The sequence below is a fragment of the Leucoraja erinacea genome, chromosome 44 (genome assembly GCF_028641065.1).
Source record: "Leucoraja erinacea ecotype New England chromosome 44, Leri_hhj_1, whole genome shotgun sequence".
Classification (NCBI taxonomy): domain Eukaryota; kingdom Metazoa; phylum Chordata; class Chondrichthyes; order Rajiformes; family Rajidae; genus Leucoraja; species Leucoraja erinaceus.
Window position 1 is genome coordinate 338,903 of NC_073420.1, and position 72,089 is coordinate 410,991.

Genomic DNA, 72,089 nt, shown 5'->3' on the forward strand with positions numbered 1-72,089 from the left:
TGCGGATCCCGGAGGTTTTTGTCAGTCTCCCTACCTGCTTCCACTGCCTGCAACCTCCGGCAACCCCGTGCAACCTACGGGAACCGCACGGAAACCTTGGGTGGGGCGCAAAGTCTCCAGAGGTTTCCGTTCTAGTTTCCGAAGTGGGACAGGGACAGGGTTGGAGGAGGCCTGTGCGTGGGGAGACTGGTGCCCCACAGACAGCCACCCCCACACGGTCCTTGACAGATCTGGGCCAGGATCCAGAGGCATGGAGTCCAAGACGACCAGAGACCCTTTTCTGCTGCTACCTTCATCCGCCTTCCCAGCCTGTGATGGTCCACTAAGGTCAGCCATCGTCCTCCGCCTGTTCCACCATTGAGGTCCTGGTTGGATTGCTCTATGCCACCCTCGACCTTACTGCCATGGGTGGCCCTACCAGGAGCCTAGCTCCAGACGGCATCGCTCTCCAGATCTCAGGACCACACAAGCTTCCCCGCCACGCCAAGGTGACAAGCCGCGGAGGAGCTAGGTGTGCGCTAGGTGAAAATCAGATTCAGATTCAGATTCAGATTCAATTTTAATTGTCATTGTCAGTGTACAGTACAGAGACAACGAAATGCATTTAGCATCTCCCTGGAAGAACGACATAGCAAACGATTTGAATAAATAATAATAAGTGTCCGGGGGGGGTGGTGATTGGCAGTCACCGAGGTACGTTGTTGAGTAGAGTGACAGCCGCCGGGAAGAAGCTGTTCCTGGACCTGCTGGTTCAGCAACGGAGAGACCTGTAGCGCCTCCCGGATGGTAGGAGGGTAAACAGTCCATGGTTGGGGTGAGAGCAGTCCTTGGCGATGCTGAGCGCCCTCCGCAGACAGCGCTTGCTTTGTGGACAGACTCAATGGAGGGGAGCGTGGAACCGGTGATGCGTTGGGCAATTTTCACCGCCCTCTGCAATGCCTTCCGGTCGGAGACAGAGCAGTTGCCATACCATACTGTGATGCAGTTGGTAAGGATGCTCTCGATGGTGCAGCGGTAGAAGTTCACCAGGATCTGAGGAGACAGATGGACCTTCTTCAGTCTCCTCAGGAAGAAGGGACGCTGGTGAGCCTTCTTGATCAGAGTAGAGGTATTGTGGGTCCAAGAGAGGTCATCGGACCCAAAATGGGTTAGAGGCAATGAGACTCAACGCGATGACTTGGAAATTGGTATTAAAACTACTGGGGTGGGGCCGGGATGGAGAAGGGGAGGGGGGGGGGGAATGCAAGGTTTTACTTGTAGTTAGAGAAATCGATATTCATACCGCTGGGCTGTAAGCTGCCCACAGCGAAATACGAGGTGCTGTTCCACAAAGCCAGCCAGAGCCACGAGAACACGGTACCCATCAGCCAGGCCATCAACAAACAGCTTATAACCATATAACAATTACAGCACGGAAACAGGCCATCTCGACCCTTCTAGTCCGTGCCGAACACATAATCTCCCCTAGTCCCATCCACCTGCGCTCAGACCATAACCTTCCATTCCCTTCCCGTCCATATAACTATCCAATTTATTTTTAAATGATAAAAACGAACCTGCCTCCACCACCTTCACTGGAAGCTCATTCCACACACAGCCACCACTCTCTGAGTAAAGAAGTTCCCCCTCATGTTACCCCTAAACTTCAGTCCCTTAATTCTCAAGTCATGTCCCCTTGTTTGAATCTTCCCTACTCTCAGTGGGAAAAGCTTTTCCACGTCAACTCTGTCTATCCCTCTCATCATTTTAAAAACCTCTATCAAGTCCCCCCTTAACCTTCTGCGCTCCAGAGAATAAAGCCTTAACTTGTTCAACCTTTCTCTGTAACTTAGTTGCTGAAACCCAGGGAACATTCTAGTAAATCTCCTCTGTACTCGCTCTATTTTGTTGACATCCTTCCTATAATTAGGCGACCAAAATTGTACACCATACTCCAGAATTGGCCTCACCAATGCCTTGTACAATTTTAACATTACATCCCAACTTCTATACTCAATGCTCTGATTTATAAAGGCCAGCACACCAAAAGCTTTCTTTACCACCCTATCTACATGAGATTCCACTTTCAGGGAACTGTGCACAGTTATTCCCAGATCCCTCTGTTCACCTACATTCTTCAATTCCCTGCCAATTACCATGTACGTCCTATTTTGATTTGTCCTGCCAAGATGTAGCACCTCACACTTATCAGCATTAAACTCCATCTGCCATCTTTCAGCCCACTCTTCCAACTGGCATAAATCTCTCTGTAGGCTTTGAAACTCTACTTCATTACCCGCAACCCCACCTATCTTAGTATCATCTGCATACTTCCTTGCTTCCTTGTAAGAAATGTGCCACTGGGCCTCCGGAGGGGAGAGACAGACCGTTTTTGCCAGTGTTTACCCTGAAGTCTGTGGATGTGGCGAGCCAGTACAAACAGACTTGTTGTCAGGGGGGGTTGTCAGTACGAACGCATTCTATCTTGGACTCAGTGTGCTTGTTCTATTGTTTCAGGCAGCGTCTGTGTTTTTGCTTTTTATTCGAGTAAAACACTGCAATGGAAGGAATGTCACGGCTTCCCAGGCATTGCTCACATATTCTTCAAGTGAGGATATTGTCTGGAACAAGTCCCAACAATCAGGCTCCCAACCTAACAATAACACAAAGAGAAGGCACGGGGAGGGGAGGGGAGGTGGGGAGAAGATGCCTGGGCTTTTTTCAAGGAAGACTGCTGGGTGAATCAGCCGGGGATCACTAGCCTAATCAGACACCGGAGATGACTCTGAGAAGATAGCCCAAAGGGCAGAATATGGGTCATTCTCTCATCTGTCTCCAGAGTCGACACTTGCTCGGATTCAAGATTCAAGAGAATTTATTGTCATGTGTCCCAGATAGGACAATTAAATTCTTGCTTTGCAGAACATAGTAGGCATTGACTACAGAACAGATCAGTGTGTCCATATACCATTAGATAAATATATACACACACACACACATGAATAAATAAACTGGTAAAGTGCAACTAACAGATAATGTGCTATTAATGTTCAGAGTTTTGTCCGAGCCAGGTTTAATAGCCTGATGGGTTTCTGGGTTTCAACAACTAAGTTACAGAGATAGGTTGAATAAGTTAGGTCTTTATTCTCTGGAGCGCAGAAGGTTAAAGGGGGACTTGATAGAGGTTTTTAAAATGATGAGAGGGATAGACAGAGTTGATGTGGACAAGCTTTTCCCTTTGAGAATAGGGAAGATTCAAACAAGAGGACATGACTTCAGAATTAAGGGACAGAAGTTTAGGGGTAATATGAGGGGGAACTTCTTTACTTTCATGATAAAAACGATGCTACCCAGATCATTGATGAGAGTGGTAGCGGTGTGGAATGAGCTTCCAGTGGAAGTGGTGGAGGCAGATTCATTGGTATCATTTAAATATAAATTGGATAGGCATATGGATGAGAAGGGAATGGAGGGTTATGGTATGAGTGCAGGCAGGTGGGACTAAGGAGAAAAAAATTTGTTCGGCACGGACTTGTAGGGCCGAGATGGCCTGTTTCCGTGCTGTAATTGTTATAATATAACCATATAACAAACCATATATGTTATATGGCTGTGGGGAAGTAGCTATTCCTGACCCCGGACGTTGCAGTCTTCAGGCTCCTGTACCTCCTACCTGGAGGTAGCAGGGAGATGAGTGTGTGGGTCTTTGATGATGCTGCCAGCCTTTTTTTGAGGCAGCGACTGCAATAGATCCCCCTCGATGGAATTTTGTCCGAGCCAAGTTTGATAGCCTGATGGCTGTGGGGAAGTAGCTATTCCTGAACCTGGACGTTGCAGTCTTCAGGCTCTAACAAGAGTTCTAACAAGAATGATTGACCCAATGCCAAACTTGCTTCTGTCTTAAGGGGCTGTCCCACTGTACGAGGTAATTCAAGAGCTCTCCAGAGTTTAAAAAAAAAAATCAAACTCGTGGTCAGTACGTAGAATGTACGTCGGAGCTCGGGAACGTCTCTTAGCGGCTCGTAACGCTAATGGCAGGTACGCCGGAAACGCGGTAAGCTCGCGAAGGTTCACGAGAGCCCCGAGTACCTACGAGCGGCCATTACCGTAATTCTCCGAGTTCGAATGAGGGGGAAACTCGGGAGAACTCTTGAATTAACTCCTACAGTGGGACAGGCCCCATCACTCACCCTGAAATGGTCCACAGAAACTGAAGTGCATCTGCACAGTTCTTGAGTCACTGGATTGGGGATGGAGGAACAGGGACAGGCCCAGGGGAGTGTGTGGCCCATTCTGCTTTCAGTCACAACAGCATGGAAACAGGCCCTTCAGTCCAATTTGCTGGGGTGGGAGATTGCAACCTTCACGTAGCTAACCCCGTTTCAACTAATGCAATCAACCTGACGGGCACAGACACATGTTTTGTTAGGCTGTGCACCCCATATACGCAAGACGAATAGAAGGTTATTCCTGAACCTGGGACCACACACACAGTTTAAGGATAAGGGGGAAATCTTTTAGGACCGAGATGAGAAAAACATTTTTTTTTCCACACAGAGAGTGGCGAATCTGAGGGCGCTCAGCATCGCCAAGGACTGCTCTCACCCCAACCATGGACTGTTTACCCTCCTACCATCCGGGAGGCGCTACAGGTCTCTCCGTTTCCGAACCAGCAGGTCGAGGAACAGCTTCTTCCCGGCGGCTGTCACTCTACTCAACAACGTACCTCGGTGACTGCCAATCACCACCCCCCCCCGGACACTTATTATTATTTATTCAAATCATTTGCTATGTCGCTCTTCCAGGGAGATGCTAAATGCTTTTCGTTGTCTCTGTACTGTACACTGACAATGACAATTAAAATTGAATCTGAATCTGAATCTGTGGAATTCTCTGCCACAGAAGGTAGTTGAGGCCACACAGTTCATTGGATATAATTTAAGAGGGAGTTAGATGTGGCCCTTGTGGCTAAAGGGATCAGGGGGTATGGAGAGAAGGCAGGGACGGGATACTGAGTTGGATGATCAGCCATGATCATATTGAATGGCGAATGGTGCAGGCTCGAAGGGCCGAATGGCCTCTACTCCTGCACCTAATTTCTATGTTTCTATGATCATATTGAATGGCGAATGGTGCAGGCTCGAAGGGCCGAATGGCCTCTACTCCTGCACCTAATTTCTATGTTTCTATGATCATATTGAATGGCGAATGGTGCAGGCTCGAAGGGCCGAATGGCCTACTCCTGCACCTAATTTCTATGTTTCTATGATCATATTGAATGGCGAATGGTGCAGGCTCGAAGGGCCGAATGGCCTCTACTCCTGCACCTAATTTCTATGTTATTAATGGTTTTGAGATTGTCAATCATTCCTTCATGGTTCAGTATTGTTTATTAGTGTCACGTACCAAGGTGGAAAGCTTCTTCTGTTCGAAAGACATTCTTGCTATTAAGTCTACTCCGCCATTCAACCATGGCTGATCTATCTCTCCCTCCTAACCCCATTCTCCTGCCTTCTCCCCATAACCGCAGACACCGCAGTGATCGAGAATCTATCAACCTCTGTCTTAAAAATATCCACTGACTTGTGGCCTCCAGTGAATGTGGAGCCAAAACAGAGGGAGCTAGGCCGGCTATGTGTCATTGCTATTTTCCAATTGTCTGTTGATGAGACCAATCCTGGCTTTAAGTGCTCAGAAAGCGCAGACCAAAATAGCCCCGACTTTCTCCGCAGCACGAGCGGTCGGCTTAGTCACGGTAAACAAACTTTGTTCTTTAGTAAACCGAGGAAAACCCAATGGTGTTCTTAATCACTGGGTTTGTCAAATGTGAGGTTAAGCATTGGATCATAAGGGACCACAGGTTTTCAAAAAAGCTTTTGGAAAAATTTGACACAAACATTTGCTTTGTCAAACTTTCAAAATCCTAACCAGGGGTACATATCATCCCGAGGCAGCAGAGAGACAGCCTATTCGGCCCGTTGTGCTCATACTAGCCCAAAAAGAACCCCCGAGGGTTAACGCTAGTTCCCAGCATCATCTGTCGTCTGGGGAGTTTCGAACCCTGCAACTGCTCATGTAGACACTTGTTAAAAAATATGACGAGGTTTCTTTCCAGAATTGCATCACTTCTTCCTAAACTCATTTCTCAACACTCCTCGAAGTATTCTACAAGCCTTAACTTTGTACCCCCCGGCGTATTGAATATTTAACAAACCCCATCAAAGCAGGAAAGGCAAATTACTGGGTTCGTTTAAACATATCGCATTTTCAGACATAGCAAGAATGAGGCCATTCGGCCCCATTGTGTGGGCTCTGCCATGCAGTCGTTTTTCCCTTTCAATCCCAGTCTCCTGCTTTTGCTCCGTAATCAAGGTGCAGGAGCAGGCCATTCGGCCCTTCGAGCCAGCACCTGCCATTCAATGTGATCATGGCTGATCATCCCCAATCAGTACCCCGTTCCTGCCTTCTCCCCATATCCCCTGACTCCACTATTTTTAAGAGCCCTATCTAGCTCTCTCTTGAACGCATCCAGAGAACCGGCCTCCACCCGAGGCAGAGAATTCCACAGACTCACCACTCTCTGTGAGAAAAAGTGTTTCCTCGTCTCCGTTCTAAATGGCTAACCCCTTATTCTTAAACTGTGTGTGTGTGTGTGGCCCCTGGTTCTGGACTCCCCCAACATCGGGAACATGTTTCCTGCCTCTAGCGTGTCCAAGCCCTTAATAGTCTTATAAGTTTCAAATATGTGCCGTAGTCGTTATTCTTAAACGCTCTCAATAATCAAGAATCCCAGAGATTACAGAGATAGGTTGAATAAATTAGGTCTTTATTCTCTGGAGCGCAGAAGGTTAAGGGGGGACTTGATAGAGGTCTTTAAAATGATGAGAGGGATAGACAGAGTTGATGTGGACAAGCTTTTCCCTTTGAGAATAGGGAAGATTCAAACAAGAGGACATGACTTCAGAATTAAGGGACAGAAGTTTAGGGGTAATATGAGGGGGAACTTCTTTACGCAGAGAGTGGTGGCGGTGTGGAATGAGCTCCCAGTGGAAGTGGTGGAGGCAGGTTCATTGGTATCATTTAAAAATAAATTGGATAGGCATATGGATGAGAAGGGAATGGAGGGTTATGGTATGAGTGCAGGCAGGTGGGACTAAGGGGGAAAAAAAATTTGTTCGGCACGGACTTGTAGGGCCGAGATGACCTGTTTCCGTGCTGTAATTGTTATATGTTGTTAATCCCTCAATCTTTTCTTTAAAAATACCCAATGACTTGGCCTCCGCCACCTTGGATTCAACAGATTCATCGCCCTCTGGTTAAAGAAATTCTTCCTCATCTACATTTTAAAAGGTACCCCCTTTTATTCTGTGACCTCCTACAACAGCTGGAAACATCCTCTCCACATCCACTTTCATTATTCGGGAGGTTTCCAATGGGATCCCCACCCTCACCCTTCAAACCCCTGTGCGTACAAGCCCCGAGCCACTAAACGCTCCTCAAACATTAATTAACCAAATCATCTCCGGGATCATTCTCCTCTAGACTCTATATTCAACACCAGCGCACGCACCGCTCCTCATTCGGTGGGCGGCGCGACTCTCGTCAGCAGCGGCCTCTGCAGCCCGTCCGCGTTTTATTATTTTCTGCCTATGTTTTTATGTAGTTTTTTGTTATTTTTTGTTGGGGTGTGTGTGTGGGGGGGGGGTGGGGTGGGAGGGAGGGGGAAACTTTTAAATCTCTCCCTGCACGGGAGACCCGACCTTTTCTCGTCGGGTCTCCGTTGTCGTTGGGGCTGCAACGAGGAGCGGCCTCCAACAGGAAGAGACCGGGGACTCTGGTGCCGACGACTCACCTCACCGTCGCGGGGCTGGCCGAGTCCGGAGCGGGTGGAGCGGTGGAGGAACGCTGCTGCTGCTGCGGCCCGACCGGAGAGTCGGAGGCTTCAACTGCAGGTCTGCGGACGGCGGCACCGGGAGCCCGTGGGTCCCTGGAGGGGGACCGCTTTTCAGGGCTCTCTCAACGGCGACTTCTCCCGCCCGAGTTGCGGGGTCGAAGAGCTCCTGGAGCGGGGCCTGACATCACTGCCCCGCGCGGCTTGGAATGGCCGCGGGACTCTGCGAGCGCACGCCGGGGGCTCTAACACCAAGACCCGGTGTGCGACCTCGCACCACCCGGCGTGGATTTAATGGCCGCGGGACAATCGCCACCGCCAGCCGGGGGCTATGACTTTGACTCTGACATCGGGGGGGGGGGGGGGGAAGAGTGCAGTGGAGAGATAAGTTTTTTTGGCCTTCCATCACAGCAATGTGATGGATGTTTATGTAAATTATGTTGTGTCTTGGGTCTATGTGTTTGTAATGTATGGCTGCAGAAACGGCATGTCGTTTGGACCTCAAGGGGTCCAAATGACAATTAAATGTATCTTGTATCATCGTGAAATATCCGATGTTTTTGTCCTGAAAGCTCACTTTGAAAATGAACACACAGGGACACAGTCAGGAGCAGGTCTCATTTAGTCACTCATGCCTGCTCTGCCATCCACAGGTTATATTCTACCTTCAGCACCACTTTCCTGTACCGATTGAGAGCAAAGCAAGAGATTTTTTTTTTAAAAGAAATGTGACTTTTATTTTGCCGTTTCAGGAGTGCGTTGCATTTGGTTCAGCAACCGTCAATCTTTTTCAATGCCCTTGCGGCTTTCAACCTTCTAATTGCCGAGCTCTGCCCCAGTGCCAATTTACTTTGGAAAATTACGTAAGAATATACATGCAATTATGTTGCTAAATCCGTCTTCAAAGCTGATCTTCCAAAAGCGACTTGTACACAGCTATGAGTCAATACCTCCGTATACAGCTGGGTGTCAGCGTTAGTTTGGTAATTACATAAAACATGCTGTGGTTTTACGATACTCAAGGCGCGGGCTAGCAAGTCATCGCAGCGTGTGTGACTAAATAGGCAACAATGGGAATATTGCTAAATTCAAGTTTTCTGCCAAATTGCTCTTGCTGTTTTGAGACTGTCAATCTTTCCTTCATGGTCTAGTATTGCATATTAGAGTCAGGTACCAAGGTAAGTATTACCTATAACAAGAGGGAGTCAAATATTGGAGCAAAGAGGTCCTTCTGCAGTTGTACAGGGCCCTAGTGAGACCACACCTGGAGTATTGTGTGCTGTTTTGGTCCCCTAGTTTGAGGAAGGACATTCTTGCTATTGAGGGAGTGCAGCGTAGGTTTACAAGGTTAATCCCCGGGATGGCGGGACTGTCATATGCTGAGAGAATGGAGCGGCTGTGGGCTTGTACACTCTGGAGTTTCTCTGCCTCAGAGGGCGGTGGAGGCAGGTTCTCTGGATGCTTTCAAGAGAGAGCTAGATATGGCTCTTATTTCACGTCAAGGTTCGTTATGGCCTGGAACTAGAAACATAGACAATAGGTGCAGGAGTAGAGGCCATTCGGCCCTTCAAGCCTGCACCGCCATTCAATGTGATCATGGCTTATCATCCAACTCAGTATCCTGTACCTGCCTTCTCTCCATACCCCCTGATCCCTTCAGCCACAAGGGCCACATCTAACTCCCTCTTAAATATAGCCAATGAACTGTGTGGCCTCAACTACCTTCTGTGGCAGAGAATTCCACAGATACACCACTCTCTGTGTGAAAAATACCTTTTGGCATATCTTTCATTCATTTGTTCCATATAGAAACATAGAAAATAGGTGCAGGAGTAGGCCATTCGGCCCTTATAGCCTGCACCACCATTCAATATGATCATGGCTTATCATCCAACTCAGTATCCCATCCCTGCCTTCTCTCCATACCCCCTGATCCCTTTAGCCACAAGGGCCACATCCAACTCCCTCTTAAATATAGCCAATGAACTGTGTGGCCTCAACTACCTTCTGTGGCCGAGAGTTCCACAGATTCACCACTCATTTTCCAGCATCTGCAGTTCCTTCTTAATGACCATGCCTCATTCTTAAATTCTTAAGGGGTTGGACAGGCTAGATGCAGGACGATTGCTCCCGATGTTGGGGAAGTCCAGGACAAGGGGTCACAGTTTAAGGATAAAGGGGAAATCCTTTAAAACCGAGATGAGAAGAACTTTTTTTCCACACAGAGAGTGGTGAATCTCTGGAACTCTCTGCCACAGAGGGTAGTTGAGGCCACAGTTCATTGGCTATATTTAAGAGGGAGTTAGATGTGGCCCTTGAGGCTAAGGGGATCAGAGGGTATGGGAGAGAAGGCAGGTACGGGATACTGAGTTGGATGATCAGCCATGATCATATTGAATGGCGAATGGTGCAGGCTCGAAGGGCCGAATGGCCTCTACTCCTGCACCTAATTTCTGTGTCTGTGTCTAAAAGGGGATCTGGTGGTCACAGTCTATGAAAGTAAGCTTGCAGGTACAGCAGGCAGTGAAGAAAGCGAATGGCATGCCGAATGGCCTACTCCTGCACCTAATTTCTATGTTTCTATGTTTCTATGACAGTCCAAATGATCCACAAACTTGCTTCCATCACAACTTTTGGCAGGGGAGCAAGAAAGAAAAACAACTCAAAAGCGCTGTAAGAAAAAAAGTGTTTTGTTTTTTTTTAATTCACATTAGTAGAAAGAAATTTGAATATTGCAAATCTGTGAAACATGTGCATTAACAATTAGTAGGAACATTCCCCCCCCCCAAAAAAAAAAATCATTTGTACACAGCAGATTAAACCACTTGAAAATAGAACAATAATCTCCTAAACAGACTATGATTCGTTACCTTATATAGTGCATTCAGAAATGGACACTGCACCCAGCAGTGTTCTTTGGATTAATTTCAGTGCAGCGCAGAACTTCCGTCTTCCGAATTGTTTTCCAGGGGAAGAGATATTACGTATTCATTGGAGCACCGCAGCTCCCTACGCACGCAGTTTAAAAGCAACGAAAGTAGTCTATTAGGAATGTAATACATCTTTTATTGCTACTGAAACAATACCGCCCCCAGATTTGATTCAACTCTTTCAGCCTGTAACGTTAGCTTTCCAAGCTGTTGGCGTGACATTAAATAGAGGCAGGTGTCGCAGATCTGTCCTCCACATCATTCTAAGGACACTAATTCTTTTTTTTGCTGTTGACAACAGTTAGAAGGAAGTGGGAAGGAAGGGAAGTTGCCATTTGCAAGTGGGATTGCAGCTGGGAATGCTGGAGGTGGATCATTTTCCGGGGATCCATGCGAACGTTGACACAAAACCCGCTCAACAAGATCGCTTGCGACACACCCAGGCCGAGGGGAAGGCGGAAATTTCAAAAATCAGGAATGTAGCGAAGTGTTTGAGCTCGGACTAGAAGCCGTCTCTTCACGCACGCGCACACGCACGCACACCGGACGCCAATCTCGACGTGCACGCAGACAGCGCTGAAGCTAAGCTTCTGTTCCCCCCCCCTCATCTCCCCCTCAACTTGTAGGCATTCAGGAGGGAGAAATTAAAAAAAAATGAAATGCATTAAAAAGGCACCGAAACGTGAATTAAACCGTGATGCTGGACATCAGTAGCAGCAAGGATAAGGCAAGTACCAGGTCCTAATGACCTCACAAATGTGAAAAAAGGCTACACAAAAAAGCTGGAGAAACTCAGCGGGTGCAGCAGCATCTATGGAGCGAAGGAAATAGGCAACGTTTCGGGCCAAAACCCTTCTTCAGACTCTGAAGAAGGGTTTCGGCCCGAAACGTTGCCTATTTCCTTCGCTCCATAGATGCTGCTGCACCCGCTGAGTTTCTCCAGCTTTTTTGTGCAACCTTCGATTCTCCAGCATCTGCAGTTCCCTCTTAAACACTGTGAAAAAAAGGCTTGTTCTCCAGAGGCCAACACGCATATATCATTGCTTCAGTTTAAATCCCCTGTTATTTCAAAAAAATTGGGATTCCCACTCTCTCCCCAAAACTCTTCATTGCATCCACATGGCAAAAAATTGCTCGCCCCACAGTCAGAGCGAGCGTTTCAGATGGACTTTGAGATCGTGTGGGAAGGACTATCCCAAGTGCATTCCTCTACATATGAAACCTGTAGTCAGGACAGGACAGGACAGCGAGGCGAGGTTGGATTTCTGCCAGAAATGTAAAGGACCACAGAATTGTGCAGGGAACCACTGCGCTTCATAAATCATTACGTATCTACAACTCCATTCATTCTCTTCTTAAATAATAGATTATATATTATACATACGGCAATTTGCGTGTTTCAACGATTCCTAGACTCCAGGTACAACACTGGGTAATGGGGATCGTCACATCCTGCGGCTGCAGAAACTCCTGGAGATGGTTTTACAGCCTCTTTGAAATACCAAGTGAATTTTGGCTGTTGGCACAATTTCTTGCTTCAATTCCCCCCCCCCCCCCCCCCCCCCCCCCCCACCCCTTCCCCAGCTTGTCGGTCCTTGTTTTCATTTCCCAGGGGAGCGTCCATTTCCAAGTCGGCCACCTCAGCCCTGCTCCAGCGTCTCCGAGATGGCCACAGTACTGTACGAGGCCGGTCCCTGCGACACCTGCCTTGTGAAGAACGAGGCGGCTCTCTTGGGTTTCACCCGCTTGATTTCTTTGCCTGAAAGATGGAGAATATATTCAAAAAGGGGCACATTTTACAGATTACCTTTCAGAGCAGAGGGACTCCAAAGGAAGTACAGAGTCTTGCAATTCTTGGGTAGGTTTACAAGGTTAATTCCCGGGATGGCGGGACTGTCATATGCTGAGAAAATGGGCTTGTTACAGCGACAGAGAAAGTGCAGAGAAAGAAAAAGTGCAGGAGGAGCAATGGGGCAGATTGGAGGATTGTAGATCAAGGATCTCTCCAGACTCCCAGTCCCGACCTGAAATGTGTTGAGAGAATTGAGCGGCTGGGCTTGTACACTCTGTGGAGTTTAGAAGGATGAGAGGATATCTCACTGAAACATGTAAGATTATTAAGGGCTTGGACACGCTAGAGGCAGGAAACATGTTCCCGATGTTGGGGGAGTCCAGAACCAGGAGCCACACACACACACACAGTTTAAGAATAAGGAGTAAGCCATTTAGAACGGAGTCGAGGAAACACTTTTTCTCACAGAGAGATGTGAGTCTGTGGAATTCTCTGCCTCAGAGGGCGGTGGAGGCGGGTTCTCTGGATGCTTTCAAGAGAGAGCTAGATAGGGCTCTTAAAGATAACGGAGTCAGGGGAGAAGGCAGGAACGGGGTACTGATTGGGGATGATCAGCCATGATCACATTGAATGGCGGTGCAGGCTCGAAGGGTGGAATGGCCTCTACTCCTGCACTTAAGCCATTTAGAACGGAGGAAACACTTTTTCTCACAGAGAGTGGCGAGTGTGTGGAATTCCCTGCCGTAGAGGGCAGTGGAGGCCAAATCACTGGATGGATTTAAGAGAGAGTTAGATAGAGCTCTAGGGGCTAGTGGAATCAAGGGATACGGGGAGAAGGCAGGCACGGGTTATTGGGGACGATCAGCCATGATCACAATGAATGCGGTGCTGGCTCGAAGGGCCGAATGGCCTCTTCCTGCAGCTATTTTCTATGTTTCTTTGTTACACGATAGATGGACAGCTGGGGATTCAGCAAATGAGGCAGGGTTAAGGTTGCAGCACAGGAAATGAGTAACACTATCACTAAACGCCTGTGGAAGCGCAGAGTGTTCCATAGAGCATATCCTTTTCCACACTTGGATCTCAGATCTCGAGCCAATGCAATTACACAGGACACATCTTGGAGGTGGGATATGACCTGCAGGCGTGCTTTTGAACTAGATCAAGTTGCTGCAAGATTCGGGGGGGGGGGGAAATTGCCTCTTTAACAACATGCAGCAACAGTGAATGTCACCATGCAGGGGCAAGCAAGCAGGGATGCACAAACATCGTGTCAGCGGGCTCCTCTAGAGGACCGTGAGATCCATGATTGGGATGTTAGTGATTAATGAGCTTCTACTATCCCAAGATTGCTCTCGCAATCTTACTAGTTTGAGACATCAGGGACAGGCCGGCACCCTCATGTTACCCCTAAACTTCTGCCCCTTAATTCTGAAGTCATGTCCTCTTGTTTGAATCTTCCCTACTCTCAATGGGAAAAGCATCTATGGAGCGAAGGAATAGGTGACGTTTCGGGTCGAGATTGTTGCAAATGGGTGTTGCAACAGCAATGTGGGGCTGACTTCAATTAGCAAACATCTTTGGTGCTGAAGGTAGACTAAAGTGCTGGAGAAACTCAGCGGGCAAGGCAGCATCTATGGAGCGAAGGAAATAGGCAACGTTTTCGGGCTGGAAACCCTTCTTCAGACATTTCGTGCCAAAGCCATCTCCAGGATTTTTTCATTTACAGATAGTTCAAGTTCAAGTTCGAATTTATTGTCACCATTAGGGTACCGAGATATTTGAGTTATTTGAAGGTAGACAAAAATGCTGGAGTAACTCAGCGGGTGAGGCAGCATCTATGGAGCGAAGGAATAGGTGACGTTTCGGGTCGAGACCCTTCCGGTTCCATCTAGTTACAGAGATAGGTTGAATAAGTTAGGTCTTTATTCTCTGGAGCGCAGAAGGTTAAAGGGGGGACTTGATAGAGGTCTTTAAAATGATGAGAGGGATAGACAGAGTTGACGTGGACAAGCTTTTCCCTTTGAGAATAGGGAAGATTCAAACAAGAGGACATGACTTCAGAATTAAGGGACAGAAGCTTAGGGGTAACATGAGGGGGAACCTCTTTACTCAGAGAGTGGTGGCTGTGTGGAATGAGCTTCCAGTGGAAGTGGTGGAGGCAGGTTCGATTTCATCATTTAAAAATAAATTGGATAGGTATATGGATGGGAAAGGAATGGAGGGTTGCCGCAGAAGGTAGTTGAGGCCACACAGTTCATTGGCTATATTTAAGAGGGAGTTAGATGTGGCCCTTGTGGCTAAAGGGATCAGTGGGTATGGAGAGAAGGCAGGAACAGGATACCGAGTTGGATGATCAGCCATGATCATATTGTAAAAGAATATGTGTGTTATGATTGTGTTTATAATTTGTTTGGTTGTTTTGTTGTTTGTCTTTTGCACAAAAGTCCGCGAGCATTGCCACTTTCATTTCACTGCACATCTCGTATGTGTATGTGACAAATAAACTTGACTTGATTGAATGGCGGTGCAGGCTCGAAGGGCCGAATGGCCTACTCCTGCACCTATTTTCTATGTTTCTATGTTTTGGTCTGAGTGCAGGTAGATGGGACTAGGGGAGAATAAGTGTTCGGCACGGACTTGTAGGGCCGAGATGGCCTGTTTCCGTGCTGTAATTGTTATATGGTTATATATAACTCCGCCTCATCCGCTGAGTTTCTCCAGCGTTTTTGTCTACCTTCAATTTTTCCAGCATCTGCGGCTCTTTCTTAAACATTTGAGTTACTTGTGATATTCCTCAGCCAAAGCAGCCTGATTTAAACTGTTGTCCTCGATTCGATTCACGAGTTCGGACTACGATCCAATTCCATTCTCCCACAGTCCTGGAAGTCCAGAGCTTTCGCTGCACTTGGCTAATAATTGACTTATTTTACTCAGAATAGTGAATCATTGCCTATTCTTCTCCGAATCCATTGTTTCTTATAGATTTATGCAAACTTGGTCATTGGTTTAATGTCCTGGAATGCTGGCAGACAGACCACTTGGGGTGTACAACATTATGAACGAACGAGTGGCACCCCCTTGTGTCGGGAGACGGGATGGCAGAAACATAGAAAATAGGTGCAGGAGTAGAGGCCATTCGGCCCTTCGAGCCTGCACCATTCGCCATTCAATATGATCATGGCTGATCATCCAACTCAGTATCCCGTCCCTGCCTTCTCTCCATACCCCCTGATCCCTTTAGCCACAAGGGCCACATCTAACTCCCTCTTAAATATAGCCAATGAACTGTGTGGCCTCAACTACCCTCTGTGGCAGAGAGTTCCAGAGATTCACCACTCTCTGTGTGAAAAAAGTTCTTCTCATCTCGGTTTTAAAGGATTTCCCCCTTATCCTTAAGCTGTGACCCCTTGTCCTGGACTTCCCCAACATCGGGAACAATCTTCCTGCATCTAGCCTGTCCAACCCCTTAAGAATTTTGTAAGTTTCTATAAGATCCCCTCTCAATCTTCTAAATTCTCAATCTTCTAAAACCCCTCTCAATTCCACAGATTCACCACTCTCAGTGAGAATTTTTTTTTTCTTCACATCTTGGTCCTTAAAGACTTCCCCCTTTATCCTTAAACTGTGACCCCTTGTTCTGGACTTCCCCAACATCGGGAATAATCTTCCTGCATCTAGCCTGTCACTCAAGCACACACTGCACACCAGAGGCCCGGGTTCGATCCCGACTACGGGTGCTGTCAGCGTGGTGTTTGCACGCTCCCCCCCCCCCCCCCCCCCCGTGACTGCGTGGGTTTTCTTCCGGCGCTCCGGTTGCCTCCCACATTCCAACGTTGTACAGATGTGTAGGCTAACTGGCTTTGGTAAAATTGTAAATTGCCCCTATTGAGTACGGGGTGATCGCTGGCCGGCGCGGACTCGATGGGCCGAAGGGACTGTGTCCATGCTGTAGTGCATAGGTAAAGTCTAAAGAAAGAAACTCTGCAAGGAAGAGTCTACTAGGGCTTTGGAAAGGAAATTGGAATCACACAAGGACAAGTAATATCCAGGCTTATGGAATAGAACAGCCATGCTCCACAAGGAACTGCCATGGACTGAGTTGTTAGTTCAGAGATACATCGCAGAAACAGGCCCTTCGGACCACGCCGACCAGCGATCCTATCCCACACATACTAGGGACAATTCACTGTTATACCAATCCAATTAACCTACGGACCGGCACGTCTTTGGAGCGTGAGAGGAAACCGAAGATCCCGGAGAAAACCCACGCGGGTCCACGGGGAGAAGGTACAAACTCCGCACAAACTCCCGCCCCCGTGGTCGGGATCGAACCAGAGTCTCCGGCGCTGTAAGGCAGCAACCGCTGTGCCACCGTGCCGACTCGATGGCCCAAAGAGACCCGCTTCAGTGATTCACACTGTACCGATGCCTGATCGAGATGAATCAAAGACCCCTAATCAACACAGGGATTGCAAATCAGTTCACATCTTGTAGGCCACCTACAGGGTGGGAGATACAACCTTCACGTGGTATTTCGACAAATGCAATCAACCCGGCGTGCACAATCAAATAGAACAAGCTGTCCGACAACTTTAGGCTGTGCGCGCCATATGCAAGAAGCAGAAGGCCACCTACCCTCCTCCACATAGTCGATGGTCAAGAGCTGGTGGATCTGGTTGCACACCACGCTGTTCTGCCGCTTCAGCTTGCCGCGCTTCTCCTTTGGCCGTGGCGGCTTGGCGACGACGGCGTCCTGCGCTGGCGGCGTCTCGGCGGCGCCGTTGAAGTCGATGCAGTACTCGATCATCCCGCTCATCAGCTCTGCCTGTGTACACAAACGCTGGCATTAATCAAGAGAGCCCAGCAGCGACTTCACCCTCTCCGAAGACTACGTAAAGCAGGCCTCCCCTCTACACACCTACGGACTTTTTATATAGGGGGACTGTCGAGAGCACACTGACATACGGCATCACTTCCTGGTTCGGGAGCTGCAAGGCGTACGAACGGCACCAACTAGACAGGATTGTGAAGACCGCCAGCAGGATTATTGGTGCTCCACTCCCCTTCCTGCTGGACATATACAGGAAGAGATGTATCAGCAGAGCCATCTCCATCATCAAAGACCCCTACCACCCATCGCATGACATTTTCTCCATCCTGCCATCTGGGAAGAGGTACAGGAGCATTAGCTGCAAAACCAGCAGGATGCTCCTCAGCTTCTTCCCACAGGCTATAAGACTGTTAAATGGACTTTGCCCCCTGCCAAGCATCGCGCACAAACCCCCACACTGCAGCAGAGCCACTGTTGTGCCGCTGCCGGTCGGAACGGCTGTTGAATGTTTAGTAGAGTGTTAAATTTGTTCATGAAACATGTATTTTTTTTAAATTTCTATTTATTTTTCATGCACACTGAATGGACACTGGTTGAGCAACGTTTTTTTGTTTCCTCTGGGTATGTGAATACTCAGGAAATGACAATAAAGATATACAATACAGTACAATAGCCTCAATATGCCGTGCCCTCACCCTCGCCCCGGAATCGGAAGTGCTGTGGCCGAATTGTCGGACGACCAAGCAAAGAACACGGAGCAGAGATCTAGAGACGTGGGTTCAAATCCCACCATTGCAGTTGGCCGCCGGCACCAGCACCTCACTTAGTGCTTAACATTCATCCCCAGAATCAGAGTGTTTGTGGAATCAATGCTAAAGGTGTCATTATGGCTTGCTGCATGGAGAGGTGTACTACCATAAAAAGCCCTGTCCCACTGTACGAGTTCATTCCAAGAGCTCTCCTGAGTTAAAAAAACAAAACAAACTTGTGGCAAGCACGTAGAATGCACGTAGCGGTTACATAAAAACATAGACAATAGGTGCAGGAGTAGGCCATTCGGCCCTTCGAGCCTGCACCATTCGCCATTCAATATGATCATGGCTGATCATCCAACTCAGTATCCCGTACCTGCCTTCTCTCCATACCCCCTGATCCCCTTGGCCACATGGGCCACATCTAACTCCCTCTTAAATATAGCCAATGAACTGTGGCCTCAACTACCCTCTGTGGCAGAGAGTTCCAGAGATTCACCACTCTGTGTGTGAAAAAAGTTCTCCTCATCTCGTTTTTAAAGGATTTCCCCCTTATCCTTAAGCTGTGACCCCTTGTCCTGGACTTCCCCAACATCGGGAGCAATCTTCCTGCATCTAGCCTGTCCAACCCCTTAAGAATTTTGTAAGTTTCTATAAGATCCCCTCTCAATCTCCTAAATTCTAGAGAGTATAAACCAAGTCTATCCAGTCTTTCTTCATAAGACAGTCCTGACATCCCAGGAATCAGTCTGGTGAACCTTCTCCGCACTCCCTCTATGGCAATAATGTCCTTCCTCAGGTTTGGAGACCAAAACTGTACGCAATACTCCAGGTGTGGTCTCACCAAGACCCTGTACAACTGCAGTAGAACCTCCCTTACGTCGGAGCTCGGGGACGTCTCTTAGCGGCTCGTAACGCTATCGGCAGGTATTCGGAAAGACTGACTAACGGCAGGTGAGCTCAGGAAGACTGGTGAAGATTTTTCAAAAACATGTTGAAAAATGTCCACGAGAGCCCCGAGTACTTACGGGCGGCCATTGCCGTAAATCTCCGAGTTCGAATCGGGGTAAAGTCGGGGAGAACTCTTGGAATGAACTCGTACAGTGGGACAGGGCTTTTAGTGCTGGCGTGCCAGAACCCTGGCTTGTACCCACTGCTGAGGGAGAAAGCTGGTACAAATCCAGCAATAAATCACCCACGGCTCAGGATGGACGCAATCTTCGGCCAAACGGGGCTGCCATGGTGTTACCGTGGACCGGTGACTTGGATTGATTTCGCAGGTGGCCAGAGGCTGCGGGAAGATCTGATAATCAGAGCGACTTACGAGAGACAGTTCGATCCGTTTCCCCCAAAATCAAATACTAGAGGGCATAACTTTAAGATGTGTTGGGCAAGATTTTGGGTTTTTTTTGCGGTGGGTGCCTGGAATGCACGGCCGGGGGTGAGGGGGGTGACGCAGATATGTTAGTAGTATTTAAAATAACTTTTGGATAGGCATGTGAATATGCAGGGATTGGAGGGATATGTCAATAGACAATAGGTGCAGGAGTAGAGGCCATTCGGCCCTTCGAGCCAGCACGGCCATTCAATGTGATCATGGCTGATCATCCACAATAGACAATAGGTGCAGGAGTAGAGGCCATTCGGCCCTTCGAGCCAGCACCGCCATTCAAGGTGATCATGGCTGATCATCCACAATAGACAATAGGTGCAGGGGTAGAGGCCATTCGGCCCTTCGAGCCAGCACCGCCATTCAAGGTGATCATCCCCAATTAGTACCCCGTTCCTGCCTTCTCCCCATATCCCCTGACTCCGCTATCTTTAAGAGCCCTATCTAGCTCTCTCTTGAAAGCATCCAGAGAACCGGCCTCTGAGGTGGAGAATTCCACAGACTCACAACTCTGTGAGAAAAAGTGTTTCCTCGTCTCCGTTCTAAATGGCGTAAAGGCTAAAGGGATCAGGGGGTTTTGGAGAGAAGGCAGGTACAGGATACTGAGTTGGATGATCAGCCATGATCATATTGAATGGAGGTGCAGGCTCGAAGGGCCGAATGGCCTCTACTCCTGCACCTGTTGTCTATGTTTCTATGTTACCCCTTATTCTTAAACTGTGTGTGTGTGGCCCCTGGGTCTGGACTCCCCCAACATCGGGACCATGTTTCCTGCCTCTAGCGGTTCCAAACCCCTTAATAATCTTATATGTTTCAATAAGATCCCCTCTCATCCTTCTAAACTCCAGTTATGGGTTATGTGCTGGTCGATAAGTGATGGTCATGTTTGTCACAGACATTGTGGGCTGACGGACCTGTTCTTGTGCTGTACTGTACCATGTTCTATGACAAGTGGCTCGCTGCTCGGAAAAGACAGTGCTGGCTCCACTTGTCGGCAGTCCTGCCTGGAGTCCACCAGCCCCCTCAATACCACCTCACGAATGCAATAACACCAGTCTTCCCCCCCCCCCCCCCTCCTCCCTCCCCCTCCTCCCTCCCCCCTCCCTTTGTATAGCTGCCCAACCAGGGATTTCTCCATGGAAACAAGCCCAACAATGGTTGCTGGCTTTGAGGCCGACCCTGGAACGCCGCCAGGACAACAAGCCCAACTCTGCACTGAGATCAACTTTACACAAGAGGCACCAGTTGTCGGTGCCATTTTACTGCCTTACTTCCGACACACTTGCGCCGAATCCAAGATTGCCATAGAGGGAGTGCATAGACGGTTCACCAGGCTGATTCCTGGGATGTCAGGACTGTCTTACGAAGAATGCATTTCGTTGTCTCTGTACTGTACACTGACAATGACAATTAAAATTGAATCTGAATCTGAATCTGAAAGACTGGATCGACTTGGTTTATACTCTCTAGAATTTAGGAGATTGAGAGGGGATCTTATAGAAACTTACAAAATTCTTAAGGGGTTGGACAGGCTAGATGCAGGAAGATTGTTCCCGATGTTGGGGAAGTCCAGGACAAGGGGTCACAGCTTAAGGATAAGAGGGAAATCCTTTAAAACCGAGATGAGATGAACTTTTTTTCACACAGAGAGTGGTGAATCTCTGGAACTCTCTGCCGCAGAGGGTAGTTGAGGCCAGTTCATTGGCTATATTTAAGAGGGAGTTAGATGTGGCCCTTGTGGCCAAGGGGATCCATATAACCATATAACCATATAACAATTACAGCACGGAAACAGGCCATCTCGGCCCTACAAGTCCGTGCCGAACAAATGTTTTTTCCCCTTAGTCCCACCTGCCTGCACTCATACCATAACCCTCCATTCCCTTCTCATCCATATGCCTATCCAATTTATTTTTAAATGATACCAATGAACCTGCCTCCACCACTTCCACTGGAAGCTCATTCCACACCGCTACCACTCTCTGACTAAAGAAGTTCCCCCTCATGTTACCCCTAAACTTCTGTCCCTTAATTCTGAAGTCATGTCCTCTTGTTTGAATCTTCCCTATTCTCAAAGGGAAAAGCTTGTCCACATCAACTCTGTCTATCCCTCTCATCATTTTAAAGACCTCTATCAGGTCCCCCCTTAACCTTCTGCGCTCCAGAGAATAAAGACCTAACTTATTCAACCTATCTATGTAACTTAGTTCAGAGGGTATGGAGAGAAGGCAGGTACGGGATACTGAGTTGGATGATCAGCCATGATCATAATGAATGGCGGTGCATGCTCGAAGGGCCGAATGGCCTACTCCTGCACCTAATTCCTATGTTTCTATGGGTGGGGGAGGGGGAGATGAGGTACCACCTCCAGTTTAAATCCCATTTGGAATATTTTGGAGGACTAAGAAAACAAGAAACCAAGAAACGCTCCCTTTCCGAGGACCCACCCTCACCCGGCTGCACCTGGAGAAGGGGCACATGGCCCCACTGGCTTTCCAGATGCCTTCCACCATCATTAAGCACCACAGGCTGGGAGTACATCGCGGACAAGTGTGGCAGTGTCTTAATAGAATTTTTGAATTCTGTAAATATTCCGTTCATATCGTAAATATGTAAATAAACTTTTTTTGAAAAAGAGCAATAAACGCTGGTCTTGTCAACACCGCTGAATGAAGAAAGCAAAATGACCATAGCTCCAGTTGCCTGCACTGTTCAATGGCCAAGCAATGAATGGTGGCAGCCTGATCCACTGTGGGTCCTCACAGCCTAACATGCTCTGCACAAAATCTCAACCCAGGAGCAATCTTCTAGCAATCCAAATTATTTAAGAATAATGAGCAAGTAGAACGGAGAAGTGGACACACTTTTTCCTCACAGAGAGTGGTGAGTCTGTGGAATTCTCAGAGGGCGGTGGAGGCCGGTTCTCTGGATGCTTTCAAGAGAGAGCTAGATAGGGCTCTTAAAGATAGCGGAGTCAGAGGAGAAGGCAGGAACGGGGTACTGATTGTGGATGATCAGCCATGATCACATTGAATGGCGGTGCTGGCTCGAAGGGCCAAATGGCCTCTACTCCTGCACCTATTATCTATTGTCTAATCCAGACCCAAGTATTTTTCCCCCCTGTTCTTCGTCCAAGGGAGTGTGTGAGATTGTGCCCCCTTATTTTATCTATAACCATATAACAATTACAGCACGGAAACAGGCCATCTCAGCCCTACAAGTCCGTGCCGAACAACTTTTTTTCCCTTAGTCCCACCTGCCTGCACTCATACCATAACCCTCCATTCCCTTCTCATCCATATGCCTATCCAATTTATTTTTAAATGATACCAACGAACCTGCCTCCACCACTTCCACTGGAAGCTCATTCCCACACCGCTACCACTCTCTGAGTAAAGAAGTTCCCCCCTCATGTTACCCCTAAACTTCTGTCCCTTAATTCTGAAGTCATGTCCTCTTGTTTGAATCTTCCCTATTCTCAAAGGGAAAAGCTTGTCCACATCAACTCTGTCTATCCCTCTCATCATTTTAAAGACCTCTATCAAGTCCCCCCTTAACCTTCTGCGCTCCAGAGAATAAAGACCTAACTTATTCAACCTATCTCTGTAACTAGATGTCAGCAGATCTATATCGGTGAGACCAAGCGGAGGTTGGGCGATAGTTTCGCCGAACACCTCCGCTCGGTCCGCAATAACCAAGCTGACCTCCCGGTGGCTCAGCACTTCAACTCCCACTCCCACTCCGTCTCCGACCTCTCTGTCCTGGGTCTCCTCCATGGCCACAGCGAGCAGCACTGGAAATTGGAGGAACAGCACCTCATATTCCGTTTGGGGAGTCTGCATCCCGGGGGCATGAACATCGAATTCTCCCAATTTTGTTAGTCCTTGCTGTCTCCTCCCCTTCCTCAGTCCCCCTGCTGTCTCCTCCCATCCCCCAGCCTTCGGGCTCCTCCTCCTTTGTCCTTTCTTGTCCCCGCCCCCGATCAGTCTGAAGAAGGGTTTCGGCCCGAAACGTTGCCTATTTCCTTCACTCCATAGATGCTGCTGCACCCGCTAAGTTTCTCCAGCTTTTTTGTGTACCCTATCTCTGTAACTTAGTTGTTGAAACCCAGGCAACATTCTAGTAAATCTCCTCTGTACTCTCTCTACACCGACGGCAGCACCAACAAGTAACCAAACTCGGGTGACCTGGATGATCCTGAACACCTACGCTCAGTCTGTCTTGGCCGATGCGATATCCCGCTTGCCAAACACTTTAACCCCTTCCCATTCCCACACTGCCCTTTCTGTTCTGGGCCTCCTCCGCTATCAGAGGGAGGTCGCACACAAATTGGAGGAACAGCACCTCATATTTTGGTTGGGCAGCATACAACCCAGCGGTATGAATTCTGTACATTCTATAATTTACAGAAAAGTTTCTGTGAATTCTGTAATTCTATATTTGACTTCTCTAACTTCAAATAAACTCTGCACCCCCTCTCTCTACGTCCCTCCCCCACCCCAGTCCTCTTGCTAGTTTCACTGTTTGTACCCTTTCATCATCACCTCTTCCACAGCTGAAGAACATTGTGAGCTCCACAGTGCCCGACTCATCAGTGCCAGCTCTGATATGTTCTGTACCTTTTCATTCTCTCTCCCATGGCTCAGCCTGAAGAAGCTTCGCAGCCCAGAACGTCACCTATTCCATTTCTCCAGAGATGCTGCCTGACCCGCTGAGTTACGCCAGCATTTTCTGTCTGTCCAGGGCTATCCTAGCCTGTGGTGGGGGAGCCTTTTCATGTTGGAATGCCACATTAAGTTAGCTGTCATCTAATAAGGCTACATCCAAGAAACTTCAATCAGATATACTTCACAATGTACATTATTTTGTTAAAATAGCCCTCATGACTTAAAGCCCTGTCCCACAGTACGAGTTCATTCAAGAGCTCTCCCGAGTTTAAAAAAAATCAAACTCGTGGTAAGCACGGAGAATGAACGTAGCGGGTACGTCGGAGCTCGGGGACGTCTCTTAGCGGCTCGTAACGCTAACGGCAGGTACTCGGGAAGACTCGCTAACGGCAGGTAAGCACGGGAAGACTCGTTAAGACTTTTCAACAAGAAGAAAAATGTCCACGAGAGCCCCGAGTACCGACGAGTGGCCATTACCTTAAGTCTCCGAGTTCGAATCAGGGCAAAAACTCGGGAGAGCTCTTGGAATGAACTCGTACCGTGGGACAGGGCTAATAGTCTGAAGAAGAGTCTGAAACCAGTCGGAAGAAGGGTTTCGACCCGAAACGTTGCCTATTTTCTTCGCTCCATAGATGCTGCCTCACCCGCTGAGTTTCTCCAGCATTTTTGTCTACCTTCGATTTTTCCAGCATCTGCAGTTCCTTCTTAAACACTAAACATAGAAACATAGAAATTAGGTGCAGGAGTAGAGGCCATTCGGCCCTTCGAGCCTGCACCGCCATTCAATATGATCATGGCTGATCATCCAACTCAGTATCCCGTACCTGCCTTCTCTCCATACCCCCTGATACCCTTAGCCACAAGGGCCACATCTAACTCCCTCTTAAATATAGCCAATGAACTGGCCTCAACTACCCTCGGTGGCAGAGAGTTCCAGAGATTCACTACTCTCTGTGTGAAAAAAGTTCTTCTCATCTCGGTTTTAAAGGATTTCCCCCTTATCCTTAAGCTGTGACCCCTTGTCCTGGACTTCCCTAACATCGGGAACAATCTTCCTGCATCTAGCCTGTCCAACCCCTTAAGAAATTTGTAAGTTTCTATAAAATCCCCTCTCAATCTCCTAAACCTCAATGTTTTAACTGTGGCCGTCATTCGGGGAGGATTATATAATTGGATCTTCTTTTACTCTTTGGTGTAAACTCACTTTTATTCACTGGCTTTCGACACTGGCTGAGACATTGTTCCTGTTTTAGTGCTTTTAATGTCTTTTAATTTTTTACTGTTTTTATAGTCCTGTCGTCTTAATGGTTTTAGTAGTTTGTAATAACTTTTTGTTGATTTCCCATGTACAGCACTTTGTGGTAACTGATGTTGTCTAAAAGCGCTTTATAAATAAAGTTATTATTATTATTATTATTATTTGGTGTTTTAAATACGTTCATTTTAAGATTAAAATTAAAATAATAAGACGAAAAAAAACATATTAATAAAAATAAAAGGATTTGTTCTACAAAATTTGGATTCATGCAAAAGGCCACACCTAATAGTCTAGAAGGCCGCATGCGGCCTTAAGGCCAAAGGTTCCCCACCCCTATCCTAGCCAGTTTGGCGCTCATATCACTTGCCATAACTCCATCCAAAATACTTGATAATTGCAGGCAATTATGTACTATTTTCTGGTCCATCTAGGTAGTTAAACAACGTGGGAAGAAAAACTTGAAACTTTACCCTCAGTCAATGGCCCACATATTTTAAAATAATTACTGGCTTAATTTACCCAGTTAGCTTTTGAGAGTAGTCACCTGCAATTATTCTCTGACAGTTCCATTATTCATTCACAGCCGCTCCCTGAAGCAAAAGCCTTCAGTTCTTTTGAAGAACAAAAATAACACAAAAGGCTGGGAACTCAAAATGGAGACAAGGTGATGTGAACCTGTGGCAGGTCCACGGTGATGGTATAATACTTGTTAACAAAAGGCGCTGCATGAATAGTGAATGGCTAGATGGAATATTTATTGCATTTCCTTCAAATGCTCATGTTTCTCCCAGGAGCAGTCTGGTTCAAATAGCTTGGACGTTATTATCTAAATGGTGGCCGATTGGGAAAGGGGGAGATGCAGCGAGACCTGGGTGTCATGGTACACCAGTCATTGAAGGTAGGCATGCAGGTGCAGCAGGCAGTAAAGAAAGCGAATGGTATGTTAGCTTTCATTGCAAAAGGATTTGAGTATAGGAGCAGAGAGGTTCTACTGCAGTTGTACAGGGTGTTGGTGAGACCACACCTGGAGTATTGCGTACAGTTTTGGTCTCCAAATCTGAGGAAGGACATTATTGCCATAGAGGGAGTGCAGAGACGGTTCACCAGACTGATTCCTGGGATGTCAGGACTGTCTTATGAAGAAAGACTGGATAGACTTGGTTTATACTCTCTAGAATTTAGAAGATTGAGAGGGGATCTTATAGAAACTTACAAAATTCTTAAGGGGTTGGACAGGCTAGATGCAGGAAGATTATTCCCGATGTTAGGGAAGTCCAGGACAAGGGGTCACAGCTTAAGGATAAGGGGGAAATCCTTTAAAACCGAGATGAGAAGAACTTTTTTCACACAGAGAGTGGTGAATCTCTGGAACTCTCTGCCACAGAGGGTAGTTGAGGCCAGTTCATTGGCTATATTTAAGAGGGAGTTAGATGTGGCCCTTGTGGCTAAGGGGATCAGGGGGTATGGAGAGAAGGCAGGTACGGGATACTGAGTTGGATGATCAGCCATGATCATATTGAATGGCTGTGCAGGCTCGAAGGGCCGAATGGCCTACTCCTGCACCTAATTTCTATGTTTCTATGTTTCTATGTTTCTCCCAGGAGCAGTCTGGTTCAAATAGCTTGGACGTCACCCACAGGGTATCTTAGAAACAAGCAAATTAGGCCCATGTGCTCTATGTTAATATTTCAATAGACAATAGACAATAGGTGCAGGAGTAGGCCATTCAGCCCATTGAGCCATTCAATATGATCATCCCCGATCCTGCCTTCTCCCCATAACCCCCGAATCCGACATCTTTAAGAGCCCTATCTAGGTCTCTCTTGAAAGTATCCAGAGAACCAGCCTCCACTGCCCCCCTGAGGCAGAGAATTCCACAGACTCACAACTCTCTGTGAGAAAAAGTGTTTCCTCGTCTCCATTCTAAATGGCTTACCCCTTATTCTTAAACTGTGTGTGTGTGTGTGGCCCCTGGTTCTGGACTCCCCCAACATCGGGAACATGTTTCCTGTGTCTAGCTTGTTCATCTGTGCTTTCCCATCACCATACATTTGTGTGTGTTGATCCACTTTCTTCAATTGCACCTCTGATGCCTGGTCCCACCACTCCATGAACTACTTTGCACTTGTGTACTGGCAGGCATCGATGAACCATCTCGAAGACGTGATCGGGCAGCTGCAGTAGAACACCTCCATGCGGACACAGACCAGCATCATCCGTCGTACAATCACCGGCATGCCAAGATACACCTGAAGAGTCGGAACTAGAGCCAACCATGCCAGGCACCAAAACCAAACAACATATGGCGCCCGGACACCACCTGCGCCCGGACACCACCTGCGCCCGGACACCACCTGCGCCCGGACACCACCTGCGCCCGGACACCACCTGCGCCCGGACACCACCTGCGCCCGGACACCACCTGCGCCCGGACACCACCTGCGCCAGGACACCACCTGCGCCAGGACACCACCTGCGCCAGGACACCACCTGCGCCCGGACACCACCTGCGCCAGGACACCACCTGCGCCAGGACACCACCTGCGCCCGGACACCACCTGCGCGCCGGACACCACCTGCGCCCGGACACCACCTGCGCCCGGACACCACCTGCGCCCGGACACCACCTGCGCCAGGACACCACCTGCGCCCGGACACCACCTGCGCCAGGACACCACCTGCGCCAGGACACCACCTGCGCCCGCACAACACCTGCGCCAGGACACCACCTGCGCCCGGACACCACCTGCGCCAGGACACCACCTGCGCCAGGACACCACCTGCGCCAGGACACCACCTGCGCCCGGACACCACCTGCGCCAGGACACCACCTGCGCCAGGACACCACCTGCGCCAGGACACCACCTGCGCCCGGACACCACCTGCGCCAGGACACCACCTGCGCCCCGGACCACCTGCGCCCGGACACCACCTGCGCCAGGGACACCACCTGCGCCCGGACACCACCTGCACCTGGACACCACCTGCGCCAGGGGACCACCTGCGCCTCGGCACCACCTGCACCTGGACACCACCTGCGCCAGGGGACCACCTGCGCCTCGGCACCACCTGCACCTGGACACCACCTGCGCCAGGGGACCACCTGCGCCTCGGGACCACCTGCACCTGGACACCACCTGCGCCCACCTGGGGACACCACCTGCGCCCGGGGACCACCTGCGCCGGGGACCACCTGCGCCGGGGGACCACCTGCGCCGGGGGACCACCTGCGCCGGGGGACCACCTGCGCCGGGGGATCACCTGCGCCAGGGGACCACCTGCCTTTTACTACCTGGAAAGCCCTAAGCCGCCTCCACACTGGAGTGGGACGCAGCGGACTCCGCCTGAAGAAGTGGGGCCTCTCGGACTCCGACAAGTGCAACTGTGGAGAGGTACAGACAACGGCCCACCGGCTGACTTGCGGCGGAGAGGCACGCACAGCGGACGATCTCCGCAGGGGCCCAGACGTGGCGCTGGCTGCGGCAAAGCGATGGCAGAACGCCGCCTGACACACGAGCGAACTTTGCCCACAGGCTTCACCCAAGGGTGAACACAAAAGCTCCATGCCTCTGGCTACCCGATTGTTCTTAAATGGTCAATGAAAACAGACTATTCACAACCTACCCCAACTACCGTCTAAGTCCAGGAGTCATCATCAGTGGATCCACACGCTCCATATCGCAACATATTTGAGTGCCTATCTAAAAGCCTCTTGAACACCACTACTATATATACCCACAAGCCTGGCAGCACGTTCCAGGCACCTATCCGTATATGTTAAAAAAAAAAAAACACCCCTCCACTTTCCTCTTCGAAACTCAAAGCTATACCCTCTGGTATTTGACACGCCCACCCTGGTGAAAAGGTTCGGTCCACAAATTAGACCAGTCAGTAGGCAGGTGCTATAGACCTGCACGGGAAGGTAGACGCTCCCGCCCCCACGAGTCTCGGGGAAGATGGGGCTCGTCAGCCTGGGAAGGCAGTCCATCTAGGAGAGGGAAAACTCTTGAGTTGAAACCTCCACTGCCTTGTGGCCAGTGCTATCCAGTCATGGAAAAGGCTCCAGGAGTAAACCTTAAGAAAATCCGTAGTCGGAGCCCCTAAGGCAGTTCGTCGTTGTCTACAACTCTGGCAGCTCCTGCGACGGCACTGGTGCCGAACTGCAACGGCCCTGCTGTTCCTTTGGATCGATCAGCGACATGGAGAGGGGGGGGGGGGGGGGGGGGACGTGCTGCATGGGCAACAGCCTGTCCTCCATATGACATCGATCGCCCAAGCTTGCATCCGACCAGGATGCATCACCCATGGTCAGTCATGACCGAGAGGGGCCTACTAGTATGTAAACATATACAAGACCCACAGTCATCAGGATTTTTTCTTCTCCAAAATAAATTGAAACGGTGACAATCTTATTACTTATACACTGGCTGTGCAGAATACGTTGAGCCCAGAATAAAGGGCCTGTCGCACTTTTTTCGGCTACTTGCCGGCACCCGTTATAGTCATAGAAACATAGACAATAGGTGCAGGAGGCCATTCGGCCCTTCGAGCCAGCACCATTCGCCATTCGTTGTGATCATGGCTGATCGTCCCCTATCAATAACCCGTGCCTGCCTTCTCCCCATATCCCTTGACTCCACTAGCCCCTAGAGCTCTATCTAACTCTCTCTTAAATCCTTCTAGTGACTTGGCCTCCACTGCCCTCTGCGGCAGGGAATTCCACAAATTCACAACTCCCTGGGTGAAAAAGGTTTTTCTCATCATCTCAGTCTTAAATGACCTCCCCTTTATTCTAAGACTGTGTGTGTGTGGCCCCTGGTTCTGGACTGGCCCAACATTGGGAACATTTTTGTTGCATCTAGCTTGTCCAGTCCTTTTATAATTTTATATGTTTCTATAAGATCTCCCCCCTCATCCTTCTAAAACTGCTGTGAATACAAGCCTAGTCTTTTCAATCTTTCCTCATATGACAGTCCCGCCATCCCAGGGATCAATAGTCGGATGAAAACGTTTTTTCTCATCATCTCAGTCTTAAATGACCTCCCCTTTATTCTAAGACTGTGTGGCCCCTGGTTCTGAGATGATGAGACCCGGATGGCATTAACATTGACTTCTCCCAATTTTGCTAGCCCTTGCTGTCTCCTCCCCTTCCTTAACCCTCTAGCTGTCTCCTCCCACCCTCCTATCCGCCCGCCCTCGGGCTCCTCCTCCTCTCCTTTTCCTTCCTTCTCCCCCCCCCACCCCCCCATCAGTCTGAAGAAGGGTTTCGGCCAGAAACGTCGCCTATTTCCTTCGCTCCATAGATGCTGCTGCACCCGCTGAGTTTCTCCAGCAATTTTGTGTACCTTCGATCTTCCAGCATCTGCAGTTCCCTCTTGATCAATAGTCGGAGCAGGTTGCGGAAAATTTGCAACATGTTGAAAATCCAGAGGCGATCAGAAAAAGGCGCGACTCTTTGGGCGACTACTTGTCCTGCGACACCCGTGTGATCACGAGTAGTCGCCCAAAGTGTCGTACCTTTTCCAGGTCGCCGCTAGATTTCAACATGCTGAAATTTTTCGGCAACCCCCTGCAATTATGACGGGTGCCGGCAAGTCGCCGAAAAAATTCCCGTAAGTGGGACAGGCCCTTAAACATTTGGACCCAAGGCTCACTGTTTAAGAGAAAACCCATAAGACGGCAAAAAAAAAAAAAATATCATTCTGAAAATTATTAATCGTCTACAAACGCTACTGCATTTTAAATGGGAATCTCATGGTACCTGTTTAGAATATATCTTCAGAAGCTTGTTCACAATAGCTCCCCCCTCCTCTCCATCGAATTCCAGCCACAAGATGTCATCAGTGTCTTCGTCCTCAGAGGAGGTATATTCCCAGGAGAGCTCATGATAGCACAGAGCCAACAGCACACACTGAGGGAAGAAGGCAGAGTCAACAGGATTCAATTGATACGCAGATTATACCAAAATCAACTCCAGAAAGATCAAAGGCCCTTTTCTCCTCCTCTCTCTCCCTTCAATGTTGGCCAGGATTAGTTTGATTAGCCCCTAAGTCTCTCCCGCAGTGGACTATGATGGAGCCGCATCTAATGGACCACCAAGACCAAACACCTACACCTTCGACCCAGGAGTGGACTTCCACAGATCACTGTGTGGGGACCAGGGTCACCAAATGAAACCCTCCCCCCCCCCCCTCTGTGTGAAAGAGGAGTGCGTGATGATCGCTGCACTAACTCGGCAAGCATCAGGCTAAATTTCAGCCCAGTATTTTAGTCAAACGAACAGGAAGCCATGCTCCCTTAAGCAGCTTTCGCTGGTTCAAACGAGTCTAGTTAAGCAGGGTAGACAACAATGCTGGAGAAACTCAGTGGGTGAGGCAGCATCCATGGAGGGAAGGAATAGGCAACGGTTCGAGTCGAGACCATTCCTCAGACTCGACCTTTCGGGTTGAGACCCTTCTTCAGACTCAATGTAGTTTAGTAGATGTAGAGCAATGTAGAGCATTGAGTATAGAAGCTGGGATGGTACCTGATAAGTTTTTTTTGGCCTTCCATCACAGCTATGTGATGGATGTTTATGTAAAATGTAATTGTGTTGTGTCTGGGGTCTATTTGTGTGTAATGTATGGCTGCAGAAACAGCATTTCGTTTGGACCTCTAGGGGTCCAAATGACAATTAAATTGACTGACTCTGACTCTGATGTAATGTTAAAATTGTACAAGACATTGGTGAGACCAAATCTGGAGTATGGTGTACAATTTTGGTCGCCAAATTATAGGAAGGATGTCAACAAAATAGAGAGAGTACAGAGGAGATTTACTAGAATGTTGCCTGGGTTTCAACAACTAAGTTACAGAGATAGGTTGAATAAGTTAGGTCTTTATTCTCTGGAGCGCAGAAGGTTAAGGGGGGACCTGATAGAGGTCTTTAAAATGATGAGAGGGATAGACAGAGTTGATGTGGACAAGCTTTTCCCTTTGAGAATAGGGAAGATTCAAACAAGAGGACATGACTTCAGAATTAAGGGACAGAGGTTTAGGGGTAATATGAGGGGGAACTTCTTTACGCAGAGAGTGGTGGTGGTGTGGAATGAGCTCCCAGTGGAAGTGGTGGAGGCAGGTTCATTGGTATCATTTAAAAATAAATTGGATAGGCATATGGATGAGAAGGGAATGGAGGGTTATGGTACGAGTGCAGGCAGGTGGGACTAAGGGGAAAAACATTTGTTCGGCACGGACTTGTAGGGCCGAGATGGCCTGTTTCCGTGCTGTAATTGTTATATGGTTATATGTTATATGGTAGTTGAGCAGGGTAATGCCAACCCCCTTGGTCAATGGAGGTGGAGGGGGCCCACCTGTAAATTGTTGCTTCCACAACGCTCCCTCCCACGCACGTTATACTGACTGCATGTGAAGCCCATGTTACACAAATAAGTTATTTCCCCAATGTGGGGTGGCACAGTAACACAGTGGTGGAGTTGCTGCCTTACAGCGCCAGAGACCCGGGTTCAATCCACACTATGGTTGGCGTCTGTACAGGGTTATTAATTGGCTTCTGTAAATTCACCCTAGCGTGTGGGATAGAACGATCTTACGGGTGATCGCTGGTCGGCACGGACTTGGTGGGCCGAAGGGCCTGTTTCTTTTTTCACACAGAGAGTGGTGAATCTCTGGAACTCTCTGCCACAGAGGGTAGTTGAGGCCAGTTCATTGGCTATATTTAAGAGGGAGTTAGATGTGGCCCTTGTGGCCAAGGGGATCAGGGGGTATGGAGAGAAGGCAGGTATGGGATACTGAGTTGGATGATCAGCCATGATCATATTGAATGGCGGTGCAGGCTCGAAGGGCCGAATGGCCTACTCCTGCACCTAATTTCTATGTTTCTATGTTTCCATGCTATATTACAAAACTAAACCAATCGTATGGCATTGTCGCCTCGCCCTATCCTTCACAGGTCCTGAATCAGGCTGTTGATTTGCCAATCGACTGGTACAAAATGTTGCACGTTGGGGCTGGGATCTGGGACGCTGCTCCTCGGAAAGATCGCTTATAAGTCATATTTTTTATCAAGTTCGCTGGGACTGCCTTGGTTAGATTCCTCCCCACTACCCAAAAGCAGAGCAAGATGCGCCACTCTGCGAAAAAAGCGTAGTATGACATGGGCATGACATGACGCCATTTTACTGAGCTGCAATTTCTCTGCGAAAAAAGCGTAGTATGACATGGGCATGACATGACGCCATTTTACTGAGCTGCAATTTCTCTGCGAAAAAAGCGTAGTATGACATGACGCCATTTTACTGAGCTGCAATTTACAATATTAATAACATTTACAATACCATTAACTAAATATGTGAAGTGATCGATGCTACATAACACACTGTTCCCTACAACACTGATTACACCAAAGAGGGGATCAATCTTTGGAACGGATTACACCAAAGATACTAGAGGAGCATTGCCCGCTGCCTCAGGAGCGCCGACCACGGGCAGACGCTTGAGGCTCTCCCGCTGGCCGCCTTCATCTGGTATCGGGGGGGGGGGGGGACCGACCGAGAATCAGTCCTGGATCAACTCAGGAGTGGAGGAAATGTCCTCCTTCCCCACAGATAGTAGAGGAGCCTCTAGTATCTTTGCTTTTCCCTGCGACCTGATGTAAGAGCAGATTGGATAACTGTGGAGTCCGTACACAGTACCAAAGATGTCAGGTTTTGCATAAACAAATGGCGGCCGTGACGTTCCGTTACAGACTACACGTCAGTCCATTGGATTTCGGAGGAGTGGCCTATCTTGCTCTGCCAAAAGGATGTTTTCAAGATAGAACGTTCAGTCTCTCAAAATGAACGTATTTGAGCTCCTTTCAAAAACTTTATGTAGTTGGAAAGCACCATAAAACCCAAAGGCAAAATTGAGTGCGGGAAGGTTCTATTTTGCCGCAGAAAAATAATATTACCAGCAGTATTGAATTTTTCAGTGGAACCAAGAAACAGCAGATAGAAACATAGACAATAGGTGCAGGAGTAGGCCATTCGGCCCTTCGAGCCTGCAACGCCATTCAATATGATCATGGCTGATCATCCAACTTAGTATCCTGTACCTGCCTTCTCTCCATACCCCCTGATCCCTTTAGCCACATCTAACTCCCTGTTAAATATAGCCAATGAACTGTGGCCTCAACTACATTCTGTGGCAGAGAATTCCACAGATTCACCACTCTCTGTGTGAAAAATGTTTTTCTCATCTCGGTCCTAAAAGATTTCCCCCTTATCCTTAAACTGTGTGTGACCCCTTGTCCTGGACTTCCCCAACATCGGGAACAATCTTCCTGCATCTAGCCTGTCCAACCCCTTAAGAATTTTGTAAGTTTCTATACGATCCCCCCTCAATCTTCTAAATTCTAGCGAGTACAAGCCGAGTCTATCCAGTCTTTCTTCAGATGAAAGTCATGACATCCCAGGTGGCTTACAGAGAAAAAAAAAATTGGGTAATTCAGCAGGTAGTGGACAACATGAATGATACCTTTTCCTTACTGTCCATGACAGATACACCATCCAGGCTGATCGCTATCGTTACAGGTTTACGTCCATTCCGCTGGAGAAAACTCTGAACGGGTTTGTCAATCTGGCCGGTGAACATTGCAGAGCTAAAAGCAAAGAGGTACAGGAGTGAGGGGCACGGAGCAACAGAAAGGAACACATTCACAGGTGACGTTTCAGGTCTTCAGACTGAATCTGTTGCCGACTCAACTCCTGGTCAGTAAGTACCACTTTCAGACAAATGTTACTTTTGCGAGGTAGTATTAAGGTACCTACTTGGGAGAATATTAGACTGGGAACATAGTCTCAAGCAACACCACTACAATTAGCATCACGGCCTACCTACCACCATGCTGCGAGTACGAGTCAAGGGCAAACTCAGCAGAGGTCGTGAAAGTGGGACACGCCCTTTGCTCCGATCTGGTTCTAGACTCTCCCACTTCCAGAGCCGCTGTCTGAAAAAAGCTCAGGGAATTGCTAAGGACAAACTGCCCCCCCTCCACATACACCTAGATCTCCTGCCATCATGCAAGAGATACCGTAGCATCAAAGCCCGGACTACAAGACTGCTAAACAGCTTCCTACCACAGGCTGTGAGGCTGCTAAACAGTCACTCTGTACTCACAGTCACTTGATTCTGCGGCTGGCACGGACACTTTAATAACTGGCACTGGCCACTCAAATCAGCGGCCCCGGGCATTTTTTTTATGATTGGTTTATTGTATTTTAACGTTGTGTTTTTAACTATTTATACTGTTCCATCAGGGACTGGATTCTTTTTTAGTGTTATTATGTGTGGAATGTTTTAAATTTCATGTGCGATGCTCCGCTATTCACTGGGAAACGTCTTTTCATTTTGCACTGTACAACTGGTGCTTGCAAGATGACAATAAAGGTTGATTGATTGATTGATTGATTAATGGAAACATCCTCTTCACATATGATATGATACGATGATATGATATGCCATTTATTGTCACTATACATGTACAGTGAAACTGAAAGCTGCTCGTACTCAGTGCATACATACAATTTAGCACAAAAAACAAGAAACAGAAAAAACAAAAAACAGAAGGGAGATGGGGGGGGGTGGAATAGGTGCACAAATTCTGCGGCGCTACATACATATATACATATATACAGATGGAAGTCCGTGTTGGGCGGTGTAGTCAGTGCATGTGTGAATTTGAATTTATAGTAGATATAATTCTCGGAAAGCAACTATTCCTGAGTCTGTTTGTCCTGGATTTGATGCACCTATAGCGGCTTCCATAGTTCATCCACTCAGTTCATTATTCGGTAAGTTTCAATGAGGTCCCTCCCTTATCCTCTTACCCGTAATAAAGCAGTATGTGACACTTCTGTAGATACTGGTGGTAGAGCAGCTTCAGTGCCCCCGTCTCCTCACATGCAGCAGCCTCCACCAGCTGCCTGAATGACTCGAGCAGCATCTCTTCATAGCTGTGGTGCTTGGCTCCTCGCGGTCGGAAGGCCGCCAACAGCCCGCCGTGCTTCTTGCACAGGTGCGCGGGGAGCAGAGTTTCAATTTTCCCCCTGAAAGCAGGTTTCAAGTCAAGTCAAGTCTATTCATCACGTACACATACCAGATGTGCAGTGAAATGAAAAGTGGCGGACTTTATGCAAAACAAACAAACAACTACAAACAGAATGGAACAGAATCACGTATTCTTTTACATATGACATATTTTCATAGCAAAAGGATTTGAGTATAGGAGCAGGGAGGTTCTACTGCAAGTACACAAAAAAGCTGGAGAAACTCAGCGGGTGCAGCAGCATCTATGGAGCGAAGGAAATAGGCAACGTTTCGGGCCGAAACCCTTCTTCAGACTGGCTCTACTGCAGTTGTACAGGGTCTTGGTGAGACCACACCTGTGGAGTATTGCGTACAGTTTTGATCTCCAAATCTGAGGATGGACATCCTTGCCATAGAGGGAGTGCAGAGAAGGTTCACCAGACTGATTCCTGGGATGTCAGGACTGTCTTATGAAGAAAGACTGGATAGACTTAGTTTATACTCTCTAGAATTTAGGAGATTGAGAGGGGATCTTATAGAAACTTACAAAATTCTTAAGGGGTTGGACAGGCTAGATGCAGGCAGATTGCTCCCGATGTTGGGGAAGTCCAGGACAAGGGGTCACAGCTTAAGGATAAGGGGGAAATCCTTTAAAACCGAGATGAGAAGAACTTTTTTCACACAGAGTGGTGAATCTCTGGAACTCTCTGCCACAGAGGGTAGTCGAGGCCACAGTTCATTGGCTATATTTAAGAGGGAGTTAGATGTGGCCCTTGTGGCTAAGGGGATCAGAGGGTATGGAGAGAAGGCAGGTACGGGATACTGAGTTGGATGATCAGCCATGATCATATTGAATGGCGGTGCAGGCTCGAAGGGCCGAATGGCCTCTACTCCTGCACCTAATTTCTATGTTTCTGTTTCGGTGAAGGGTGTCCATATCCTGGTTTTTCTGCCATGACAAGTCTAATATTTTCAGGATGTAGTCAAATAACTTTTCCTGAGCAGGAAAATTGCCTTTTTTTCCCCAGGAACAGAGAGCCCTTTCCGGAATTATTTCTCTCCAATGTCCAGCTTCGACCTTCCCGCCACCCACCTCAACCAACAACGTCGGGGGAAAAGCACAATTTAAAATCATAACAAGCTTGGCATTTGCATATTTAGTACACCCCAAAGAGGTTCAATACTAACACATTCCAGTACCGTAACATCAAATGGTTTAGCTGACACCCCTGTATGCTTTCCCCCCACTGCTTCAACATTGCTCTTCTCACCTGAGGAAGGCCAGATTATGCTGCTCCAGGTCAAAGGGGCCGAACTCTATTCGACAAGCAAGGGCCCCCAGTTGAAGACAGTCTTCCAAGTCGTAGGGATACCTGCCCTCCAGAATATTACATTTAGCCTCTTCATACAACAATCGGAGAATACCGTCGTCCTGGATCTGAAACACCAAATATAGGTCAACATTCAACCTGTTTACAGAAAGCCAATGGTATGTTAGCTTTCATTGCAAAAGGATTTGAGTATAGGAGCAGGGAGGTTCTACTGCAGTTGTACAGGGTCTTGGTGAGACCACACCTGGAGTATTGCGTACAGTTTTGGTCTCCAAATCTGAGGAAGGACATTATTGCCATAGAGGGAGTGCAGAGACGGTTCACCAGACTGATTCCTGGGATGTCAGGACTGTCTTATGAAGAAAGGCTGGATAGACTTGGTTTATACTCTCTAGAATTTAGGAGATTGAGAGGGGATCTTATAGAAACTTACAAAATTCTTAAGGGGTTGGACAGGCTAGATGCAGGAAGATTGTTCCCGATGTTAGGGAAGTCCAGGACAAGGGGTCACAGCTTAAGGATAAGGGGGAAATCCTTTAAAAACCGAGATGAGAAGAACTTTTTTCAAACAGGGAGTGGTAAATCTCTGGAACTCTCTGCCGCAGGGGGTAGTCGAGGCCAGTTCATTGGCTATATTTAAGAGGGAGTTAGATGTGGCCCTTGTGGCTAAGGGGATTAGGGGGTATGGAGAGAAGGCAGGTATGGGATACCGAGTTGGATGATCAGCCATGATCATATTGAATGGCGGTGCAGGCTCGAAGGGCCGAATGGCCTACTCCTGCACCTAATTTTTATGTTTCTATGTTTAACCAGATCCGTTAGAGTCCCAGAGTCACATGTACAGCAGGCAGTGAAGAAAGCGATTGGCACGTTGGCCTTTATAGCAAGAGGAGTCGAGTACAGGAGCAAAGAGGTCCTTCTGCAGTTGTACAAGAGCCCTAGTGAGGCCACACCTGGAGTATTGTGTGCAGTTTTGGTCGCCTCATTTGAGGAAGGACATTCTAGCTATTGAGGGAGTGCAGCGTAGGTTCACCAGGTTAATTCCCGGGATGGCGGGACTGTCATACGCTGAGAGAATGGAGCAGCTGGGCTTGTACACTCTGGAATTTAGAAGGATGAGAGCATATCTCATTGAAACATATAAGATTGTTAAGGGTTTGGACACGCTAAGAGGCAGGAAACATGTTCCCAATGTCGGGGGAGTCCAGAACCAGGGGCCACAGTTTAAGAATAAGGGGTAAGCCATTAGAACGGTGACGAGGAGACGAGGAAACACTTTTTCTCACAGAGAGTGGTGAGTCTGCTGAATTCTCTGCTTCAGAGGGCAGTGCAGGCCGGTTCTCTGGATGCTTTCAAGATGAGAGCTAGATTGGGCTCTTAAAAATAGCAGTGCCAGGGGATATGGGGAGAAGGCAGGAACGGGGTACTGATTGGGGATGATCAGCCATGATCACATTGAATGGCGGTGCTGGCTCGAAGGGCCGAATGGCCTACTCCTGCACCTGTTGTCTATTGTACATTGTCTATTGGTAGGAAATTGAAACGGGCCCTTCAGCCCAACTTGTGCACCGATTAACTTGCCCAATCTAAGCCAGTCCCACTTGCCCATGTTTGGCCCATATCCCTCCAAACTTTTCCTATCCGTTTACCTGTCCCAAGTATCGTTTAAATGCTGTTTAGAGTATCTGCCTCAACTGCCTTCCCTTATACCCACGACTGTGTGTGAATAAGTTGCTCCTCTGGTTTGTATTAAATCTTGCCCTCTCTCTCACCTTAAACATATATCCTCTTGTTTTTGATTCCCCCCCTCCCCGCACCCCACACCATACCCTCTGTGCACCCTCCTATCTATGCCCCTCAGTTTTATACACCTATGAAAGATCACCTGTCAGCCTCCGGAGTTCCAAGGATAAGTGGTGACATCCACCTAAAAGTTCTCTGCACTCTTCCCAGCTTAACGTCATCCTTTCCATTGAACAGTGGCCAAAACTGAACACGATATCCCAAATGTTGCCTCGTCAACAGTCTTGTACAATTGTAACATAATGTCCTGAAATTGTATACTCAATACCCTGATTGGTCTTCTTCTTGCGTATGACGTGCACAGCCTAAAGTTGTAGGACACTTTGTTCTATTTGATCTTATTTGATTGTGCACGCCAGGTTGATTGCATTCGTCAAACAGGGCAGACCATGTGAAGGTTACAATCTCCCATCCCAGCCACGATTGCCATCTCCACTCACTTTAGTGTAATCTGCAAACTTACTAGTCAAGAGAGTCAAGAGTCAATTTAATTGTCATTTGGACCCCTGGAGGTCCAAACGAAATGCCGTTTCTGCAGCCATACTTTACACTACTAATCGTACCTTCTACATTCAAATTATTAATCTAAACATAGAAACATAGAAATTAGGTGCAGGAGTAGGCCATTCGGCCCTTCGAGCCTGCACCGCCATTCAATATGATCATGGCTGATCATCCAACTCAGTATCCCGTACCTGCCTTCTCTCCATACCCTCTGATCCCCTTGGCCACAAGGGCCACATCTAACTCCCTCTTAAATATAGCCAATGAACTGTGTGGCCTCAACTACCCTCTGTGGCAGAGAGTTCCAGAGATTCACCACTCTCTGTGTGAAAAAAGTTCTCCTCATCTCGGGTTTAAAGGATTTCCCCCTTATCCTTAAGCTGTGACCCCTTGTCCTGGACTTCCCCAACATCGGGAACAATCTTCCTGCATCTAGCCTGTCCAACCCCTTAAGAATTTTGTAAGTTTCTATAAGATCCCCTCTCAATCTCCTAAATTCTAGAGGGTATAAACCAAGTCTATCCAGTCTTTCTTCATAAGACAGTCCTGACATCCCGGGAAAACAACAATGGGCCCAGCACCGATTAAACACACACTCCCACCACCACCGTCTGCTTCCATCCATGAAGCTGATTCTGTATCCCGTATCCCGGATCCAATGCGATCTCACCTTCTGGAGCAACCTACCATGCGGAACGTTAAAGGTGAGGGAACAGATAAGACCACGAGATACAAGAGCAGAATTGAGTCATTCTGCCCCTTGAGTCTGCTCCGCCACTGGATTTTCTATTTCCCCCTCTCAAACCCATTCTCCTGTCTTCTCCTGTCCCATAACCATAGAATGAATAGGGCACAGCAAAAGATTCTATAGACTGATAGAAATTCTACCAAGGTCTACAGGAAAGCAGACTATTATCTAAATGGTGGCCGACTAGGAAAAGGAGAGATGCAGCGAGACCTGGGTGTCATGGTACACCAGTCATTGAAAGTAGGCATGCAGGTGCAGCAGGTAGTGAAGAAAGCGAATGGTATGTTAGCTTTCATAGCAAAAGGATTTGAGTATAGGAGCAGGGAGGTTCTACTGCAGTTGTACAGGGTCTTGGTGAGACCACACCTGGAGTATTGCGTACAGTTTTGGTCTCCAAATCTGAGGAAGGACATTATTGCCATAGAGGGAGTGCAGAGAAGGTTCACCAGACTGATTCCTGGGGTGTCAGGACTGTCTTATGAAGAAAGACTGGATAGACTTGGTTTATACTCTTTAGAATTTAGGAGATTGAGAGGGGATCTTATAGAAACTTACAAAATTCTTAAGGGGTTGGACAGGCAGGAAGATTGCTCCCGATGTTGGGGAAGTCCAGGACAAGGGGTCACAGCTTAAGGATAAGGGGGAAATCCTTTAAAACCGAGATGAGAAGAACTTTTTTCACACAGAGAGTGGTGAGTCTCTGGAACTCTCTGCCGCAGAGGGTAGTCGAGGCCAGTTCATTGGCTATATTTAAGAGGGAGTTAGATGTGGCTCTCGTGGCTAAGGGGATCAGGGGGTATGGAGAGAAGGCAGGTACGGGATACTGAGTTGGATGATCAGCCATGATCATATTGAATGGCGGTGCAGGCTCGAAGGGCCGAATGGCCTACTCCTGCACCTAATTTCTATGTTTCTATGTTTCTATTAGCTCTAGGCACGAGCGAGTATTAACTGAAGTCTTTTTAGGCTACTTCAAACCGAATCACCTTTGGAAAATACAGATCCACCACCGATGTTCTTGCAACCTTGTTTCCAGAGCCTTTCTGGATGAGCAGTTTTGCCAGTCACAACAGGGATCGCGGTTTCTAAGAGGAGTCCAACAGTACCGTAACAGTCTCCCTACGCCGCTAAGGAGCCGACATACCAGCCCGCAAACCCAGCCGACTCTGGGAACGAGTTCCAGAGCCTCGGCCACAAGGCGGGAAAGTTCGGCCCGTGAATCTGCGCGGAGATCCAAATGAGATTGGCATAGGCCGTCTGACCCGGCCTAGGCGCCACATTTTTCAGGGGGGCTTCCGGAGGGATTTCAAGCTCTCATCATTTTGTCCGAAACAATGGAGGCACCAGACCACCAGTTGCTGCAAAAATCGGTCGTGGACCTGTATTTACTTTCTTTCCCCCAAACACAATTCATCCTCACTGGTTCTCAGTGCTTTGAGTGAAGAATCAAATATTCATACAGGGAGAATTCAAATACAGATTCATTAATCAGGTTCCTATGTGTCAGCTTGCAATCAATTTGTGTTTTTAAAAAATGCATTCTGCAGACAACCTTATTCAAAGGTCTCAGGAAACAGAGATTTGGAGTGAAGACCAAGTTCGGCAGCATTTTTTGGTCACCAGAATGCAGCAAAGATCATTAGAATTGCGTTAAACCAACCTGCATCTCTTTGCTCTTGGGAAAGAATACATTCTTCCGATACTGTAAGGTTGGTTCATCTGTGAGTAAGAGAGACAAAGAGTTCATGAACACCTAATGAACGCATCATGGACATCTTCTTAGGTAGACAAAAATGCAGGAGAAACTCAGCGGGGGTGAGGCAGCATCTATGGAGTGAGGGAATTGGTGACGTTTTGGGTCGAGACCCTTCTTCTGAAGAAGGGTCTCGACCCGAAACGTCACCCATTCCTTCGCTCCATAGATGCTGCCTCACCTGCTGAATTTATCCAGCATCTTTATCCAGCAATGCAATGGCCATTCCTACTTCCACCTCCCATCCATCCCATTCGCCCTTCTTGTTTCTCTGTATCTCTAACATAGAAACATAGAAATTAGGTGCAGGAGTAGGCCATTCGGCCCTTCGAGCCTGCACCGCCATTCAATATGATCATGGCTGATCATCCAACTCAGTATCCCGTACCTGCCTTCTCTCCATACCCCCTGATCCCCTTAGCCACAAGGGCCACATCTAACTCCCTCTTAAATATAGCCAATGAACTGGCCTCAACTACCCTCTGTGGCAGAGAGTTCCACAGATTCACCACTCTCTGTGTGAAAAAAGTTCTTCTCATCTCGGTTTTAAAGGATTTCCCCCTTATCCTTAAGCTGTGACCCCTTGTCCTGGACTTCCCCAACATCGGGAGCAATCTTCCTGCATCTAGCCTGTCCAAACCCTTAAGAATTTTGTAAGTTTCTATAAGATCCCCTCTCAATCTTCTAAATTCTAGAGAGTATAAACCAAGTCTATCCAGTCTTTCTTCATAAGACAGTCCTGACATCCCAGGAATCAGTCTGGTGAACCGTCTCTGCACTCCCTCTATGGCATTCTCAGGACAGAGAATTCCAAAGATCGCAATCTTAAATGGAGAGGGAAAGCTCCCATCTCAGTCCTAAATGGCTGACCCTTTACATTGAGGGCGATCCTCCGAGCTCCAATCTCGACCGTCAACTTTTCTCTGCATAACTCAATTGACTTTAGAATCAACTTCCATCGAGAGCCTGCTGACATACTGCATTGCAGCAAGGTATGGCAGCTGCACCATGGCAGACAGGGAGAGGCTTCAGAGGGTAACTAGGACAGCACAGAAGATCATTGGTTGCCCTCTCCCCTCCCTGATGGATATCTACACCTCCCGCTGCCTTAGCAGGGCAAAGAATATCATCAAAGACAGCTCCCATCCTGTGTTTGGACTGTTCGACCTGCTGCCCTCTGGAAGGCGCTATAGGTGCATCAAATCCAGGACAAACAGACTCAGGAATAGTTGCTTTCCGAAAATTATAACTACTCTTAATTCAAATTCACACATGCACTGACTTCACAGCCCAACACCCGGACTTCCATCTTTTTTTTTTATGATTGGTTTACTGTATTTTAACATTGTGTTTTTTACCTGATTTTAACTATTTATTCTGTTCCATCAGGGACTGGATTGTTTTTTTAGTGTTATTATGTGAGAAGTGTTTTAAATTTCATGTGCGAGGCTCCGCTATTCACTGGGAAACGTCTTTTCATTTTGCACTGTACTTGTTGCTTGCAAGATGACAATAAAGGTTGATTGATTGATTGATTGATTGATATATGTATATAGCGCCGCAGAATTGTGCACCTATCCCCCCCCCCCCTTCTCCCTTCTGTTTTTGTTTTCTGTTTCTTGTTTCTTGTACTAAATTATATGTATGCACTGAGTACGAGCAGCTTTTAATTTCATTGTACATGTGTAGTGACAATAAATGGCATATCTATATCTATCTATCTACTTTAACGGGCCTGGCATTCTCTTAACCCAAAAGCACGCTGCCACTCTCCACACAAATATGCCACAAGACTTCTACAAGGTGCTGAATCAGAAACAAGGATAACTGTGAAGAGAGACACAAAAAGCTGGAAACTGGAGATATAGACAGCGATGTAGAGAGATGAGATTTAAGGGGAATAAAGGGGAGGTCATTTAAGACTGAGGTTAGAAAAATCTTTTTCACCCAGAGAGTTGTGAATTTGTGGAATTCCTTGCCACAGAGTGAAATCATAAATTCAATAATGCACCAACTGCAATCCCAGATCCAACAAGCTCCATTGAAAATTCACCCCACCATGGATCTTATAGAAACATATAAAATTATAAAAGGACTGGACAACCTAGATGCAGGAAAAATGTTCCCAATGTTGGGCGAATCCAGAACCAGGGGCCACACACACACAGTCTTAGAATAAAGGGGAGGTTATTTAAGACTGAGGTTAGAAAAATCTTTTTCACCCAGAGAGTTGTGAATTTGTGGAATTCCCTGCCACAGAGGGCAGTGGAGGCCAAGTCACTGGATGGATTTAAGAGAGAGTTAGATAGAGCTCTAGGGGCTAGTGGAGTCAAGGGATATGGGGTGAAGGCAGGCACGGGTTATTGATTGGGGACGATCAGCCATGATCACAATGAATGGTGGTGCTGGCTCAAAGGGCCAAATGGCCTCCTCCTGCACCTATTTTCTGTGTTTCAAATGACCAAAATGATAATCTGCAATCCTTAAATGGGGGAAGTTTGTTAAACTAATGGGCCCGTCCCATTTGCCGATTTTTTAGGCAAACTGTCTTAGCAGGTCGCTGAAAAACGGGCCGACAACCTACATCATCCTGGCGACAAGTCACGACAGCACCTACGTCAGGAGAAGTCAAGCTACGCTCATTGGCGTCAAACCCACTGTCGCCGAAAACTTTTCAACATGTTTAAAATTTTCAACATGCTGCGACATTTTTACACGACTGACGAGACTACACCCGGCAACCACTGGCAAACATGTGGCCACAAACTAGTCGCCTCTAGTTGCCTAAAATAAATAAATAGATGGACCGCCTAAGTGGGACAGGCCCAATAACGGAGTTATTAGTACCTGGCTTTAGATTGTAATATCCCATTGACAGCTTTCCACGATGAATTTCCCACTCGATGTTTTGGTGTAAAAAGTCATTTATCCCTTTCCTCCCTGGAGATGAATTCAATAATGCACCAACTGCAATCCCAGATCCAACAAGCTCCATTGAACATTCACCCCACCATGGATCTTATAGAAACATATAAAATTATAAAAGGACCGGACAAGCTAGATGCAGGAAAAATGTTCCCAATGTTGGGCGAATCCAGAACCAGGGGCCACACACACACACACACAGTCTTAGAATAAAGGGGAGGTTATTTAAGACTGAGGTGAGAAAAAAAGTTTTCACCCAGAGAGTTGTGAATTTATGGAATTCCCCGCCACAGAGGGCAGTGGAGGCCAAGTCACTGGATGGATTTAAGAAAGAGTTAGATAGAGCTCTAGGGGCTAGTGGAGTCAAGGGATATTCACAGCTTCACAGCCCACCAGTCTGGTTCACCAGACTGATTCCTGGGATGTCAGGACTGTCTTATGAAGAAAGACTGGATAGACTTGGTTTATACTCTCTAGAATTTAGGAGATTGAGAGGGGATCTTATAGAAACTTACAAAATTCTTAAGGGGTTGGACAGGCTAGATGCAGGAAGATTGTTCCCGATGTTGGGGAAGTCCAGGACAAGGGGTCACAGCTTAAGGATAAGGGGGAAATCCTTTTAAAACCGAGATGAGGAGAACTTTTTTCACACAGAGAGTGGTGAATCTCTGGAACTCTCTGCCACAGAGGGTAGTTGAGGCCAGTTCATTGGCTATATTTAAGAGGGAGTTAGATGTGGCCCTTGTGGCCAAGGGGATCAGAGGGTATGGAGAGAACGCAGGTACGGGATACTGAGTTGGATGATCAGCCATGATCATATTAAATGGCGGTGCAGGCTCGAAGGGCCGAATGGCCTACTCCTGCACCTAATTTCTATGTTTCTATGTTTCTATGATATGGGGTGAAGGCAGGCACGGGTTATTGATTGGGGACGATCAGCCATGATCACAATGAATGGTAGTGCTGGCTCGAAGGGCCGAATGGCCTCCTCCTGCACCTATTTTCTGTTTCTATTGTCTATTATCTAAATTTATATTTTAATTCTACACACACACAAATGTCTGTGTCTGTCACAACACTCACCGTGAACAATTTCGTCGGCTGAACACTTCGTGAAGCGGTATAGGAGGTCGGGCCACTGCCGGCAGAGTTTGTACGGACAGTGTTTGGGTTTCAGCTGCAGCTCTGCAAAAATAAACAGGGCAGGTGAGGCAGGGGCAATACGGTTCCTCACCCCCAAAATACACTGCCCTGGGTTTGACCTCACTGTAATCAACCAGCCCAGTAACAGGGATGTTTCTGTAAATGTAATCAAAAATGCACTCATATGCAACCCCGATCTATACTACAAACTGGCTGCGATTCAATTACTTCCATCTCTGCAGTCAAGCTTAGTCTCATGCTGGAAGCCACAGAACCACCTGTGCTCTGCTCCACTGCCTATAGCCATCTTTAGATGCCTTAGCCAAGTGGCTGTATCGAGTGGTGGAGACTGGAATGTTGCCGTGGGTTTTGCGAAGGCACTCGGCAAGGCCCAACCCGCCCGAGTAATAAATGTACAGTCTAGCAGTGATCAGAATCTAGGATTTTGGCTGACGAGCCACTGTCAAAAAGTCCTCAGATCAACCCTGGTGATTGTGATTCAGAAGGAACTGTGCAGATGCTGGAGAATCGAAGGTACACAAAAAAGCTGGAGAAACTCAGCGGGTGCAGCAGCATCTATGGAGCAACACCGGAAGCACCTCGTATTCTGCTTGGGGAGTCTGCATCCTGGGGGCATGAACATTGAATTCTCCCCATTTTGTTAGTCCTTGCTGTCTCCTCCCCTTCCTCAGCCCTCCTGCTGTCTCCTCCCATCCCCCTGCCCTCGGGCTCCTCCTCCTTTCTTCTCCCCGCCCCCCCCCCCCCCACCCCCCCATCAGTCTGAAGAAGGGTTTCGGCCCGAAACGTTGCCCATTTCCTTTGCTCCATTGATGCTGCTGCACCCGCTGAGTTTCTCCAGCATTTTTGTCTACCTGGTGATTCAATTGGGACGGGTGTTGACTGTGCTTGGACATGCAAGTGAAGGGAAAGCAACTGCAGAAGGAAACTATTGTTTTCACCCTACAATTCCAAGGCTTAGTTCCAGTCTGACTCTGCTATGGCAAAGAACTTCCTCACAAAGTGACAACTACCTGCACTAGCCAGTCTTCAGGGGCAGAGTTGTTCTGGGAGCCATCAGAACCTGGCTTGTCTGCAATTGCATTGTGGAAAACCCAGATAGTTCCCCTTAGTCATCCACGACAATTCTGAAGGTCCATGTCCCTCTTAAATAAGATCCTAATTGGTTCTCACTTCTCCGTGGATTGTCACCTTGTCTTGGTGGAGAAGCTTGAGTGGACCTGAGATCAGGAGAGCGATGCTCCTGGTAGGGCCACCCATGGCAGTAAGGCCGGGGGTGGGGGGGAGGTCCCCGACAAAGAGAAATCCAACCAAGACCTCAACGGGTTGGAACAGGCAGAGGACGATGGCTGACCTTAGTGGAGGAACATGTCACAACGGCTGGGAAAGCGGATGAAGGCTGCAGCAGAAATGGGTCTCCGGTCGTCTTGGACTGGATCCAGACCCAGATCTGTCAAGGACCGTGTGGGGAGGCTGTCTGTGCACCAGTCTCCCCACGTTAAACAAAGTCACGCACAGGCGTCCTCCAACCCTGGAGACACCCGTGGTCAGCCATGACCAAAGGAGGCCTCAGAAGAAGAATTGGTTCTCAAGCTACCCCTGACTTTCAGCTCAGTTCAGATTCAATTTACTTGTCATTGTCAGTGTACAGTACAGAGACAACGAAATGCAACGAAATGCAGTTACTCTGTCCAGAGGTCCACAATGCACAAAGAAAAACTCCAAACATCAGTCCTAATTCTAGTTTAAATTTGTAGTTCTTCATCTCTGAATGGTCAGAACTATATGCAATGAAAGCTAGTTCAATATAAACCTAGATTTATAATTTCACATCTCTGCAATAGTCAAACCTTCTGAAACAAATTCAATTCAATTCAAATCAACTTTAATGTCATTGCACAAATACGAGTATGGGTACAACGAAATGCAGTTTAGCGTCAGTCCCTAGTATAGTGCAATATAGAAATAAAAATAAAAATACAGAATAATCAAACAATAATCGAACAATATGGACGGAGAGACTGGAGAAGTCTATCGGCGGGACTCCGAGTTCAGCAATGTGATGGTATAATTGTAGAAACTGTTCCTCATCCTTCTGAAACAAAGTTCTTAGAATAGAATATAGAATAGAATAGAATAGTTTCTTTATTGTCACTGTAACATGAACCATGTACAACAAAATTTAAAAATGTCAGCCAGTCAGTGCACCATTCAAACATTTCTAAAAGCTAACGATACATACAAGATAAAATATTAAAAGATAAACAACTAAAATAAATATCATGAAAATAGCACGCATAAACACCCAACCCTCCATTCTTCACGATACAAGCTTGCGTGCATTAAAACTGCTAGGAAAAGCATGTATCTCAACTCCTCATAGGGCTGTCCGTCATTGATTTTATGCGTAGGCTCCTTCAGCGAGTGGAATTTGCACTTCAAGTAACCAGAGTTGCGCCTTCAGTGGCAAATGTAACAACGCAACCCTATCAATTGTGAGAATGTACTTGTTGCAATGATGGGAAAACGACGCCTTCTGTCACAAGCAGAGGGTCATGAACAATGTCATTCTGGCACCTGTCTCACTGTGCTTTCCAAAGAGACATTCACAATGCAGCCATTGTGCACAATGAAACCAGTGGCATTTAGGCGTCAGTGGGTGAAGTCATTTTGGAAGCCGAATCCCTGAGGGTGCATTATCTTACACGAGATTTTATTCACAACTGAGAAATTCAGTACGTGGTATATTTACATGCACAATATGTCTGCAAGATGTCTGCCAGGCTTTTGTTCCTCTCCTCCTCTCTCTGGGATAATGTTTCCATTTATTTTACCATGTTTCACTGTGCAGTGATTGCTGCTGCCAAGCAATGGTCCTATGACTCGGCTTGTACTCGCTAGAATTTAGAAGATTGAGGGGGGGGGATCTTATAGAAACTTACAAAACTCTAAAGGGGTTGGCCAGGCTAGATGCAGGAAGATTGTTCCCGATGTTGGGGAAGTCCAGAACAAGGGGTCACAGGAATAGGCGATGTTTCGGGTCGCGACCCTTCTTCAGACTGAACTCCAGCATGATGTACTCAAGACAGAGTCCAGAACAAGGGGGGTCACAGTTTAAGAATAAGGGGGAAGTCTTTTAGGACCGAGATGAGGAAAACATTTTTCACACAGAGAGTGGTGAGTCTGTGGAATTCTCTGCCACAGAAGGTAGTTGAGGCCACACAGTTCATTGGCTATATTTAAGAGGGAGTTAGATGTGGCCCTTGTGGCTAAAGGGATCAGGGGGTATGGAGAGAAGGCAGGGATGGGATACTGAGTTGGATGATCAGCCCTGATCATATTGAACGGCGGTGCAGGCTCGAAGGGCCGAATGGCCTACTCCTGCACCTATTTTCTGTGTTTCTATGAAGTTCACGAAGAGTACTCTATAAAAGTGACAAAACACATTTCTACTTCAGTCACCCTACAGATCCGACGAGGTGATATAGTGCCTCTAATGCTGTCCAATTAATGTTTCAAACGTCTAAAAAACCCTTTCTCCATCCAGGCAAAGTGGTCTTATTTCTTCAAGCGTGTTAGAAAGATCACTGTGCATTACCTGCTTCGTAAAGCCTCCATTAAAAGCTCAGCTGAGACAATAATTCACAACCAAATGGTTCCATTAAAGTGTCACAAGTTTAGGATTCAATGGAGCATTAGCAGGCAAAACCCGACACTGACCTGAAATACTAACTGTGCAGCTTAAATGTTTCTCTCTCCGCATCTCTGCCCGACCTGCTGAGGGTTGCCAGCATTGTTTTTGTTTTAACATTTGACACACAGCCAAATCACATGATAGTCCACGCAGGTAACTCACTTCAGGACTCTTATCCGCCAAGTATGTCAGGCTAGTAATAAAATATACAGTCCCGAAAGGCAGACCCAAAGTACGTCTGCTGTTTGGTGGCTCTTCCATTACCCTAACATTCAATCCTTCAACTAATAATAATAATAATAATAATATCTTTTATTGTCATTGCACACAAGCGCAACGAGATTTGGTATGCAGCTTCCATCCGATGTCATAACATAAATAACTAATAAATAATAACATTTAGATTTAGAAATGCTATCGGGGCACAATAGGCTTCAGCATGTACCACTTACCACAATGCACTCCAGTGACTTGCAATAACGTCTAACAGAGGTGTGATGTCCAACACCTAGTAGGATTGTCCCCGATGTTGGGGAAGTCCAGAACAAGGGGTCACACAGTTTAAGGATAAGGGGGAAGTCTTTTAGGACCGAGATGAGGAAACCATTTTTCACACAGAGAGTGGTGAATCTGTGGAATTCTCTGCCACAGAAGGTAGTTGAGGCCACACAGTTCATTGGCTATATTTAAGAGGGAGTTAGATGTGGCCCTTGTGGCTAAAGGGATCAGGGGGTACGGAGAGAAGGCAGGTACGGGATACTGAGTTGGATGATCGGCCATGATCATATTGAATGGTGGTGCAGGCTCGAAGGGCCGAATGGCCTACTCCTGCACCTGTTTTCTATGTTTCTACAAGGGCAGCAGATGCAAGGGAAAGCCACCACTCGCAAATAGCCACCCTAGATTGCAAACCACTTTGATATGAAACAAAGGTAGACTGAAAAATGCTGGAGAAACTCAGCGGGTGCAGCAGCATCTATGGAGCGAAGGAAATAGGCAACGTTTCGGGCCAAAACCTTTCTTCAGACTTCTTCGATTTTCCAGCATCTGCAGTTCCTTCTTGAACAACTTGAACTATGTCGGTTATAGCTTCATGAGCACTGGGGTTTACATACTGGAAATGCCCATACATTGGTTCTGGAGCACATTCACCGCATAGACTACAGCAGTTGAAAGCAAGAGTCTCTGCCACTGAAAAGTAATTAGGATCGGACTAGCCAGGAATATCCACCATCCAATGCTTTCACTCCACAGATGAAGTCAACCAATAGCTCAATATCTCAAGACAAGACCAACAAGGAATGTGGAGACTTACCAAGGAAGGGCGAGATGAGCCAGAATGAGAAAACCTCGTGAGCCTGATCGGGTAATCGCAACGCCTCCCGAACCGTCCTGGCCAGCTCCCCTGCTGTGAGAGACGACAGACTCTCCACAGACAGCTGAATGACCGAGTTGTTCACCAAATAAATCAGGACCTCAGAGTCTGCAAAAGAAAGGGTGGCAAAGAAATTACCAAACATTTTAAGTGACAAACAAGATCACATGACCAAATGCAACGAGGAAAATTTTACTCTTCTTCAGTCTAAAAGGAGGATCTTGACCCAAAACGTCATACATTCCTTCTCTCCAGAGATGCTGCCGGTCCTGCATTTTTTTGTCTATCTCCAATCGTCCTTATTTATATTGGAAACAGTATGTAGATTAACTAGGGATGAAAGGGTTTTTGCACGAAGAAAACTTGGAACAGGTTAGGCCTACAGAAGAATGATATCTATCTAAATAGTGGTTTCCAAAGGGAATTGATACTTTGTGGGGAATATAGAACTATGAGGCATTGTTGCAGAATAACGTTGCCAATTGATAGACAGATAAGCAGTAATTTATTTTATCAGTCATGAACTTTGGAACTTCCACCTCCAACAGTTACGAACTCAGAGGCATTAATATTCAAGACAGGGATGGGCAGAAAGTTCAACTACAAAGAGTCTTGCATTATGGAGAGAGAGCAGGATAGTGACGTTCAGTCTGAAGAAGGGTCTCGACCCGAAACGTCACCTCCATAGATGCTGCCTCACCCGCAGAGTTTCTCCAGCATTTTTGTCCACCTTCAGGCTAAGACTGGATCTTTTGGATGTCAGGGCAGGTTTGTTCCACAACTGCTTCCTGCCTTTTTCACATTTAAGTTGAAACCCTCTACTCTTTTCCCAAATCCCCTCAATTATTTATCCAATTCGCTGTATAAGCTAATATTGAATCACCTTGTGCACGGTGAAAAAGCAGTGTACCCAATCAAGTTCAAGTGAGTTTATTGTCATGTGTCCCCGATAGGACAATGAAATTCTTGATTTGCTTCAGCACATCAGAACATAGTAGGCATTGACTACAGAACAGATCAGTGTGTCCATATACCATTATATAAATATATACACACAGGAATAAATAAACTAGTAAAGTGCAAATGACAGATAATGGGTTATTAACGTTCAGAGTTTTGTCCGAGCCAGGTTTAATAGCCTGATGGCTGTGGGGAAGTAGCTATTCCTGAACCTGGTCGTTGCAGTCTTCAGGCTCCAGTACCTTCTACCTGAAGGTAGCAGGGAGATGAGTGTGTGGCCAGGATGGTGTGTGGGTCCTTGATGATGCTGCCAGCCTTTATGAGGCAGCGACTGCGATAGATCCCCTCGATGGAAGGAAGGTCAGAGCTGATGAACAACCCAGATCTGGCCCCACAACCATTTCTCAGGAGAGTCCACTGATTAGTAAACCCAAGTGTAGAAACACTATTCACACTAGAAACATTCTATTAATTGATGCTGGACAAAAGATATGCCAATAAGCTTTTCTTAGATGAAAGCTGATGGCTCAGAGCAGAGGGCATGACAAACTAATATCCGTCAGGAAGATGCAGGCCATCTGCACTGACGATATCAGAGCCAAAGGTACTTCCTTCCATTCTAGCACGCGCATGGCTTCTGCAAGGCAGTGCAACTTACGTCTAACTGCAGAAGACGACACACTCCCCCGCTGGGAATGTCCAGCCGGCTCCAGCATATTTGTCACCTCACTCGGATCCATCTGGAAGAGAGAATTTCAGAAATAAGCGAAAGTTTAGCCCATCAAACCAAAAATGACCTAGCCAGCATCTTTCCAAGTGCGTTCCCGTGGCCCTGAAATTCCTCCTCTCAAGTAGTTCAATTCCCTTCTGACAACAAAATCTGTTTTCACCGCCCTTTTGGTTTATGCCGACTGCTGCAAGGGGAATTATTTTCTTTGTATCTTTTCTGCATTCACACCATATCCTTCATATCATTCCTACAATATTCAGCTGCAGCTGAAGCAATTTTTCATAGAGTTAACTTCGCTTTGCTATTTTACATTCTGCCTTTGGAACTCATGTGCTTTAAAGAACAGTGCCTTCTCAAGATATGTGCACAAATATACCGCAAGTCAAGTCAAGTCAAGAGAGTTTATTGTCAGGTCTCCCAGATAGGACAATGAAATTATTGCTTGCCGCAGCCCACGGAATATTGTAAGCATAAATACAGAACATTTCAGTGTGTCTATATAGCCTAGACTATATATATATATATATATATATATATATATATATATGTATATGTATATGTATATGTATATGTATATATATATATATGTATATATATATATATATGTATATATATATATATGTATGTATATATATGTATATATATGTATATATATGTATATATATATATGTATATGTATATATATGTGTATATATGTGTATATATATATAGTGGCACAGCGGTAGAATTGCTGCCTTACAGCAAAATGCAGCACCAGAGACCCGGGTTCGATCCCAACTACAGGTGCTGTCTGTATGGAGTTTGTACCATCTCCCCGTGGGTTTTCTCCAAGATCTTAGGTTTCCTCCCACACTCCAAAGACGTACAGGTTTGTAGGTTGATTGGCTTGATAAAAATGTAAAATTGTCCAAGTTGGCGATATGCAGAGTACTGCCTTGCCGACTACAAAATTCTGAAGGATAAATTGCAATAGGCTGTTATAGTTCAGAGTTTGTTTGATGGCGAGTTTAATAGCCTGATGGCTGTGGGGAAGAGGCTGTTCCTGAACCTGGATGTACCAGATTTCAGGCTCCTGTACCTTCAACCTGATGGCAGCGGAGAGATGAGTGTGTGGGCAGGGTGATGTGGGTCCTTGATGATGCTGTCAGCCTTTTTGAGGCAGCGACTGCGATAGATCAGATTCAGATTCAGATTCAATTTTAATTGTCATTGTCAGTGTACAGTACAGAGACAACGAAATTCATTTAGCATCTCCTTTGAAGAGCGACATAGCAAACGATTTTGAATTAAAAAAATAAATAATAAGTGTCCGTGGGGGGGGTGATTGGCAGTCACCGAGGTACGTTGTTTAGTAGATTGACAGCGGCCGGAAAGAAGCTGTTCCTCGACCTGCTGGTTCGGCAACGGAGAGACCTGTAGCGCCTCCCGGATGGTAGGAGGGTAAACAGTCCATGGTTGGGGTGAGAGCAGTCCTTGGCGATGCTGAGCGCCCTCCGCAGACAGCGCTTGCTTTGGACAGACTCAATGGAGGGGAGCGTGGAACCGGTGATGCGTTGGGCAATTTTCACCACCCTCTGCAATGCCTTCCGGTCGGAGACAGAGCAGTTGCCATACCATACTGTGATGCAGTTGGTAAGGATGCTCTCGATGGTGCAGCGGTAGAAGTTCACCAGGATCTGAGGAGACAGATGGACCTTCTTCAGTCTCCTCAGGAAGAAGAGACGCTGATGAGCCTTCTTGATCAGAGTAGAGGTATTGTGGGTCCAAGAGAGGTCATCGGAGATGTTGACTCCCAGGAACCTGAAGCTAGAAACACGTTCCACCTCCGTCCCGTTAATGTGGATGGGGGTGTGCGTGCCGCCTCCGGACTTCCTGAAGTCTACAATGAGCTCCTTGGTCTTCTTGGAGTTAAGGGCCAGGTTGTTGTCAGCGCACCATGCTGCTAAGTGCTGGACCTCCTCCCTGTAGGCCAGCTCATCGTTGTTGCTGATGAGGCCAATCACCGTTGTATCATCTGCATACTTGATGATGGTGTTAGTACCATGTACAGGTGTGCAGTCATAGGTAAGTACAGGTGTGCAGTCATAGGTGAATCCCTTCGATGGTGGGGAGGTCAGAGCCGATGATGGACTGGGCAGTGGTCACAACCACCTAGGTACCCACTACCACATTCATTTACAGAATTGTAGCTGATGGCCATTCACTGATGCCACTCACTTCCAAGAAAATCTGCCCTCAGGCAGGGTAAATTGAAATGGTCAATCTCGAATTAGAACTTGGTTAGAAAAACAATTAAGATGAAAGACATCAACCAGAATTGTTAACTCTCATTCTCCACAGATGCTGTCTAACCTGCAGAGTAGTTGAAGTATACAAACATGTGTACACACAGGCAATGGAACATGCATCTGAGCTGGGTAGGCCACTCAGCCCCTCAAGCCATTCAATAAAATCATGCCTGATTCTGATTGTCACTACAACTCTGTATTCTCTTATTTCTTTGCTCGTTATGCATTAGACAATTACTTATTCATGATAGTTGCCATTTATTGCTCACTGGCTTCTGAAATGGCTGCAGTGTGTGTGATGAGGGCACTCCCATGGTTGCTTAGTTAGTTGCTATTGTCTTTATCTGTACAGTATGTTAGTCGGTTAACTGCTTTTGATTACAGAGATATAACTTAACTGGTAAGAAAGTCAGCACAGCTACGGAATTGTATTAATACAAGAAATAGTGAAGAGCCCGCACCATCCTTAGTTAATTCCATAAACTTTGAAACACCTTGTAAAAAACAGAAAATGTTATTGCACAATACCAGCTCGGCACTTTTCCAAATAGAGGCAGGGAGAGGGGGGTTACACAAAAAAGCTGGAGAAACTCAGCGGGTGCAGCAGCATCTATGGAGCGAAGGAAATAGGCAACGTTTCAGGCCGAAACCCTGAAGGAAATAGGCAACGTTTCAGGCCGAAACCCTTCTTCAGACTGAGTTTCTCCAGCTTTTTTAGTGTAACCTTCGATTCTCTAGCATCTGCAGTTCCTTCTTAAACGCAGGGAGAGGGGGCTGGGTTAGCCCAAAAAAAACCCATTCGTTCTCAGATATGCAGTACATCGGTGTAATGTTATTGACATATTAATAATTGGAGAAATATTAGATATCCAATCACAGAACATCTGTAAAGCACAATTTAAACAAAAAGGCTGAAGAAAAATCAGCATGTTGCATTATCTGCATTAAACCTTTAGTGGCAGAGTGGCGCAGAGACCCAGGTAGAACTCTGACCTCTTCGGAGTTTGTGCTCTGTGACCATGTGGGTTTCCTCCAGATGCTCAGGCACGCTAAAGATTTGCAGGCTGGTAGATTCATTAGCTGCAAGCATGCAGACGAATGGTAGAACCTGCGAGGGAATCTCCATTCTGAATATTGTTAAAGTGAAACATCTGGGCGAGGCCAACGTGAGCCCGTGGATTCCAACAGATGCCTTCAGATAAGACGATCAAACAAGAGTCGGTTTGGACATCCCAAGTGGACGTTAAAGTTGACATGGAAATATGAATTTCCCTGGGTCAATGTTGCTCTCCTCAACCAACACTAGAATTCATAAACGTACCTAGACCCCAGCAGGCTAGGCAATGTCAATTATTTAACTGGCTGGGCATCAATGGGAAAAGCTCGCCACAGTTTGGAGTCGCACTCCATCTAAAATAAGTGGTTACCATTGTCGGAGATCAATCAGCACAGCTCTGGGAAATCATTAGACACAATGGTGAATGTAGGTAGACGTTCTTAGGGCAGTGTCCTAGCAGGGACATTCACCGATGATTGCACAATGTTCGATCCCATTAGGCGCTCAGAAAATAAAAATAGCAAGACTGGACAACATTCAGGCAGTCTGAAGCATGGGGAAAATGTTATATAGATATAGACAATAGATGCAGGAGAAGGCCATTCAGCCCTTCGAGCCAGCACCGCCATTCAATGCGATCATGGCTGATCATCCCCAATCAGTACCCCGTTCCTGCCTTCTCCCCATATCCCTAACTCCGCTATCTTTAGGAACCCTACCTAGCTCTTTCTTGAAAGCATCCATAGCCCTCTGAGGCAGAGAATTCCACCGACTCACAACTCTCTGTGAAAAAGTGTTCCCTCATCTCTGTTCTAAATGGCCTACCCATTATTCTTAAACTGTGGCTCCTGGTTCTGGACTCCCCCAACATCGGGAACATGTTTCTTGCCTCTAGCGTGTCCAAACCCTTAATAATCTTAATATTTAAGAAGGAACTGCAGATGCTGGAAAATCGAAGGGAGACAAAAATGCCGGAGAAACTCAGCGGTTGAGGCTGCAACCATGGAACGAAGGAAATAGGCAACGCCTCGGATCGAAACCCCGACACGGCAGACAAACAGCAAGTAGACCATCTTCAATAGGACATTTAATTGTGTACTATTCAATTGCATCACCATTATTAACATCAACACCCACAGTTCATCACTGACCAGAAATGAGCGAGTCACATGAATGCTGAGAGTGTAAGAATAGAAGGATTTTGTGACTCGCCTCCTGACAATCTAGACTTTCCACAATCTACAAACCACAAGTCTTTAACATTATGGGATCCTCTCAACTTGCCCACAGATCAGAGCAGCTCTAAGACAAAGCAACGCACTTGACTGGTGTCCAATTCATCACTCCAACCATTTATCCAGTTTGAATGAACTTCAGTTAGTGACTTAGTCACAGCAACATCTCCCAAACCAATAAATCATACAACTAAAAAAAGTTGCAAGCGTATAGGAATACCACCAACCTACAAGTTTCTTTCCAAGTCACTCACCATCCTGACTTGGAAATATATCAGTTGGTCTAAATCCTGGAATTCTCTCACCAAAAACATTGTAGAAGCATCTTCACAACTTGAGGGGTTCAAAATGACAGCTGATCACATTCAAAGAGGGCAATTTTTCTTTTATAATCCCCTTGTTGATATTAGGAAAAAAGTCAAACTACATTTAGAAAAGCTATTTATAATTGTGCTTCTGTCTGTTTCTGGCAAGACATTTCTCTACAAAGCTTCTTCAAAGCTTAACACAGTACTTTTGATGGTCTTGGTAGTCAGGAGTGAGTCAAACAATCCACAAAATACTGAATAGGATGGTGTCAAACTATTACTGCAGGATACACACTGTATCTGACTCATGGCCTTCTTTAGGAATAAACATACACGGCGTTCGAGAGAGGAAAGAAGAAAAAACAAAAACACAGGAAGTGAGGTTGAACAAGTTCACTCACTAATTCTGAGCAGGAAGATTACACAAGCACGAGAATAGCTGTGGCAGGAATGAAAAGTTATGAAACTGTGCTCGCAAAATGTGTGGTGGTTTAAAAATTACAACAGAAAATGCCAAACAAACGTGATGGGCAAAATACTGCATTCAGATGAAACAGAATGAAGCAGTCATTAGCTGTGGGAAGAACAGTCAACAAGTACAAATCAACCCACAAAGAACATGAACCAGTCAAGTCCCTTTATATTCACATCTGTAAATTTGCGCTCGAAAAACCAGTGCATATCGAGGGCGCTGAAATGTTAGAAATGAGTGTTTCCATAATGGATTTAAAACCCAACGCTGGACTTGTTTTCTCAGCTGTTCTCTAAAAAGACTCCATGACACATTATTAGAACAGAGGCACTCGCTCTCTTTGCTCTCCTGGGACCACACTTATCCCCCAATCAATAGCAGGTTGACCAGATCAAAGCACTGCTGGCAAAAACAGGGTAACACATTACAGCCACACTTTATAAAATACTTTATATGGAACATCCTGAAAATCAATTTAAATGCAGTTCTTTCGTTCAGCACATCTTTTTCAAGCGAATACTGGCATTTAATCAGAACACCCATGAAACGGATGGCAAAGTGCTTAAATTAAAAAATGCATCACTGACTCGTCATCAGATGAGAAGCACACGAGGGCAGTACATACATTTAGTCTTTCTCTTAGTTAACTACACCTGATGAAATTATGTGGCAGCCCCATACACCACTCAACGTTGGGAAAATTCAAAAATACATCACTAGCTAGTGGGAGGTACACACAAATGCTGGAGAAACTCAGCAGGTGCAGCAGCATCTATGGAGCGAAGGAGATTGGCAACGTTTCGGGCCGAAACACTTCTTCAGACAGACCCTTCGATTTTCCAGCATCTGCAGTTCCTTCTTAAACACTAGCTAGTGGGAGTCTAGGACCAGAGGTCATAGCCTCAGAATAAAGGGACATTCTTTAAGGAAACTGAGGGGGAATTTCTTTAATCAGCGGGTGGTGAATCTGTGGAATTCATTGCCACAGAAGGCAGTGGAGGCCAAATCAATGGATATTTTTGAGGCAGAGATAGATTCTTGGGGTTATGGGAAGACAGGAGAATGGGGTTGAGGGGGAAAGATAGATCAACCTTCTATCATTTATGAGCTGAATACTGTTGCAAAATGGAAGTGGTGTTGGGTTTATATGCAAATCTTTTCACCAGGCAAAACCAACCCAAAAAAATGCATTTATATAGAGGCTTCGACCTGCCATTCTGTTATAAGGTTATAACTAATTACCTAATAATAAACTATTAACCTCATTAGTTATAAAGGCGAGTTATAGTTATAGTTACATTAGTTTTATAGTTAGTTATAAAGGTGTTTGTTTCTCACTGATGGTGTAATGCTGTCGGGGAAGGGGGTGAACAGAAGGTACTGGAGATGGCACAAAATGCCAGAGTAACTCAGCAGGCCAGGCAGCATCTCCGGAAAGAAGGAATGGGTGATGTTTCGGGTCCCTTCTTCAGACTGAAAGTCACGGGAAAGGGAAACGAGAGATATATAGACGATGATGTAGAGAGATATAGAACAAATAAATGAAAGATATGAAAAAAAATTAACAATGATAAAGGAAACAGGCCACTGTTAGCTGTTTGCTAGGTGAGAACGAAAAGCTGGTGTGACTTGGGTGGGGGAGGGACTGAGAGAAGGGGAAAGCAGCTCTTGAAAAATAGGTGCAGGAGTAGGCCATTCAGCCCTTCGAGCCAGCACCACCATTCACGATCTAAAATCAGTACCCCGATCGTGCTTTCTCCCCATATTCCTTGATTCCTTTAGCCCTGACTCTCTCTTGAAAACATCCAGTGAATTGGCCTCCACTGTCTTCTGTGGCAGAGAATCCCACAGATTAATAACAATAATAATAAACTTTATTTCAGACAAATTACATAAAAACTCATTGTTCTTGGTTTCTTGGTCCTCCAAAATATTCAAATGGAATTTAAACTGGAGGTGGTGGAGGGAGGACTTAAGCCAGAAAGGGTTATTGGGAATTACATATAAAAAATAAATGCCCACTATATTCTGGTGTGCTGAAGCAAAGCAAGAATTTCATTGTCCTATCAGGGATAGTGACAATAAACTCACTTGCACTAGTATCAAAGTATGCACAAGCATACAACATTGAAAGCAACAGGTGTCCTAAACCTCCTGAGGCACAACTTTCATCATTGTTCAGCTTCTGTCAAGGAGAAGCTGTATTTCACCCTCGTTAGACCTCATTTGGACTACACAGTTGCAGCATGGGACCCATACACAGATAAAAACATTTCATCCATCGAACGTGTCCAAAGACAGGCAGCTCAATTTGTTACTAACACCTGTGAGAGAGAAGCGAGTGTCACCAAACTTCTGAATTCTCTGGGGTGGAACCCTCTCCAAGACACACACACGTGAAACTCACCGTTTGACCTGTTTTTACAAAATGTTAAATGGTCAGCTAGACATAGATCACAAGACCTACACCAAACCCAAACCAATTAGGAGCAGACGAGGGCATTCGATCCAATTTGTGATCTCAGCTACAAAGACAGGTGTGTACAGCAATTAGTTCTTCCCACGCACAATTAAAGCATGGAATAATCTCCACCCAACTATAGTTACCCAACCAGATGCAACTACATTTAAAGTAGCTCTTTCTTCCCAATAACCCTTTCTGGCTTAATCCCTCCCTTCACCACCTCCAGTTTAAATTCCAGTTGGAATATTTTGGAGGACCAAGTAATCAAGAACCAAGAACTCTCTGGGTGAAAAGGTTTTAGAAGAAATCAATATTGATACCAATGGGTTTTGTAAGCTGCCCAGGTGAAATATTAGATGGTGTGACTGTGACTCCTGGAGGGTGGGTAAGGAAGGAAGGAGTGGGTGATAGAGTTTGGTCTAGACAGGGTGTGTGTGCGTGTGGGGGTGTGTGAGCGTGTGTGTGAGTGTGAGTGTGTGTGTGTGTGGGTGTGTGTGTGTGTGTGTGTGTGTGTGTGTGTGTGTGTGTGTGTGTATGTGAGTGAGTGAGTGTGTGTGGGTGTGTGTGAGAGTGTGGGTGTGGGTGAGTGTGAGTGTGTGTGAGTGTGGGGTGTGTGTGTGTGTGTGTGTCTGTGTGTGTGTGTGTGTGTCTGAGTGTGTCTGTGTGTGTGTGTATGCGTGTGTGTGTGTGTGTGTGTGTGTGTGTGTGTGTGTGTGAGAGTGTGTCTGTGTGTCTGTGTGTGTGTGTGTGTGTGTGTGTGTGTGTGTGTGAGAGTGTGAGTGTGTGTGTGTGTGTGTGTGTGTGTGTGTGTGAGTGTGTGTGTGTGTGTGTGTGTGTGTGAGTGTGTGTGTGTGTGTGTGGGTGTGGGTCTGTGTGTGTGTGTGTGTGGGTGTCTGTGTGTGTGTCTGGGTGTGAGTGTGTGTGTGTGTGTGAGTGTGTGTATATGTGTGTGTGTGTGGGTGTGAAGGGAGTTTCTCCCTCCCTTCAGATTCAGATTCAATTTAATTGTCATTGTGCAGATCAAGTGCAGCATCTTCAGTCAGAGACTGATTGCACCAATGTGCAAAACGGAGAGACATAGGAAGTCTTGTATACCAGCTGCTATAAGGTTTCATAATGCACAAAAATTTTAACTTATTATGTATTGAAGATATCTGTTGAAATGTGTGGTGTTATGTCTGTCTTGAAGCTGTTGTGGCACTGTAATTTCCTGTAAAGGATTATTAAAGGTTATTCTATTCTATTGTCAGTGTACAGTACAGAGACAACGAAATGCATTGACAACGAAAGTTGTCAGTCACAAACCCCTTGAGTTGTCAGTCACGAACTCTTCCTCGACTTCAATGAAGCGGATACTCACACTGCAGCAGCTGCTGGGGGGGGGGGGGGGCGCTTTCACCCCACACACTCTCCCTCTTCCTCCTCCTCAAGAGGTAAACAAGCCCCAGTTAGTCGACCGGCGCCGCCCGCCCGCCCGCCACCATCAAACGCTGCGCCTCGTCTCCTCTTCCGCGCCAACTGACCCCTCCCCCCAATACGCGTCTCTCCGCCCATCTGCGCCTGCGCGCCAACTGGCACCTCCCTCCCGCGCGTCTCCCCACGCGTCTGCGCCTGCGCGCCAACCGGCCCCTCCCCCTCCGCGTCTCCACGCCCAACCTCCCCGCTTCGGCCCGGCCCGCTCTGCGCCTGCGCGCCCACCCCCCCCTCCCCCCCACTACGCGCCTCCCCGCCCATCTGCGCCTGCGCGCCAACTGGCACCTCCCTCCCTCCGCGCGTCTCTCTCCGCCCATCTGCGCCTGCGCGCCAACGGGCACCACTCCCCGCGCGTCTCCCCACCCGTCTGCGCCTGCGCGCCAACTGGCACCACTCCCCGCGCGTCTCCCCGCGCGCCTCTCCACCCATCTGCGCCTGCGCGCTCAACCGGCCCCTCCCCCCCCCCTCTGCGTCTCCACGCCCAACCGACCCCGCCCTCCCCGCTTCGGCCCGCCCCGCTCTGCGCCTGCGCGCCTACCCGCCCCTCCCCCCCCCTGCCGTCCGCCTCCCCAACCCTCTCCCGCCCTTTCCCCACCCGACCCTTGTGCGCCTGCGTGCCAGCCGCTGTGCCGCCTGGGAGTTGTAGTCTCTCTTGTGTTGATAGCCCAGACAAAGGTGTTTTGTTGTCACACGTGGTACAGGTACAGTGGTCACACAAGAGCATCAGGTACAGTGGTCACACACAGCATCAGGTACAGTGGTCATTCACAGCATCAGGTACAGTGGTCATACACAGCATCAGGTACAGTGGTCATACACAGCATCAGGTACAGTGGTCAAACACAGCATCAGGTACAGTGGTCATACACAGCATCAGGTACAGTGGTCATACACAGCATCAGGTACAGTGGTCATACACAGCATCAGGTACAGTGGTCACACACAGCATCAGGTACAGTGGTCATTCACAGCATCAGGTACAGTGGTCATACACAGCATCAGGTACAGTGGTCAAACACAGCATCAGGTACAGTGGTCATACACAGCATCAGGTACAGTGGTCATACACAGCATCAGGTACAGTGGTCATACACAGCATCAGGTACAGTGGTCACACACAGCATCAGGTACAGTGGTCATACACAGCATCAGGTACAGTGGTCATACACAGCATCAGGTACAGTGGTCATACACAGCATCAGGTACAGTGGTCATACACAGCATCAGGTACAGTGGTCATACACAGCATCAGGTACAGTGGTCATACACAGCATCAGGTACAGTGGTCATACACAGCATCAGGTACAGTGGTCATACACAGCATCAGGTACAGTGGTCATACACAGCATCAGGTACAGTGGTCATACACAGCATCAGGTACAGTGTCATACACAGCATCAGGTACAGTGGTCATACACAGCATCAGGTACAGTGGTCATACACAGCATCAGGTACAGTGGTCATACACAGCATCAGGTACAGTGGTCATACACAGCATCAGGTACAGTGGTCATACACAGCATCAGGTACAGTGGTCATACACAGCATCAGGTACAGTGGTCATACACAGCATCAGGTACAGTGGTCATACACAGCATCAGGTACAGTGGTCATACACAGCATCAGGTACAGTGGTCATACAACAGCATCAGGTACAGTGGTCATACACAGCATCAGGTACAGTGGTCATACACAGCATCAGGTACAGTGGTCATACACAGCATCAGGTACAGTGGTCATACACAGCATCAGGTACAGTGGTCATACACAGCATCAGGTACAGTGGTCATACACAGCATCAGGTACAGTGGTCATACACAGCATCAGGTACAGTGGTCATACACAGCATCAGGTACAGTGGTCATACACAGCATCAGGTACAGTGGTCATACAAGAGCATCAGGTACAGTGGTCATACACAGCATCAGGGACAGTGGTCAAACACAGCATCAGGTACAGGGGTTAATACAAGAGCATCAGGTACAGTGGTCATACACAGCATCAGGTACAGTGGTCATACACAGCATCAGGTACAGTGGTCAAACACAGCATCAGGTACAGTGGTCATACAAGAGCATCAGGTACAGTGGTCATACACAGCATCAGGTACAGTGGTCAAACACAGCATCAGGTACAGTGGTCATACAAGAGCATCAGGTACAGTGGTAATACACAGCAGCAGGTACAGTGGTCATACACTGCATCAGGTACAGTGGTCATACACAGCATCAGGTACAGTGGTCATACACAGCATCAGGTACAGTGGTCATACACAGCATCAGGTACAGTGGTCATACACAGCATCAGGTACAGTGGTCATACACAGCATCAGGTACAGTGGTCATACACAGCATCAGGTACATTGGTCATTCACAGCATTAGGTACAGTGGTCATGCACGGCATCAGGTACTGTGGTCATACACAGCATCAGGTACAGTGTTCATAAACAGCATCAGGTACAGTGGTCATACACAGCATCAGGTACAGGGGTCATACACAGCATCAGGTACAGTGGTCATACACAGCATCAGGTACAGTGGTCATACAAGAGCATCAGGTACAGTGGTCATACACAGCATCAGGTACAGTGGTCATACACAGCATCAGGTACAGTGGTCACACAAGAGCATCAGGTACAGTGGTCACACAAGAGCATCAGGTACAGTGGTCATACACAGCATCAGGTACAGTGGTCATACACAGCATCAGGTACAGTGGTCACACAAGAGCATCAGGTACAGTGGTCATACAAGGGCATCAGGTACAGTGGTCATACACAGCATCAGGTACAGTGGTCACACAAGAGCATCAGGTACAGTGGTCATACACAGCATCAGGTACAGTGGTCATACAAGAGCATCAGGTACAGTGGTCATACACAGCATCAGGTACAGTGGGCATACAAGAGCATCAGGTACAGTGGTCACACAAGAGCACCAGGAACAGTGTAAAAACACAGCATCAGGTACAGTGGTAATACAAAGCATCAGGTACAGTGGTCACACAAGAGCATCAGGTACAGTGGTCATACACAGCATCAGGTACAGTGGTCATACACAGCATCAGGTACAGTGGTCATACACAGCATCAGGTACAGTGGCCATACACAGCATCAGGTACAGTGGTCATACACAGCATCAGGTACAGTGGTCATACACAGCATCAGGTACAGTGTTCATACACAGCATCAGGTACAGTGGGCATACACAGCATCAGGTACAGTGGTCATACAAGAGCATCAGGTACAGTGGTCATACACAGCATCAGGTACAGTGGTCAAAAACAGCATCAGGTACAGTGGTCATACAAAAGCATCAGGTCCAGTGGACATACAACAGCATCAGGTACAGTGGTCATACACAGCATCAGGTACAGTGGTCATACACACCATCAGGTACAGTGGTCATACACAGCATCAGGTACAGTGGTCATACACAGCATCAGGTACAGTGGTCACACAAGAGCATCAGGTACAGTGGTCACACACAGCATCAGGTACAGTGGTCATACACAGCATCAGGTACAGTGGTCATACACAGCATCAGGTACAGTGGTCATACACAGCATCAGGTACAGTGGTCATACACAGCATCAGGTACAGTGGTCATACACAGCATCAGGTACAGTGGTCATACACAGCATCAGGTACAGTGGTCATACACGAGCATCAGGTACAGTGGTCATACACAGCATCAGGTACAGTGGTTACACAACAGCATCAGGTACAGTGGTCATACACAGCATCAGGTACAGTGGTCATACACAGCATCAGGTACCTGATGCTGTGTATGACCACTGTACCTGATGCTCTTGTCATGACCACTGTATCGGGTACAGTGGTCATACACAGCATCAGGTACAGTGGTCATACACAGCATCAGGTACAGTGGTCATACACAGCATCAGGTACAGTGGTCATTCACAGCATCAGGTACAGTGGTCATACACAGCATCAGGTACAGTGGTCATACACAGCATCAGGTACAGTGGTCATTCACAGCATCAGGTACAGTGGTCATTCACAGCATCAGGTACAGTGGTCATTCACAGCATCAGGTACAGTGGTCATTCACAGCATCAGGTACAGTGGTCATCCACAGCATCAGGTACAGTGGTCATTCACAGCATCAGGTACAGTGGTCATTCACAGCATCCGGTACAGTGGTCATTCACAGCATCAGGTACAGTGGTCACACAAGAGCATCAGGTACAGTGGTCATACACAGCATCAGGTACAGTGGTCATACACAGCATCAGGTACAGTGGTCATACACAGCATCAGGTACAGTGGTCATACAAGAGCATCAGGTACAGTGGTCACACAAGAGCATCAGGTACAGTGGTCACACACAGCATCAGGTACAGTGGTCATACACAGCATCAGGTACAGTGGTCACACAAGAGCATCAGGTACAGTGGTCATACACAGCATCAGGTACAGTGGTCAAACACAGCATCAGGTACAGTGGTCATACAAGAGCATCAGGTACAGTGGTCATACAAGAGCATCAGGTACAGTGGTCATACAAGAGCATCAGGTACAGTGGTCATACAAGAGCATCTCAGACCGAAGGGTTTCTCCACTAGACGAGCCTGTGAACAAGCGCCCACCCCCTCTCTCCCTCTCTCTCACCCTCTCCCTCTCCCTCTCTGTGTATCTGAACACACAAGAGCAAAGATCTTATAGCGGAGCAAGATAGGCTACTCCTGCTAAATGCAATGTACTGACGTGTAGTAGCTATGGAGGGGATCATGGGCATTTTTCACGACCATTTTAGCAACCTGAGTCTACCTGACCCGACCCGACTCGCACTGTAATCAATGTTGCGGGGCAACAGTTTGTGTGGGTCAGATTCATAAATCTGTCCGTTCAAACTTCTTGTCGAGAATAAAATTTGATTCTGGTCATTGTCTTTTTTAATGTTTTTTAAATCATTTTTTTTTTAAATGGCTCACAAAAATATATTTTTTTATTTTTTTGTGTTTTTTTGTGTTTTTATGTGGGGGAAGAGGGCACGGTGCGGGGGATACCGTCCTTCAGCCGCTTCCTGGTGAGGACGCGACTATTATTCGAGTCGCGTCCTCGCCCCCCCCCTCCCCCCCCCACAGCGGCCTACTTGCCTGGATTGGCGCGGCCTTTCCTGCCGGGATCGACCGGAGCTCCAGCAGCGGCGGGACAGCGCTGGAACATCGCGGGGCTGGCGATGCCTTACCGGGGGTCGCCGTCTGGAGCCCGGAGTGCTGGACCTGCTGCCGACATCCTGGAGCTGCGGCTTGCTGAGCTCCCAACGCGGGCGGCGCTGATGGACAGCGCGGGGTCCTGTGACTCTGCCCGGCTCGGCCTGTGGACTCAGGAGCTGCAGACTCCGGCAGCGGGAGGCGGCTGATCAGGAGGTCCGGGCCGCTGAGGAGGAGGATGCTCACCGTCGGGGATCGGCGTCGGCGTTCCACCAGCCCGGCGTGAGGGCCTGAACATCGGGCCACCCGGGGCGGCGACTGCGGGTGCTCGGAAGGCCCCGACCACGGATGAACACGGAGGGGAGGCTGGCTGGACTATGGTGCCGTCCTCACCTTGGTGCCATTTATGTTATGTTGTGTCGTGGACTTCTGTATTTGTGCTTTTTTTACATTTTAATTCAATTTCAATTTTATTTTTAATATGTTTTATTATTTATTTATTATTTATTTTTATTATTTCTTTGTGATTTTTTTATGATACTGCCTGTAAGGGAAATTCATTTCGTTGTCCCAAATTGGGACAATGACAATAAATTTGAATACAATACAATACAATACAAAACAATGTTTGAGTTGATTTTGTAGTAACCGGAACCGACCCGACTCGCAGGGTGATTGACAGGGGGGGGGACTTTTTGTGCGTGATTATAGGGTTAGATTCATAATTCTGTTAGTTCATAATTCTGTTGATTCTTGTTAAGGAATAAAATGTTTATAAACACACATACATGAAAATTATATAAATGTATATAACACACACAATTATATTTCTTCTAATATAGCTTTGCTATAAGATCTTTGCACAAGAGCATCTCAGACCGAAGGGTTTCTCCACTAGACCCTGTGAACAAGCGCTAACCCCAGGCGGCAGCAGGCAGTTGCCGGCGTTTTGAGGATTCGACACATTCAAAGAAATGAAAGCAGGCGAAAGGGGGGACGTTGTTGCCCGCCGCTGCTTGAAGAAGCTGAATCTTCGTCGTTTCCCCTCTGTTCGATTTATGTATCACCAACCCCGCCAAAGAGCTCCCCCATCTCCTCAATAAGGATTGTATCATAGTTGTATAGCAGTTTATTATGGATATATGTTTCTATTGTATTATGGTGGTGGGTTTTATTGTAGTGTAAATATTATTTTTAAATAATTGAATAATATTTTGATCAAATAATTTTTTTTTAAAAACATAGAAACATAGAAATTAGGTGCAGGAGTAGAGGCCATTCGGCCCTTCGAGCCTGCACCGCCATTCAATATGATCACGGCTGATCATCCAACTCAGTATCCCGTACCTGCCTTCTCTCCATACCCCCTGATCCCTTTAGCCACAAGGGCCACATCTAACTCCATCTTAAATATAGCCAATGAACTGTGGCCTCAACTACCCTCTGTGGCAGAGAGTTCCAGAGATTCACCACTCTCTGTGTGAAAAAAGTTCTTCTCATCTCGGTTTTAAAGGATTTCCCCCTTATCCTTAAGCTGTGACCCCTTGTCCTTGACTTCCCCAACATCAGGAACAATCTTCCTGCATCTAGCCTGTCCAACCCCTTAAGAATGTTGTAAGTTTCTATAAGATCCCCTCTCAATCTCCTAAATTCTAGTGAGTATAAACCAAAGAGAGAGATCTATCATAAAGTAATATTCTGAACTTCCTGGCAAACATACCATCGTCGATCTCCCACCCCCAACCCCGCCTGCAATTATTTTTATGCCGACTTGCAAATTCTGGAAGCCTACAGGTCTATCCAAAATAAAATAATGTGATTTAATGCTTAATTAAACAGGTTGCATTCAAATTGGGATTCCCAGAGGAATATATTTCTTGGTGTGTAGGCGGGATGAAGCATGAAACAATATTGTGCTTCAACCAGCCATCATTTCCTGAAAAATCACATTAGCTAGTCATAACTGCACTGGTGAATGTAGGCTGCTTTATATGTCCCAACTAGTCAAGTCAAGTCAAGTCAAGTTTATTTGTCACATACACATACGAGATGTGCAGTGAAATGAAAGTGGCAATGCTCGCGGACTTTTGTGCAAAAGACAAACAACAAAACAACCAAACAAATTATAAACACAATCATAACACACATATTCTTTTACATAATAAATAATAGAAGGAAAAACGTTCTGTAGAGTTAGTCCCTGGTGAGAAAGGCGTTTACAGTCCGAATTGCCTCTGGGAAGAAACTCCTTCTCAACCTCTCCGTTCTCACTGCATGGCAACGGAGGCGTTTGCCTGACCGTAGCGGCTGGAACAGTCCGTTGCAGGGGTGGAAGGGGTCTCTCATGATATTGTTGGCTCTGGAGTTGCACCTCCTGTTGTATAGTTCCTGCAGGGGGGTGAGTGAAGTTCCCATAGTGCGTTTGGCTGAACGCACTACTCTCTGCAGAGCCTTCTTGTCCTTGGCAGAGCAATTCCCGAACCAGATGGTAATGTTCCCGGACAAGATGCTTTCCACCGCCGCTGCGTAGAAGCACTGGAGGATCCTCGGAGACACGATGCCTAAAGCTATTCATCTCTTGTGGCACTGTGAGGTAAGCCTTCTTGTTCTCCTCTCTATGTATTTCCACATGAGCCTTAATCGTTATTTATCGTCAGCAAATCACTCCAGCTTTTCACGAGAGGCGAGATTTGTGTGTGTGTGTGTGTCAGGGGAATTGGGCTAATGAGCAGTTGCCGAGTGAATTCCCCGTCCGATTCTAACATGATGGATTCATTTGTGATCGGGGAATATTAATTGATACTAGACCAAGTGCAGACCCGTTGGGTCTGTTCCCCCAACGTGCGGTTGCGGGGGGGGGGGGGTGGCATATGGCGTCACACACACTAACTACCACCCCGCACACACACGCTAACTACCCCCCTTGATATTATATTAATATTATTAATTTGCTCCTTTTACCCCATAACCGCCCTATCCTCTGACACATAGCCCCCAACTCACAGGCAACATCAGCTCATGTGCTTGTATTGTGTACGTGGTACAAGGGAATTGTTTTCAGATTCAGATTCAATTTTAATTGTCATTGTCAGTGTACAGTACAGAGACAACGAAATGCATTGACAACGAAACCGTTTTCTTCTTCCTGTTACAGTACAGGGCATGCATGCCTCAGTGTTTGCTATATGCACCATGCATAGTTTGCACGAGAGAGTCATCTACAAGTGTGTACCAAACACAGGCTCTGTATGTGTTTAAGAAGGAACTGCAGATGCTGGAAAATTGAAGGTAGACAAAAGTGCTGGAAAGACTCAGCGGGTGCAGCAGCATCTATGGAGCGAAGGAAGTAGGCAACGTTTCGGGCCAAAACCTGGAGGAAATAGGCAACGTTTTGGCCCAAAACCTTCTTCTTCTGATGGGGGGTTGGGGGGGGGGGGGGGGGGGGGCGGAGAGAAGAAAGGAAAACGGAAGAGGAGCAGCCCGGGGTCTGAGGGAGAGCTAAAAAGGAGAGGAGACAGCAAGGGCTACCGGAAATTGGAGAATTCAATGTTTATGCCACTAGGGTGCAGACTGCCCAAGTGGAATATGAGGTGCTGCTCCTCCAATTTCCGGTGGTGCTCACTCTGGCCATGGAGGAGACCCAGGACAGAGAAGTCGGATTCGGAATGGCTTTGTATGTGGTTAGCTGCCGTATGTTTATAGCCCACAGCCGGCAGCAGGAAATAACTTGCTCCCGTCTGGTTCAATATGACCACATGTGTCTCTGCTGTAGCTCCTGTACATGTAGAGTTCCCAGCAGGTAGAGGTGAACAGTTCTCCAACGTCTGGTGGAACAGAGACGAGGAAACACTTTTTTTCCACAGAGTCTGTGGAATTCTCTGCCTCAGAGGGCGGTGGAGGCAGGTTCTCCGGGTGCTGTCAAGAGATAGCGGAGTCAGGGGATGTGGGGAGCAGGCAGGAACGGGGTACTGATTAGGGATGATCAGCCATGATCACATTGAATGGTGGTGCAGGCTCGAAGGGCCGAATGGCCTCTACTCCTGCACCTATTGTCTATTGTCTACAGTTC

At 47.2% G+C, this 72,089-nt stretch overlaps 1 protein-coding gene across 1 annotated transcript; it reads right to left on the bottom strand.

The window, feature by feature from the left end:
• Positions 1 to 12,374: 12,374 nt before the first annotated feature.
• On the bottom strand, positions 12,375 to 53,595 carry frmd8 (FERM domain containing 8). The gene is made up of 10 exons (XM_055664767.1): positions 53,473 to 53,595; positions 51,795 to 51,962; positions 46,708 to 46,809; positions 42,607 to 42,665; positions 37,832 to 37,998; positions 36,362 to 36,580; positions 35,010 to 35,133; positions 31,255 to 31,404; positions 17,231 to 17,420; positions 12,375 to 12,559 (listed from the first exon to the last, which is right to left on the bottom strand). The coding sequence occupies exons 1-10, from the start codon at positions 53,552 to 53,554 to the stop codon at positions 12,441 to 12,443; spliced, it is 1,380 nt and encodes a 459-aa protein (XP_055520742.1). The 5' UTR covers positions 53,555 to 53,595; the 3' UTR covers positions 12,375 to 12,440.
• Between the last annotated feature and the right edge of the window lie 18,494 nt (positions 53,596 to 72,089).

Coding starts and splice junctions, on each gene's coding strand:
- frmd8 (XM_055664767.1), bottom strand. CDS start 53,554: ATGGATCCGAGTGAGGTGACAAATATGCTGGAGCCGGCTGGACATTCC. Junction 51,963..53,472: donor GTCGTCTTCTGCAGTTAGAC/GTAAGTTGCACT, acceptor TTTCTTTTGCAG/ACTCTGAGGTCCTGATTTAT. Junction 17,421..31,254: donor TGAAGATATATTCTAAACAG/GTACCATGAGAT, acceptor TTGTGTACACAG/GCAGAGCTGATGAGCGGGAT.